Source organism: Ostrea edulis, chromosome 3 (genome assembly GCF_947568905.1).
Source record: "Ostrea edulis chromosome 3, xbOstEdul1.1, whole genome shotgun sequence".
Lineage (NCBI taxonomy): Eukaryota > Metazoa > Mollusca > Bivalvia > Ostreida > Ostreidae > Ostrea > Ostrea edulis.
In genome coordinates, this window is record NC_079166.1 from 15,958,680 (window position 1) to 16,019,627 (window position 60,948).

General features: G+C 35.8%; 2 protein-coding genes across 5 annotated transcripts; both read right to left on the bottom strand.

The window, feature by feature from the left end:
- Positions 1 to 5,892: 5,892 nt before the first annotated feature.
- Positions 5,893 to 17,382, bottom strand: LOC125673001 (PIH1 domain-containing protein 1-like). Its single transcript, XM_048909234.2, has 11 exons — positions 17,246 to 17,382; positions 14,249 to 14,382; positions 13,932 to 13,998; positions 13,764 to 13,831; positions 12,829 to 12,946; positions 12,465 to 12,608; positions 10,359 to 10,452; positions 9,902 to 9,979; positions 8,862 to 8,949; positions 7,812 to 7,955; positions 5,893 to 6,092 (listed from the first exon to the last, which is right to left on the bottom strand). The coding sequence occupies exons 2-11, from the start codon at positions 14,306 to 14,308 to the stop codon at positions 6,054 to 6,056; spliced, it is 900 nt and encodes a 299-aa protein (XP_048765191.1). The 5' UTR covers positions 14,309 to 14,382; positions 17,246 to 17,382; the 3' UTR covers positions 5,893 to 6,053.
- An 18,588-nt stretch (positions 17,383 to 35,970) lies between these two features.
- Positions 35,971 to 60,375, bottom strand: LOC125673000 (radixin-like). Of its 4 annotated transcripts, none has more exons than XM_056160208.1 (14): positions 60,256 to 60,375; positions 58,256 to 58,343; positions 51,830 to 51,913; positions 50,417 to 50,512; positions 48,658 to 48,762; positions 46,011 to 46,180; positions 44,749 to 44,832; positions 43,896 to 44,042; positions 43,683 to 43,779; positions 43,092 to 43,365; positions 41,495 to 41,655; positions 39,894 to 40,110; positions 38,954 to 39,057; positions 35,971 to 37,824 (listed from the first exon to the last, which is right to left on the bottom strand). In XM_056160208.1, the coding sequence occupies exons 2-14, from the start codon at positions 58,265 to 58,267 to the stop codon at positions 37,660 to 37,662; spliced, it is 1,716 nt and encodes a 571-aa protein (XP_056016183.1). In that variant the 5' UTR covers positions 58,268 to 58,343; positions 60,256 to 60,375; the 3' UTR covers positions 35,971 to 37,659. The 4 variants fall into 4 exon arrangements, with proteins under 4 accessions (XP_056016183.1, XP_056016184.1, XP_048765190.1 ...); XM_056160209.1 differs by having other exon boundaries at positions 53,788 to 58,343; positions 60,256 to 60,368; XM_048909233.2 differs by lacking the exons at positions 58,256 to 58,343; positions 60,256 to 60,375 and adding an exon at positions 57,601 to 57,758.
- Between the last annotated feature and the right edge of the window lie 573 nt (positions 60,376 to 60,948).

Genomic DNA, 60,948 nt, shown 5'->3' on the forward strand with positions numbered 1-60,948 from the left:
GAAGATACCGTCAATTCATTTGATGCGTGCAACAATTAAAGATCTCTTCAAATAATTAATGATATCTTCAATTCTGAATTATTGCGTGCATTAATTGAATTGATGATAGCATTAATTCTTCAGCTGAATTGATGCACGCTTTAATTGAATTGATGATCTCTTCAAATGGATTAATGATATCAACAATTGAATTTATGTGTGCTACAGTTCAATTGAAGAGAGCAATAATTGATATAATGTGCACATTAAATCAATTGATGAGAGCAGTAATTAAATTTATGCACGCATTAATTCAATTATTGCTCTCTTCAATTGAATTGTAGCGTGCATCAATTCAATTGTTGATATCATTAATTCATTTAAAGAGATCATCAATTCCATTAAAGCACACATCAGTTCAGCTGAAGAATTAATGCTATCATCAATTCAATTGAATTAATGATATCTTTAATTCATTTGAAGAGAGCAGTAATTCTTTTAGAGAGAGCAACTATATAATTGAAGATATCTTCAATTCAACATATCCACAATTGAATTAATGATATCTTTAATATTGAATTGTTGCTCTCTTTAAAAGAATTGATGCGCGCATTAATTCCTTAAACAAAGGCATTGTAAATGAATTAAAGATATCTTCAATTGAATTAAAGAGATCATCAAATTATTTATACTGAGCTCTAAATTAATTATTGTGAGCAATATTTCTACTAAATTGATGCTCTCATCACTTGAATTGAAGAGAGCAATAATTGAATTAATGCACACATTAAATCAATTATTGCTCTCATTAATTGAATTGATGCGTGCATTAATTCAATTGATGAGAGCAATAATTGAATTGAAGCGCGCATTAATTCATTTGATGAGAGCAATAATTGAATTGATGGTATCTTCAACTATTTGAGTTTATGTTAATTTGGCGCTCCATTGAACTAAACTTGTTATTATTATTTAAGCTATTGACAAACAAGTTGATGGTACAGGGGTTTCAACAGTCTCGATTGAAGTCAGCATTTCACAAATTCTAGTTCGTCAATACAACCTATCATTGGGTCAAATGCTGTCTGACGTGTTTCATACCAATTGTTAAGCCGATCTTGGCACACTGATTTTGAATGCGGATAACTCGATTTACCTGATCGGGATATAGGGCTCACGGCGGGTGTGACCGGTTGACAGGGGATGCTTACTCCTCCTAGGCACCTGATTCCACATCTGGTGTGTCCAGGGGTCCGTGTTTGCCCAACTATCTATTTTGTATTGCTTGTAGGAGTTGTGAGATTGATCAATGTTTGTTATCTTCACCTTTCATTATGGGGAAATGAGCTAAACTTGTTATTATGGGGAAATGAGCTAATTGGAGGATTTCCTCTGAAAAGAGGAAAAATCACACCCCTATAATTATCAAATGCAGGGTTTCACTCTAATTAGTATAATTTTAGAATTATTACTTTTCAAAATATACTTGGCACCACACCATCCAGTCTGATGATCCCACTAGTCTTATTATACCCCACGCAACAAAGTTGCAGAGGGTATAATGTTTTTGATCAGACCCTTTTTTGTCAGCACAACTCCTCTGAGACCGCTCAACAGAATTTCATGAAAATTTGTAGTTAATAAGAACACCACTGTGTAGATGCGCATATTCCCAGGAAATTCTGATTCAATAATTGTTCAGGGAGTTATGCCCCATTTGAACTTTGAATTTCAAGCCCATCTGTTCTGTTGTCAGCACAACTCCTCTGAGACTGCTCAAGAGAATTTTATGAAACTTAGTAGTTAATAAGGACATACTGTATAGATGTGCATATTCTCAGGAAATTCTGATTCAATAATTTTTCTTGGGAGTTATGCCCCTTTTGAACTTTGAATTTTGAGCCTTTCTGTTCTCGTCAGTGCAACTCCGACGAGACTGCTCAACAGAATTTCGTGAAACTTTGTAGTTAATAAGGACATACTCCCAGGAAATTTTGATTCAATACTTTTTCTGGGAGTTCTGCCCCAGGCCTATTGAACTTTGAATTTTGAGCCTGTCTGTCCTGTTCTTTCAGTAATGCATAGCATTACCATTCATATGTGAGGCATTGTCAAGCAAAATTGGAGTGTAAGGTATGTGAGCTTGCTCACTTCTGCTTTCTTTCATTAGTGTAGCGGTTATAAAGCTCATCTTGGAACCGGCAGACCCATGTTCAGTTCTTGATCCTAGTACTGCATTAAACTTTAGACATTTAGATTAGGTAGTGACTGTCCCCTCACCAAGCACCTGACATGAATAGTCAAAGGCAGCAATCTTTCAAATATGACTATAAAATGATGGATCTATGTCGTGGTAGGTGTGTGATAAAGAACTCGCACTGCTACGGTCATAAGCACCAGGCATACATCAAAGTTTAAGGTACTTCACGTAAAGCTGGCAAAAGGTACTTCATGTAAAAGCTAGCAAAAGGTACTTCACGTAAAGCTAGCAAAAGGTACTTTACGTAAAGCTAGCAAAAGGTACTTTACGTAAAGCTAGCAAAAGGTACTTCACGTAAAGCTGGCGACATAGATTTCATCAAAGAGTTTGAGAGAGTGACAAGAAAGGTTAATATCGCCAGAGACAAAGACGATCTGTCCGCACAGGACATTCAGTGTCTTAAAGAGCACTACAAAGTGACGGAACTACTTTTAACGGCAAACAGTCTGATGCAACTGACCGTGCTGCTTGTGTACATGATACTACTTCCGGGAATCTGCTTCACGGTCTATGGAATCGTGTACTGCAATTTTGGAATTTTTGACATAATCTTACTTGCTCTCATGCTTATAATGCAAATACTAGGAATGATTCTAATCTACAGAAGTGAAAAATTCTCCAATACAGTGTAGAAACAAATGTGAGGTGCTGAACAATGAACAGACAGACCGACACCCTGCACCAAGACACAACCCAACCCTGAACAATCAGACTGACACCCTGCACCACGACACAACCCAACCCTGAACAGACAGACCGACACCCTGCACCAAGACACAACCCAACCCTGAACTGACAGACCGACACCCTGCACCACGACACAACCCAACCCTGAACAATGAACAGACAGACCGACACCCTGCACCAAGACACAACCCAACCCTGAACAGACAGACAGACACCCTGCACCAAGACACAACCCAACCCTGAACAGACAGACTGACACCCTGCAGCACGACACAACCCAACCCTGAACAATGAACAGACAGACCGACATCCTGCACCAAGACACAACCCAACCCTGAACAGACAGACAGACACCCTGCACCAATACACAACCCAACCCTGAACAGACAGACCAACACCCTGCACCAAGACACAACCCAACCCTGAACAGACAGACTGACACCCTGCACCAAGACACAACACAACCCTGAACAGACAGACCGACACCCTGCACCAAGACACAACCCAACCCTGAACAGACAGACCGACATCCTGCACCAAGACACAACCCAACCCTGAACAGACAGACCGACACCCTGCACCAAGACACAACCCAACCCTGAACAGACAGACCGACACCCTGCACCACGACACAACCCAACCCTGAACAGACAGACCGACACCCTGCACCAAGACACAACCCAACCCAATTTATGATGGTTGAATATGTATCTTGTTTTCTGCCTACGAAATTATCCAGATATGTTTGACCTCACTTAAAAGAACCAATAGCCTTTGTCCTCCACTCACTGGGATTGATTGATTGAATATTGCTTAACGTCTCGCTCGAGAATTTTTCACTCATGCAAGGTGAAGCTAACGAAGTAATCATCTGGAGATGTCACCAAGACCGGTGAAGGGCTTCAAATTTAGGCCTATACTCGGCGCTTATGGCCATTGAACAGTGAGGGTTCTTTAACGTGCCACACCTACTGTGACACGAGTCATCCGTTTTTAAGGTCATCTCCAAGGACCCGTGACATTCACACCTGATGCCGAGCGTTTGGCGATGGAACTGTCACTACCTGTTTTAACGACTTAGGTCTGTCACGGACAGGATTCGAATCCCGGCCTTCCGCATGCGGGGCGAACGCTCTAACCTCTCGGCCACTGTGGCATTTCACTCACTGGGAATGTCAAGCCGCAGAACTGTAGACCAGACTGTCAACAAATTCTTTTTTGTCCCCCGAGAGCTGCTATTCTGCACATAGAACTTGTACCAAGTCCAATAATTCTAGTCTGAAAATTACCGTTTTTATTTGACTAAAAAGACGTCCACATGCAGATACAATAACCCTAACACTGATACACAAAGCATAATGTCACCTGTCCATGACAGTTATATAAAAACCAACAGCATTCATTTCGTTTATTAGCTCACCTGAGCCAAAGGCTCTCATGAGCTTTTCTGATAAAACTTTGTCTGCATAATTTTTTTTTACATTTTTATCTTCTACAGAACCACTGGGCCAATTTCAACCGAACTTGGCACAGAGCATCCTTGGGTGAAGGGGATTCAAGTTTATTGAAATGAAGAGTCGTGCCCCTTCAAAGGGGAGATAATCACAAGAGATGTTTGTAAAACATATACATGTAAGCCCCCCATGGTGCAAAATTGAAAAGCATTATACACATGCATAATTTGATTGATAGTAATATCACCAATTCGAAATATTGAGCAGACAATATCTTCTAATGTTAGGAGTGGATTGACCAAGTGATCTAAAAATCAATAGGGGTCATCTACTCCTTATGCTGTACGAGTGTACCTGGTTTGGTGTCAATCGAGGAAATAATTTTTAAAATATAGGAGATAATATATTACTATGTCGTGTTTAACCATTGACCTTTGACCATATGACCTCAAAATCAATGGGGGTCATCTTATCCTGAAGATATACCAGTGTACCAAGTTTGATGTCTGTCAACCAAAGGGTTCTTAAGATATTGTGTGGACAGTATATTACTATGTCCAGTTTGACCTTTGACCATATACCTCAAAATCAATAGGAGCCATGTTCTCGTGAATGTGTACCAGTGTACCAATTTTGATGTCTGTCAAGCAAAGGGTTCTCTAGATATTGAGCGGACAGTATATTCCTATGTCCAATTTGACCTTTGACCATGTGACCTTAAAATCAATAAGGATCATCTTCTCCCAAAGATGTACCAGTGTACCAAGTTTGATGTCTGTCAAGCAAAGAATTTTCAAGATATTGAGCGGGCAGTATATTGCTATGTCCAGTTTCACCTTTTACCATGTGACCTAAAAATCAATAGGAGTCATCTACTCATAGGGATGTACCAGTGTACCAAGTTTGATGTCTGTCAAGCAAAGGGTTCTCGAGATATTGAGTGGACAAAGTCTTCCTATGTCCAGAGTAGATTGACCTTTTGACCTGAAAAACAATAGGGGTCTTCTACTCATAACCAACCCACATATTAAATACCATTACAATCAAATGATTGGTTCTTAAGATATTGAGCGGACAACATGTGGTCGACCGACCGACAGGTGCAAACCAATATGCCCCGCTTCTTTGGTGGGGGGCATAAAAATGCAAAAATAGGGTAGGATCATATAAAAATCTTCTCTCAAGAACCACTGGGGCAGAAGAGCTGAAATTTATATGAAAGCTTCCTGACGAAGTGGAGATTCAAGTTTGTAAAAATCATGACCCCTGGGGTTAGGAAGGGGCCACAATAGGGGATCAAAGTTTTACATGCGAATGTATGGGGAACCAAATTTGGCTCAGGTAAGCGATGTGGCCCATGGGCCTCTCGTATGCATACCTTCATATTTTTCAATTTTCTTGGCAAAAAATCCCAAAATCCATTAGCATCGAATCCGAACAATAATTTAAATATATCTTTTTTATAAGAATAACTTTATTATGAATGTGAAAATTTAAAAGTCTCCAGATCTGTTCAATGAGTTTTTGTCACAGGCGTGTTTATTCAAAAGCCACACATTTGACAATCTGATGTGAAGTGGATCATTAATCCTTGGGACAGAACTCTGATGACAATGAAATCATTCTTGGAACTTGCGGACGGCATCGTGCATATTTACTGTTTTATATCCTGTTCACTCTTCCGCCTGCACTGGTAATGTCAGGGTCAGAATCTGGAGAAGAAAACAATTCATTCTGAGGTTTAATTACATATGTTAAAACTGCTTCTTCTAACACCTGTGTAATTCATTGTATATTTCTACCTTAATTTTCATTCCCAATAGACCTGTTCTTTACACTGGCCTTCCATCTGTAACTTGTACTTAATTTAATACCATCGTCTTTAAGCCCAACTACTTTCAATCTGCATCACAGAAGATTGATTCAGACGTACATATATATTTGCTTTGAACTATTCAATTTGAACAACTCCAATAGCATTATGCAGTTGTTTGAAGTTCATTACACTTCACAACTATTAAAGTTCAATTAAGTTAATAATATTCAGTTTAAATATTACACTATTTGCTTAAAAATTACACCCCCTTAAAAAATTTCAAATGAGCATTTGCTCCATGAAACTGACTTATATACATGTATATATAGGGTGTTGGGTGAAGTTTGAACAGGGGTTATCCACCTTTTCCTTCTCCCAATCGTTTTTGTCCCTCTCTATATTTATCTCTCTTCATTCCCTTTTCACTCCTTCTCATTGATCTTTCACTTCCACCTCCTTCCTTCCCATCTTCAACCCCCTCTTCTCATTCACCCTCCTTTCCATCCCCTTCCCTCCCATCTTCATCCCCCCGCCTTCTCCTTCCTTCTAACACTGTCTGTCCCTTCCTCTCGTATATAGGTCACGAGACGTACTGTCGCCCCTCCCTCCTGTATAGAGGTCATCAGACATGTACTGTAGCCCCTTCCCCCTGTATATAGGTCATGAGACGTACTGTAGCCCCTCCCTCCTGTATATAGGTCATGAGACATGTACTGTAGCCCCTCTCTCCCGTATATAGGTCATGAGACATGTATTGTAGCCCCTCCCTCCCGTATATAGGTCACGTGACATGTACTATAGCCCTCCCTCCCGTATATAGGTCACGTGACATGTACTATAGCCCTCCCTTCCGTATATAGGTCACGAGACATGTACTGTAGCCCCTCCCTCCCGTATATAGGTCACGTGACATGTACTGTAGCCCCTCCCTCCCGTATATAGGTCACGAGACATGTACTGTAGCCCCTCCCTCCCGTATATAGGTCACGTGACATGTACTATAGCCCCTCCCTCCTGTATATAGGTCATGAGACATGTACTGTAGCCCCTCCCTCCCATATATAGGTCATAAGACATGTACTGTAGCCCCTCCCTCCCGTATATAGGTCATGAGACATGTACTGTAGCCGCTCCCTCCCATATATAGGTCATAAGACATGTACTGTAGCCCCTCCCTCCCGTATATAGGTCACGTGACATGTACTGTAGCCCCTCCCTCCTGTATATAGGTCATGAGACATGTACTGTAGCCCCTCCCTCCTGTATATAGGTCATAAGACATGTACTGTAGCCCCTCCCTCCTGTATATAGGTCACGTGACATGTACTGTAGCCCTTCCCTCCTATATATAGGTCACGAGACATGTACTGTAGCCCCTCCCTCCCGTATATAGGTCACGTGACATGTACTATAGCCCTCTCTCCCGTATATAGGTCATGAGACATGTACTGTAGCCCCTCCCTCCCGTATATAGGTCACGTGACATGTACTATAGCCCTCTCTCCCGTATATAGGTCATGAGACATGTACTGTAGCCCCTCCCTCCCGTATATAGGTCACGTGACATGTACTATAGCCCCTCCCTACTACTGTATAACTTGATCCTTGATCGTACCCTTGTTTTGCGGTTAAACTGTGCCACACAGTCCTCCTGTATGAGCATAAACGGCAGGTAGACATCTAAATAGTACTTATTGGACCGCGTCTCCAGGACGATTCTATCTTCCCCAACATCCACAGTCAGTGTGTTGGCCATTTTCTGTCAAAGATGTTCAAGACCTAAAGTTACATTTAGTCCACAAAAGCAACACATGTTTCAATACAACATAGTCAGTTTCTAAAACAACCTGACATGTAAGGTTTAGTGGCTGTGACTCAAAAGACTGTAACAAACTGTTATATAGCTCTACACCCCATCTAACTGTTTGTCTCGTGGTTCATTAGTGTGGAAGGAAACCAGGAGAAACATATCGGAGGAAACGACCTCCTTGACCTCTCGCATACAACCACTGCCAGCCAAAATCATATACAGCAATTACCTTATCAAAAATTAAACTGATTCCAGAGTATTTCAAGACACTGTAGATTAAATAAACTGTAATAATTAAATAGTACTGGAAGGGTAGTTATTGAAAAGAAGATAAAAATGCTCAATTGTTGACATACACATGTAATCACTATGACCATTTTGACCCACCCTGAAACCAAAACCCCTATACCTGTGATCATAAAATTTACAATTTTGGTAGAAGGCTACCTGCTACTTCTTAATATTCATTTTCTTTCAAGTTAGTATCAATAGCATTAAAGATGTTATTTTCATAAATGTTTTACATATAAACACTATCTGCCAAGTTTTACCCTGCCCGGAGTCAGAACCTATACCCTGGGGATCATGAAATTGACAGGGCTTCCTGCTCTACCTGACTATAATACATTTAGTTTTCCTTACACATGTGCAGTTCTAGAGACAAAGATTTTTGAAAATTGGTCAAATTTTGGCAGTTTTTGCTCCAATCCCTGAGGTCCCAGGGGTGCATGAACCCTGAAATTTACAATTTATGCTCCCTTTGTCCCAAAGATACTCGAACGACGGTCACAAACCAATAGCAATGGGCTAAAAATGTGCATTGGCTGTAGCAAAGTTAGCAGTTAAAATATTTACCACATGTGGAAGACTGATCTCAGCCACAAGGAATTCTGGGTGTCCTTCTGCAGGTTCCTGTACAATCCGGAAATCCGGCTTCTGGCCTCTGTTAACATGAGGATTGAAACATTTGTAGGAAACCCATATTTGTAAAACATAAAATTCACAAAACTAAATGGATATAAATTGGTGATAAATGTGATATAAATGTGAGAATTTCGATTTTGCAATAGAAGAATAATAATTGTGAATAATACGAAATCTGCAGAAAAGGAAAAAGGAAAAAGAAAAAAATGAGTCAATCACTGTGACAGGAATTTGTCTTTAACAAGTATCGATACTTTTTCTATTGACTTCACATAATCAAGTAACAGCATACTGACCCCTGGGCACTAAGACCTATTAGACAATGTGATACCTAAGGTGGGCACTACGACCTATTAGACAATGTGATACCTGAGGTGGGCACTAAGACCTATTAGACAATGTCATACCTGGGGTGGGCACTAAGACCTATTAGGCAATGTCATACCGGAGGTGGGCACTAAGACCTATTAGGCAATGTCATACCTGGGGTGGGCACTAAGACCTATTAGACAATGTCATACCTGAGGTGGGCACTAAGACCTATTAGGCAATGTCATACCGGAGGTGGGCACTAAGACCTATTAGGCAATGTCATACCTGGGGTGGGCACTAAGACCTATTAGACAATGTGATACCTGAGGTGGGCACTAAGACCTATTAGACAATGTCATACCTGAGGTGGGCACTAAGACCTATTAGGCAATGTCATACCTGAGGTGGGCACTAAGACCTATTAGACAATGTGATACCTGAGGTGGGCACTAAGACCTATTAGACAATGTCATACCTGAGGTGGGCACTAAGACCTATTAGACAATGTGATACCTGAGATGGGCACTAAGACCTATTAGACAATGTCATACCTGAGGTGGGCACTAAGACCTATTAGACGTCATACCTGAGGTGGGCACTATGACCTATTAGACAATGTCATACCTGAGGTGGGCACTAAGACCTATTAGACGTCATACCTGGCTTTGAGTTCCTCCTGGGATAGTGGCTTAGGTGTGTCCATTTCTTGAATCAATGGTTTCCCAAGTCCGGACTGACTGTAAAGACGAGGCAGAGTCAAACCCCATTATCTCAAACTCGATGAGACAAGCGAAAAATAATTTGACATATCCAAGGGTTTGAGATATTGAGGTCAAAAATACAGAAAGAAAATGTACATGTAGTTGGGACTTCCAACTCACTTCGACGTATCCATGGCATTCGTGATATCAATGTTCGAGATACCAAAGTTCAACTAAATATACATATGAATAACACTATTCCGTGTGCATCAAAGACTGTATGTACACACATTACTCGTCAAGTATTGATTGTAAATTCAAAACTTACATGTAAAATCACTGTAATATCTATATACTAGTATTTGTACTCTATCTATTTTGGCTGTATTGACGCGGTCACAATTATTGGACATACTCTCCCATCTCCATGATGACAGGTTTGGACTGTGTCCTAACATTCTGTTCCTGAAGTCGCCCAATACACTTCCTGTTCTTAAGAATCACCCAGTCTGAAAATTCCAATATATAATTATTTTTTTTTTCATTTACTGAACAATACTTATATTTATATCTCTGGACATGGAGTGGAAGATTTAAGGAGGTTGATTTACTGAACAATACTTATATTTATATCTCTGGACATCGAGTGGAAGATTTAAGGAGATTGATTTACTGAACAATACTTATATTTATATCTCTGGATATCGAGTGGAAGATTTAAGGAGGTTGATTTACTGAACAATACTTATATTTATATCTCTGGACATGGAGTGGAAGATTTAAGGAGGTTGATTTACTGAACAATACTTATATTTATATCTCTGGACATGGAGTGGAAGATTTAAGGAGGTTGATTTACTGAACAATACTTATATTTATATCTCTGGATATCGAGTAGAAGATTTAAGGAGGTTGATTTACTGAACAATACTTATATTTATATCTCTGGACATGGAGTTGAAAATTTAAGGAGGTTGATTTACTGAACAATACTTATATTTATATCTCTGGATATGGAGTGGAAGATTTAAGGAGGTTGATTTACTGAACAATACTTATATTTATATCTCTGGATATGGAGTGGAAGATTTAAGGAGGTTGATTTACTGAACAATACTTATATTTATATCTCTGGACATGGAGTGGAAGATTTAAGGAGGTTGATTTACTGAACAATACTTATATTTATATCTCTGGACATGGAGTGGAAGATTTAAGGAGGTTGATTTACTGAACAATACTTATATTTATATCTCTGGATATGGAGTGGAAGATTTAAGGAGGTTGATTTACTGAACAATACTTATATTTATATCTCTGGATATGGAGTGGAAGATTTAAGGAGGTTGATTTACTGAACAATACTTATATTTATATCTCTGGACATGGAGTGGAAGATTTAAGGAGGTTGATTTACTGAACAATACTTATATTTATATCTCTGGACATGGAGTGGAAGATTTAAGGAGGTTGATTTACTGAACAATACTTATATTTATATCTCTGGACATGGAGTGGAAGATTTAAGGAGGTTGGTTTACTGAACAATACTTATATTTATATCTCTGGACATGGAGTGGAAGATTTAAGGAGGTTGGTTTACTGAACAATACTTATATTTATATCTCTGGACATGGAGTGGAAGATTTAAGGAGGTTGATATGTTGGCACAGTTATTGTAGATGGATTTCATGACAGCTATGCTTTTTTTTCTAGAATTGTGAAGGTGGTGGCGGGATGGTTGCATACCATAACATACAAGCAGCTTCAGTCTACACCAGACATATTGAAGGGGAACAGATGATTACTTTCATTTATATCCGAAGTTTAAAATAAACTTCATTCATTTTGGAAAAAATAAAGTTTTTATTTCCACCCCAATTTCATAAATCCAACCAAAGCTATTACAAGTTAAACTACTGCACTATTTTCATATGGGCATGTTTCCCTGCTATCATGGTTAAAATTGTAATGGCTGAAAATTCCGACAGAAATGAAAGTAGAATCTAAATATAAAAAAAACAAATTTGATTATTTCAATTTTGAAGTACATGGGGGTATTGTAATGTGTAGGGGCCACCCAGCCAAGTGTTGATCACGCTCACAGTTGCTTAACCTGCATGATCAAGAGAGACACTCTACCACATCAATAGAAAAGCTGGCTCCCTAGTGAGGCCGTATAAGTTCCCCCTTATACTGTCCGCTACACTACGAACTGCATCGCTTCACACCGGCATGATTTTCATGAAGCGTGTTCACACTTTATTAAGTAAGCCGGCGTGAAGTGTCACAGTTCATACCCTCATGTAGCTTTCAAAAATGAACTTAATTTCTTAAATAGATAATTTCAAATTAAATAACATTACAATGCAAAGAAAAATGTTGTTTGGGAAATATTACAATCACATCATCATAATTCTAATATGAAATGGTGTCCTTTGAAATACATGTAAAATTTTACCTAACTATAAATTGATTTGTGAATATTACAACAGAAACATCTATGAAGTCCATGACTGACCTCTGGACAGAGCGATGGAGTACTTTTCCTCCAGACCCTCCAAGGTAACGGACAGGAAGAAAGCTCGGAACACCTCGCTGTCCTTCATTTTCTCATAAAAACCTGGATGGATCACGACATCATAGGCCGTACAACCCTGTCCACCTGAGAAATGAGAATTGAAGGTTCTCTTTTGTTTAACTGTTTCCAACAAAGCCTCTTAATCATCCTTGTTTATCACTAGTGTTCAATTTTTTTTATGTAAATATCTTGTACAATGAAACTTTACAAATATGCCCACCAAGTTACGTTACGATCAACGGAACTTTCCACATTGTAATTCAAACAAGGTGTATATTGCATGATATGCAGAATGTGTACAAACTTTTATCAATCTCAGCATGAGGTTCACCAATACTCATTGGAACTCGGAATCCAAAGGGATCATCCGACTCCAACAACTTCAGCAGATCTTCCTCAGTAATGTCCCTTGGCTGAGGAACCTGATTCAAACACATAGCAGACATAGATCTGTACTGATTCAAACACATAGCAGATATAGATCTGTACTGATTCAAATACATACATGTAGCAGACATAGATCTGTACTGATTCAAACTAATAGCAGACATAGATCTGTACTGATTCAAACTAATAGCAGACATAGATCTGTACTGATTCAAACACATAGCAGACATAGATCTGTACTGATTCAAACACATAGCAGACATAGATCTGTATGGATTCAAAAACATAGCACACGTAGATCTGTACTGATTCAAACACATGGCAGACATAGATCTGTACTGATTCAAACACATACATGTAGCAAACATAGATCTGTACTGATTCATACACAAACACATAGCAAACATAGATCTGTACTGGCGCAAACATGTAGCAGACATAGATCTGTACTGATTCAAACACATAGCAGACATGTGTATCTGTATTTTGAGATGACACATTAGTGTCATCCAAGAGTTGAAATGAAAAATATTTAAGAAGAGTAGTACATGTATATTCTTGATATTTGATTTCAAGAAGCACATGTATAACCATATAATATAAAATAAAATTTCACGAATTACAAAAATATATTTTCCATTTCAATTCAAGAAGACATTAAAATTGAAGCTCTTGCGACAGAAACAAAATATGCATTAATTTCTAATGCTAGTATTTTCTTACATTAAAGGAAAAAGTCTCTCAAAATCCCATACTTACTATCATAAATAGTATATAAATGACATTTACAATTAGAATATGATTTAAACTCAAATATCACAGAATCAAATATTATACATTAAACCAACTTACATTCTCTGCATGGCAAACATTGATAAAAACTTTTTCACCATTTTCTTTCTTTGTTTTTAGACAGAAACCTGAAATTATCAAAAAATGCATGAATCCATTCAAGGTGTGATAATAAAGCAACCAACATTTTATGATTGTACAAAATCAAATATGTCCTCTATACCCGACCTGGTTTTGGAACTACTGTGGTCCAAGGGACTTTTTTATTAGGATCAACATCTCCCTCCTGCAATCCCTGTTAACAAAAAACATCAATATGAAAAACGGAAACCTTGCCTCTGGGGGTTAAAAGGTTACTTGGTCAGTGACCTGTTTAGCTTTGCTGATAACCAAATTATTTAACCCCATGGATGAGATTTCCATCATCCCAAAAATCAATAATAAACATAGATTCAATCAGAGGAAATATGTCATTTAAACAGTTACATGATCTGCAACATACATGCACTTAAAGATTTTATTTCTTTAACTTTACTGGAATTTACCGATTGCAGTAGAAGCTTTTTCATCAAAGCCTCTGTTTCATCAGAGTCGGGTTCCAACATCCTGATCACAATCTACATGTGTGTTTACTCTGAAATATCTGATGATGCTGGCACCAATTCTTGTAATCTCTAATCTGAAATCAGACCACGAGTCTTTATATCGCATAAAAATCATCAAGTTGTAGACACTTGTCAAATCACTCTTGATGCTAAAATACATGTAGGTAATCTTTATGTGGGGCACAAAATTTTCTTTGCAGATAGAAAGAAGTATCTTTTAATATCTGGCCTTAAACAATGAAAACTGATTGTCCTGTGTCACATTTGAGTCAAATCAAAATGATAAAGAACTCTCACGGCAATGGCCTTGAGTTTTAAACTGACACATTTATGGTGCTCAAGGCCATAGCAGTGAGAGTTCTTCATCATTGAAATTACTGACTACACTAGTGACATCTCTTTATGAGATCTTTAAATCCTCAAAGCGAAAGTAAAACAACAACGAGGCAAAAAACACATTACTTCATGAAGAAAAACAATTATAGCACACCTTTCACTGATATTCAAACATTTTCAATTGTATTTTGACCAAAGTATCTAGATAAATACAAAATTTAACCATCCCCCCCTACAATTCACAGGTTGTCTTCAGAACCATGCAGCCCACGACAGTAATGACAGTCACAAACCTCAATGTTCATACCGGTAATTAAAATATTAACCTTTTAATACGCAACTTTCGGGATATGCCGGAACGACCGATTATATTTGACGTTTATACACCACGGTCACATGATAATAGCCAATTGTAGGGCAAAGTTGACATCAATACATATGGTGTTTCGCTAACAGACGGTCCGTAAACAGCTATTATTGGGGCTTAGTACCTGGGTGTAAATTAGATGGAAGGGAAAAGGCACATTTAGACGCATACCATTGGATGCAAGGTGTGAAGTTTTACCGATATCCTCAAGATATTCCCTAGATTTATTTCCCGTGCAGACTCGCATAATTTAATCAATTGTATTTTCCTACAAAATGGTTGTAGTGATTCCTTTCTTTCAAAGATAGCATTTAAATGCAGGAAATTGATAGCATTTGAAATATTCCATGTTTGTTTACTTAGTTGTTATTGTAATCCGGAAGTGACATGCCCTACAATTACGTTCAACGCGTGATAAAAGTCAGAGTGGATCCGTATCTCGAAAGTCCCATATTACTGTTCATGATTATATCTATAAATATGGAGATGAATTGGTGTTTCAGGCTTTTCCAACTTCTGAAAAGCATAACAATTCATGGCACAATATTCTTTCATCCCTTTTTTACATAACAGGCTTAAGATAAACGTCAGAATTTGCGTTGGAAATGAAATTTGTGCACAAACATCCTTGCATAACCTGTCATCTTTTATTAGGTTGGGAGCACTTCCCCTATAGCGAGATCTCGCTAAAACATGATTATATCCCTCTTTAGCAAGAAAGTAAACATTACCATAAACAGGTGTTTTGGTGTCTTTATTGAAAATAATGGCAAATTCCATGCAATGCTCAATAAGTGCGTGACACACACTCAACATGATGCAAATTGTATCTATAAAATTGACAACACGGTCAAGAAATTGCATATCAAAGTTGCTGCATAAGAGGAAAGCAGTCTGAAATCCACATCGTGAGTGTTTTTGTTTTGATTAATATTTATTTATTTACATATCCAATTCTGGGCACTATAGGGCATACAATTGCAGAAGTATCATGCAGACATTTTAGCACCGTTTCATCTTTCCACGTGAAACATGAAGAGATGTACTCCATGGGTGTTTTTCTCGGTTGTACAGAATATATTTATTCTCACTAGATAGGGATAATCGCGTTTCCGCGAGAATATCTCGCTGTAGGGGAAGTGTTCCCAACCTGTTTATACCGAGCGAAGCTCGGACGGGCCGAAGGCCCGTCCGCGAAGCAAGGCTCTAAAGGTAACACGTATGTAAAAGAAAAAAGTCAAAATCAGCAAAAGAAAAAGAGACAATCTCTATATACGTTCACTGAAATTTTCGTGATCCATATGGGTGCCGCCATTTATTTTTTCATTACCTGCTTCAACAGTTATTCGTGTTTTATTTTGAATGCCAATAATAGAAGACTGACGTGCAATTCATAATTTAAACACTGAGTTTGTTCAAAGTGAATAGTATAATTATCATTGTAATAGGTTTTAGCAAATAATTACATATAAAACCGTAATACGACTAAGTAGATGAACGAGTTCATGAGTTTCTTTAAATAAGAATATACGATAAAATTACGGTTACATTTTTACCATTTTGAATTGATTGGTTAATTTTGTTTAGTTTTATAACGGCCTTTTTCATTGCATACGGAATGTTTTATTGTTGTTTATAATTGTTTGCTTTGAAAAAGAGAAAAAAGGTTGGGGCTAAATGTGACGTCACAATACACAGTTTACGTCGCCTTGTGTTTTATTTCCCGCGTTCAATGAATAGGCGGATCCTGTAAAACTGTTGTCCCCATATAAACCCCTTTAATATTGAGATGTTACTGGGTTTTTAGCGCAAGGAAAATTTCATTAAAAATATATATTTTTAAATGATTCATAACCTACCATACTTAACGGAATTATGATTACCACTTGGGACACTCCAATGGACATCACATGCTTCGCTCGGTCCAACGGTCACACCGTATACATATTATCAGAATTTAAGGCACATGAAAAAATTGGTGATACCAAGGAACAACTTTTACCCACGCCTTTTGATGACAAAGAAAACAGACATCAAAATCAATTCAACCATACTTTCATATCCTAATCAGACCCCCCACCCCCACCCCCCACTACATATTAATCAAACCACTGCAATGCTTTTTCAACTTTTTAAATTCTGAACTTTATTTTAAAAATGTTGACAGATAAGTAGAATACTGAATCCTTAGCTTTTGTCCTATGTATCAAATTTTAGTATCTATGAATAGTTACCACAGTAATGGAACTTAAAAGTTTTCCATTATTACTAGGCCTAATGCACACACACTCCGTTATAAATCAAGTCACTGAAGTCAATGTGTCAAAACTTGTATCACATGGACGCTGCCATTTTGAATAAACTAAATGCTAAAAAAGTATCGTGGAAATCCGGATAACAAAAAGTATCGCCTGAAGTCCAAATTTTAATTACAGTACAGGTACTAATAGTGTACTTATATATCGTAAGATTTTTAAAACTAGCGAATATGTTAAAAAAAAAACTGCTGGTCTATAAAAACAAACACAAATGCAAACATGTACTGAACATTTCATTTGTTTATGAAAATTGTTTCAAAAGTTAGGCTAGTCCGAAATATCTGACGTTTTTCTGGCTTTTTTATGATTTTGATATTTACCGTGCCAGGAAAACGGTAAATATCAAAATCATAAAAAAAAGCCATGAAAACGTCAGATATTTCAGACTGAAGTTAGGCTAGCTGGATTTGAAATATATATATATATATATATAGCCTAGAATACAGAATTTGTCTACTGAATCTCCTTTACTCAGGATGCAAATGAATGTAGCAAAAAGCTTCTTTTTTTTTTTTTTTTTCTTTTTTTTTTTTTTTTTTTTTTTTTGACTCGGACAAATTCATGGTTTGCATTTATACATAAGTTACGCAATATTTTGAATATCAAAGATGAACTTGTTACTTTAAATATGGGAAACATAAATTTAAATTGATCTGTAATATAAAACAATACTGGATCATTATGTGAAAGACTGGTATTCAAATTTACAGTCTGTAGTGAAGGCAAATTAAGCACATATGTGAAGCTCAAACAAAATTAGGGTTAGGAAAATTATTTATCTGTTGTCAGAAATTTAGATCACAGAAGGTCATTGTGCAAGTTAAGAATTTCTTCTCAAAGGTTAAGAATCGAAATGGGTAGGTTTATCAACATTCCTAGAAAGCACCGATTATGCACAAAATGTAAATCTGATATGAAAATGGATTTTTAATAACATGTGAAAAATACGATAACGAAAGAAAAGAAATATTTAATTTTGTAGAAAAACAATATCCAAAATTTTCTACTTTAGATAATGAACAAAAAACTATATTTAGCAACTCAACACAGACGAGAAAGAAATTCTTGATCTTGTGGGTATAGATTTATTAACAATGACATGGTATATATATATATATATATATATATATATATATATATATATATATTTATATATAAAAGCACTAAAGTTCCAACAATTTATATATATATATATATATATATATATATATATATATATATATAGTTTGTAAAAAAGAATTCGGTGTTTGATACAGTAAATACATCCAATAATAAAAGTCAAGAAACACAAAACTCGAATTTTGTGTTTCTTGACTTTTATTATTGGATATATATATATATATATATATATATATATATATATATATATATATATATACACACATATGTATGACATTTGTAAAAGAGTTATGTGTTCTAATTGAACTCAAGTATATCTTGTCGGTTATTGATTAATATGCATATTCAATCGTTTGGCATCTCTTCTCTTCGTTGTTGTAATCATCTCATGTTCTGTATATTTTACACTCTGAATTAATTAGAAATAAAGTATTATATTCTAATGCCTTGAAAAAAGGGGGAAATAGCACGAGGTCCGTTGGTCAGAACATTTACCTGAGCCCGTCCTGATGGTCACGAACTGATTTAGCTGCAGAACTGTAGCTCTCCGAAAAAAATTATGTTGACAGACCGGACTCCGGTCTGTCAACATAATTTTTTTTCGGAGAGCTACAGTTCTGCAGCTAGAACTGATTTACCCGAGTCCTACATGTCCGTTAACAGGAACCGTTAAATTTGTCTGTAATGATATATATTGTAATTGTAGGGGTCAACACCATGCACTTAATCACCACCCCCTCCTTTGTGTGTGGTTTTTTTTTTTTTTTTAGGGAATGGTATGGTATATACACCTAGTACTAGATTATTATTACAGACAAAATCACCGCGGTTCCTGGGTCAAACATTGACGAGTCGCTGAACATGCAAGCAGCGTAGCATTTCAAATCCTCCCTAAGAGAATTTCCCCCCTGAAAGACGGACATTTACAACTAAGTTGGGTTGTTTTTTTTCTGCCATGAGGGAAATTGATGGGCTTGAACACGCCTCCCCACCCCCGGCCTATATCTCGTTTTTGGATTGTCACATTAAGCTTGGCCTATTGTAGAACCATCTTTAAGTGATATTGAACTACCATCCATATTCAATGAGAGAGAGAGAGAGAGAGAGAGAGAGAGAGAGAGAGAGAGAGATGTCATGCACGGAAACACAGTGTTTGTTGTTTAGTAGCTCGTTACACCAAAATCTTAAGAAAATATTTTGTCCAATAAACTTGATGCGTTTACTTTTGGCTAATATTAATTAAGGATGCTTATTAGTTAATTATTTCTGTGGTAATTCTTTGCATTTCAATTACAAACTGTCATGGTACTAACTAGTAGAAAAAAGTTTTAGAATATGTTAAAGAGGATATCATAAATTCCTGAATCTACTCTCTGGTAAATACACCGAGACCTGGTACAGTAATTGTTCGATGGGATACTATGCATGCACATACTTTAAACTTAAAAGCACTTTGGTTTCTGAAAATTATTCGAATAAAATTTTAAAGATTTTGATATAAAAATAACTATTTCTAAATTACGGATATCTACTCATGAATTGATGATTGAAGTTGGTAGATATTCTGGTATATGTAATTAACAATAGTGATACTGTGTTTAAGTATATGTTATGCAATATCACTCCTTGATTAATTAAAATGTATTTTTATGCTGCCCTTGAAGGCCCTAACTTGATTGGAAAATGTTCTATGATTATGTTCTATGTTCTATGACCTCTGACCTGTTATTGTGATGACTTCACAATGCACGTGACGTAATTACGTAGCTAACCTAATTGTTACGTAATTGTTTATCATTGTTGAGTGTATTTTCTGCCTAATAAGGTTATAACTAGTCCTGACATCGGTGATTTATTTGAGAAATTTTAGCAATGAAAGGAAAACCGCAGGGATTTCTACCACTGTTGAGAGTAGACAGCGGGATTCCGGAGTCACACAGTGAGAAGTTGTAAGTTTCAAGACAAATTATACTAGTAACTACTAATTACCAGTATATAAAACCATCAAATCCCCATCAGTTAACGTTAAACATTCAGGATTTTGATGTACATATTCCGTTGGTTTTTTTTTTTTTAATTATCATTATTATTATAGTGAGCTGAAGACCAAAGAGAGAAAAACAAAGAAAGCTGGCAAAACACAAAATAGAGGAAAGAAGGGACCAATTGAATTGCCTCCTGTATTCCATATTCAGGGGAAACCGTTCTTCCCTCCTATCAAAGCAGGAGGCAAAACCATGAAATTACCAAAAGTATCCAAAAAAGACGAAGACGTCCTCAAGAATTTTCGTTTGGGAATTGGTCTAAGTGATGCCTTGCCATCCATCTATCCAAAGAATACTAGGATGTAAAGGGATATAGCTGCAATGAAGGGACACTACTCTGGAAATTAGCATTATGGATATTGTCACTCATTTATTGATGAAATAAGTTTTACCATTTAAATATGCATATGTTTACCTGATCACGACATAGGGCTCACGGCGGGTGTGACCGGTCGATGGGGGATGCTTACTCCTCCGAGGCACTATGGAGAGCCAAAATAACAAACTCAAAAGATTAAAAAAAAAAAAAAAAATTCTAATTCAATTAATGGAAATTATGTTTTTGCACTTGATATACGAAAAAATTCATGATATCAAATTTGAGATTTTAAAAAGACATATTATATAGTCCCTGAGTACAATGTCAATTTTTAAAATTTCACATAATTTTCAAGGTCATGTCTTATAATTCAAAATGGAACTAAAAAACTGGGGGTTGTCCTCTCTCTAAAAAAAAAAATCATTGCGAGCATCAAGACAATCGAATTACTATTGCGCGTATTTTCAATTCTATTCAATTGAAGAGAGCAATAATCAAATTATTGCGAGCATTATTTGAATTGATGTGCTCATTATTGTTCTCTTTAATTGAGTTGTAGTGCACATGAATTCAATTGTTGATATCATTATAGATTAATTGATTCATCTCCATTCAGTTGTATAGCGCTCATCAATTCGGTAGAATAATTAATGACTTAATGATATTGTTTAACAATTAAAGATATTTTCAATTATTTGGGTTTATGTTTATTTTGCGCTCCATAAGACACCTGACCTCTGATATTTCAAGGGGTCCGTGTTCGCCGAATTCTTTATTTCATATTCGTTTCTTATATTATACGAATTATGAGTTTGATCACTGTTGGTTATCAATTCACCATTCATGTATATATATTCTAAGAATCAATGAATCATATATTGTTTTGCAATGTAATTGTATTACCTAATTTCATGCAGGATTTGAGTTAATAAATGTATTAGATTGCTGCGGTTGTTGATTTATCCTCCACCACCCACCACCCCCACCTCCTCGTCATGAATCAGTGACTTTATTCTGTTTTGCAACCATATGTAAACTTTTCTCTTGTACCAAGGGATTTGTTGCTGAGCAAATCGAGGGACCAAATGTGACCAGCCATGAGATTTTGGTTCCAAATGAGGAATTTATCAAATATGAGATTTTTGCTTTACAATGATACACATGTATGCCTAATTGCTTTTTAGCATTGTTTAACAAATGTAATGTTCCAGAATAATTATTATTAATGATACATCTAAATCTACACTTATCCATAAAGTCTATACACGCACCCACGCGAGTTTAAAAACAAAAGTACTTGCGTATTTATTTTTTCTCCTATAATGCCTGTTGAATCAAGCTCACAAACGTTATAATTGTTTATTTCTGTTTTCACCGTTATAATTAATTAATCACCCCCATAACTACCATTGCTCTCAGATATACTCGAATATCGTGCAGGAAAGAAAACCCGGGTCGTTTCTTCGTTGTCTTATACAATGGATGATGGAACAGTACAGAGTACAGACATTCGACGTACAGCTCGATTGACTCACTAAAGTTTTTACATTTGATCTTTCACATTCCTATTTACTCAGTAGCAACCACCACCCATTTTTTAAAAATTACCCAAAACAATAAAAATCAGGTGTAATTACCAATTTTGAGTATGCTGATTTCAAATCTGGATTCCTTTTACTCCAATTTCTTATAGAAAATGAGGTATAGTGTCTTAAACACCCCTACCGTCAGGTTGCCTAAAACGGAAAATGTTTCATTTCGCATCAAAAAGTGACCCAACTTTATTTCTTGAAACACCATTACCCAAAACAATAAAAAGCAGGTGTAATTACCAATTTTGAGTATGCTGAATCCAATTCTGAATTCCTTTTACTCCACTTCCTTACAGAAAATGAGGTATAGTATCTTAAACACCCCTACCGTCAGGTTGTCAAAAATTGAAAATGTTCCATTTCACATTAAAAAGTGACCTGAAAGTTATTTCTTGAAATAAGGCATACAACAGAAAAGGAAAACAATTAATACTGAATTGTTCCATGAACATTCTTAGTTGTTTTGGAAAGAATATATATATCTCACCTCTGGACTTCACAGATACAGGAGAGGAAGAGGAATACGGAGCGGATCAACGCTCTTAAATTTAATCAGATTGGGCCGTAGCCTAATGAACTGATGAACAGGAGCAAAAGTAAAATTAATAGGAAAACTAATTTATTAAACATCAGCAAGTCTTTTCCGAGAACTTCTGGTAGAGCTGTCGGGGGAGGGGGGGGGGGGGGGGCTGAGTTGCATCATTATCAGAATTTACCGAAACAGTGGACTCTCTGGCCAGTCTGGGGGCTGAGCTAGTTGGATCAGAACTGACAGAAGCAGAACTCTCTGGCCAGTCGGGGGGCTGAATGGTATCAGAATCTATTATTTATTTATTTTTATTTTTTCAAAATTCAGAAATTTAAAAACTGCATGATCAGATTTTTTTGGAACACTAATAATTAATGTCCCTTTATTGCGATGACTCTTCAAGTACAAACCATGATACTAAAAAAATGAAATGAAATGATAGATAAATAAATAAATAAAATATTTGTAAGTTACTTTATTTATCTGTAAGTAAGTCACTAATTAAGTGTAACTGGTGGCAGTGCAACTTGCAAGTGAAAATTGCATCATCTGTAGCTTATGACCCCTTTTGCCTTGCCTTGTAATTAATATTGTTGAAAATTTGGCAAATAGCATTTTTAACCCCCCAGTCCATACCCCACTTTTCTTTAAACGTTAAAAATCCAGCTAATTCAGTGAGGAAGAAATGTCACTACCATATTTCGAATTTCCTCTAGACTATATCAAATTAAATACCGCACTGCTATCAGTCACAGATTGACACTGGTAGGGATATGGGGACCTGGTCTGTGAGTGTGATGGAAAAGATTCTGATGAAAATAAAGATTCACTCATCATTCAGAAATGTATAAACATTGTATTACTGTATACCAACGGTACGTTGTGAGTACGTTAATAATGGGAGTTATCTTTCCTTGGATATCTAAATCAATCAAATACTATATGAACACGGGCAATTATCGTCCATGTTTGACCTTAGTATAATTTATTTATGCATAAAATGTATTAATATGTCACTCTTTGTTGCGTATTTCACCGTTAAGTAAATGTTTACATATACTCGCTCTGCTTAATCGCTTCAATCTCAAAGGGATTTTCTGGAATGTGCCTAATCACGTGAGATACGCTAAATATAGCTATTTTAGATCCGAACGATCAACTTCGCATCATTCGTAGGCTCTAGGTTTATCCATACTAGCCCGTAAAAAATAAGGTGGAACCTCGTCCCACTTTTCCTGTAGAAATAAGAATAGAACATGACGCGCCACCTAGCGAGCGTGGTTGTTAGCACAAATACTTACAAAATCGCAAAGTACGTCTTTTTTACAGGGAGAAAAACGCATTTTACTTTCACTTTTCTAAAAGCCAATAACTCCCGTTATATATTCTACGAGCATTCTCTTCTGGGGCTAAAAATTAAAGTTCTGAATTTAGGTACTTGTAAGTACTATATATATTTAAATATTTTTTTCTTAAACCAATAAATATGAAGAAGAAAAATAAAAGTAAAAAAAAAAAAAAAAAAAAAAAAATGCGGAATTTTTTAACGTGATGAACAATATACGATGGTTATGACGTTATTTCTCTATTTACGCAATTACCTCATTTGGACTCAAAGTCTCATATGACTCGTCACAAATAGTGGCGAAAGAAAATCTCTTGCTATTCGTGAAAAGTTTACCAACATATAATATATAATTTCTCATACCTGTGTCAAATTGATACATTGTTACATGTTGTTTTACGTCCTATTGAGAAATCTTCACTCTGTAAAGACTCTGCTTCAGGTGAGGTGCCACTTTCTATCTATGCATGTCACTTTCAGCCAGATAGATGCATGTGAGGGTTCTTTATCGTACAAATGCCTACCATGACCTCTGATTTCTAAGGTCATATCCGAAAGACCCACACTTTCAACTTTTATACCGGGGGCTTAACAACAGAACAGTCCGACACAACGTATCTTAAAGCTATATTGGGTATGACACCCGAGCTGAAGGCACAAGTGACCTTTTCCGACAGAAAGCCGTTGTCGTAAACCTCTCCTCCATTCACCGTGACAATTTCAATCAAAAGCATCCTTTGGAAGAGGATACCAGCCTGATTAAATGAAAAGTCGGACCCTCTTGAAAGAGGAGATAATTCAAATAACTGAATTTTAGGTGGATGCAACTTTCAAAATATATAGATATATGTATATTTAACTCAAAAAACACTGTACCAGGAATGCCAATATGATATTATACAGAAAGTTTTCTTATAAGATTCAAGTTTGTTCAAACAGAAACATCTCGGACTGATAATTGTGTTACATACTAGGCTAACCGTGTTACAGATTTCAGACTTCCGTGCTGTGTGCATCAATTGAATTCTTGCTCTCTTCGAATGAATTATAGCGCTCATCAAATCATTTAATTTTACATGATGCACCTTTTCATTGGTTGAAAAATTATTGGAATATTGTATCCAACGAAAAAAAGAATAAATGGCCAGAACTACTTTCTATTGGAATGTTGGGGATTCTTCTGGATGCTTGTATTTATATATATATATATAGAGAGAGAGAGAGAGAGAGAGAGAGATTTGGGAATCCTGAAAAGAAATACTTAACAATTCTATCGATCTATAAAAATTTATTAAACAAAAACAAATATCAAATATAAATAACGATTAATTATGCAAAATGAAATAAACATGGCTATTTGAGGACACCCCCCCCCCCCCATTTTAACAAAACGCGTCTGCTTCTGCCACAACATCTTATTGATAGACATTCAGAGGCCTGTGGCTTCTGCAATTTCGGGCTGAGAATTAAATGTATTCAACTGGGAATGACAATAGTCCAGTTTGCAAACTTGCAACAACTTCCTTCTTGTCACGAACCCAAATACCAGATACACCGCACACTGCCTCAGAGATACTGCAATATCGTAGCCCTTTAAAACGACTATATGGTTTCGAACTCTGGCATAATATGTTCTTCCATAATCCTGCCAGGCACGGTAGATATCAAAATCATAAAAGCCAGGAAAACGTCAGATATTTCGGACTAAAAATGTTTATAAGAGGGCACCGAAACGAGGCTTTCGTACGACGTTACGACAGCTTAGGAATTCACTCATAAAACTCGAAAAACTCTATGTAACATGCACTCACTTGTCCACCTGGAAGCCGTGACAACCCTCAAGAGAACCCTACCTGGCATCCCACATCTTGATTATGCATGTGCCCCACGCTTTCCGTTAGTACCGACATTGAACTTTGCATTCTACTCGACAAAATTCCTGCAATTCTCTCAACAGAACTTATCTCTAAGTCATCCTTTTAAAACTGCATTCTTCAGTCCACAAGAAACCCGTTTGCCCAACAGTAAACAACAGTTCGTGGAAGTCGCCATTAGTTCTAACGGATTTAGTGGGTTGTTGTTTTTTTTTCATTAAAGTTGTGTATTGGGGAGGTCCTCAGTACCCCTCCCCCTCCTTGTCCCAAAAGGCGACTAAATGGGGCGGTCCTTCGGATGAGACCGTAAAAACCGAGGTCTCGTGTCACAGCAGGTGTGGCACGATGAAGATCCCTCCCTGCTCTATGACCATAAGCGCCGAGTCTAGGCCTAAATTTTGTAGCTCTTCACCGGCAGAGGTGACGTCTCCATATGAGTGAAAGACTCTCGAGAACAATAAACAACAGTAAACAATATTTAATCAATCGAAATGACGTAGACTGTAGTCCAAGAATATTTCGTTAATTCAAGTCAAATCAAATAATGTTTTATCATATAAACTCAATGTTTTAGAATATTAAATGATAAGGAATGAATTTATCATTTTTTTTTTCGTTGGATGGAGGAATTTCACGGGGAAAAAAGACGGAAAACTGCATCATTGCACTACATTTGCAATTACGCAGTTTCCCGGTGTGTGTGTTTTTTTCGTGGAATTTCTCCATCCAACGAAAAAACAATAAATTCATTCCTTAATTCATTTGAAGACAGCAAGAAATAGTCTTAGAATATGTTAAAGAGGATATCAATATGATAAATTTCAGAATCTACTCTCCGGTAAATACACCGAGACCTGGTACAGTAATTGTTCGATGGGATACTACATATGCATACACATACTTTAAACTGAAGGAGCACTTTGGTTTTGAAAATTACCTGAATAAAATATAAAAGATCTTGATATCAAAATATTTAGGCCCTATTTGTGAATTACGGATATCTACTCGATATTAATTGATTGTGGTTGTATCTTGCTTAGCGTCTCAGACGCTCGAGAATTTTTCACTCATATGGAGACGTCACCAAGACCGGTGAAGGGCTTCAGATTTAGGCCTATGCTCGGCGCTTACGGCCATTGAGCAGTGAGGGTTCTTTAGCGTGCCACACCTACTGTGACACGGGTCATCCGTTTTTAAGGTCATCTGCGATGACCCGTGTTCATACTTGATGCCGAGCGTCGCTACCCGTTATAACGACTTAGGTCTGTCATGGCCGGGATTCAAACCTCCGCCTATACGCATGCAGGGCGAACGCTCTATAACCTCTCCGCCACCGCGGCGGTTCTATTGAAGTTGGTAGATATTCTGGTATATATATGCAGTTAACAATAGTGATACTGTGTTTAAAGTATGTGTTATGCAATATCACTCCTTAATGTATTTTTATGCTGCCCTTGTTCAAAGGCCCTAACTTGATTGGAAAATGTTCTATGACCTCTGACCTGTTATTATGATGACATCACAATGCACGTGACGTAATTACGTAGCTAACCTAATTGTTACGTAATTGTTCATCATTGTTGAGTGTATTTTCTGCCGAGTAAGGTTATAACTAGTCCTGACATCTGTGATTTATTTGAGAAATTTTAGCAATGAAAGGAAAACCGCAGGGATTTCTACCACTGTTGAGAGTAGACAGCGGGATTCCGGAGTCACGTAGTGAGAAGTTGTAAGTTTCAAGACAATTTATACTAGTAACTACTAATTACCAGTATATAAAACCATCAAATCCCCATCAGTTAACGTTAAACATTCAGGATTTTGATGTACATATTTCGTTGTTTTTTTCTTATTTTTTTTCTTATTATTATTATCATCATTATTATTATAGTGAGCTGAAGACCAAAGAGAGAAAAACAAAGAAAGCTGGCAAAACACAAAATAGAGGAAAGAAGGGACCAATTGAATTGCCTCCTGTATTCCATATTCAGGGGAAACCGTTCTTCCCTCCTATCAAAGCAGGAGGCAAACCCATGAAATTACCAAAAGTATCCAAAAAAGACGAAGACGTCCTCAAGAATTTTCGTTTGGGAATTGGTCTAAGTGATGCCTTGCCATCCATCTATCCAAAGAATACTAGGATGTAAAGGGATATAGCTGCAATGAAGGGACACTACTCTGGAAACTAGCATTATGGATATTGCCACTCATTTATTGATGAAATAAGTTTTACCATTTAAATATGCATATGTTTACCTGATCACGATATAGGGCTCACGGCGGGTGTGACCGGTCGACAGGGGAGATGCTTACTCCTCCGAGGCACTATGGAGCGCCAAAATAACAAACTCAAAATATTAAAAAAAAGTTTTTATTCAAGTAATGGAAATAAATAATTATGTTTTTGCACTTGATATACGAAAAAAATCATGATATCAAATTTGAGATTTTAAAAAGCCATATTATATAGTCCCCGAGTAATGTCAATTTCAAAAATTTCACATAATTTTCAAGGTCTTTTCTTAAAATTCAAAATGGAACTTAAAATTAAGTGGAGGTTAGAAATCAAATTTTTAAGGTATTGGCGAAAATACTGAATTTTTATAGAAAATTTCAAGTAAATTAATAATAAAAAAAAAAAAAAATCAGAATCGCGGTGCTCTTTTTTGAAAAACTATATCAACCGAATTGATAAATTACAACGTTTAAACTAGTTCCAAGTCTCAACTACTCCTATCATAAATTATAAAACTGAAATACACGCGTACGTATACGAGTATAAAAATAGATGATTTATTGGTTGAAATAGAAACTGTAATATGCAGATTTAAAACTTTTGATCAATCAATCCTTCCCCTCAAAATAAAGTCCCTGCCAAGCCCTTTCAAAATTTGAATTGACACAAAATGTTTCAACTGGATAGAGTTCAGTAATAGGTGTGTAATATGTTTGTACTAATGGGATCAGTATTGAACCAGTAAATACTTAGTTGTAGTATCCCGCGCAGTTGTGTTCAAAAGATCAGGAGCTAACTTTCTTAACGTTTTCATCAAATCAATTAGGTGGAATTATTGCTCGCAAAATTCATTTTGGAGCTCGGTATAAATCGATATGATGATCTTTTCAATTCAATTGAAGAATCATTTGCAATGCTTTTGTATAAGGAACTAATTTGCGCATCAATTGTTTTAAAGAGAGCAATAATTCATTTAAAGAGATCATTAAATTTAATTGTGGATATGTAGAATTGAAGATGTATCTAATTATATAGTTGTCCCCTCTCTAAACAAAATCATTGCGAGCATCAAACAATCGAATTACTATAGCGCGTATTTCCATTGCTATTCAATTGAAGAGAGCAATAATTAAATTATTGCGAGCATTATTTGAATTGATGTGCTCATTATTGTTCTCTTTAATTGAGTTGTAGTGCGCATGAATTCAATTGTTGATATCATTATAGATTAATTGATTCATCTCCATTCAGTTGTATAGCGCTCATCAATTCGGCAGAATAATTAATGACTTAATGATATTGTTTAACAATTAGAGATATTTTCAATTATTTGAGTTTATGTTTATTTGGCGCTCCATAAGACACCTGATCCTACTTCTGATATGCCAAGGGGTCCGTGTTCGCCCAATTCTTTATTTCAAATTCGTTCCTTTTACGAAATACATGTATGAGATTAATCACTGTTGGTTATCTTCACCATTCATGTATATATATTCTAAGAATCATATATTGTTTTGCAATGTAATTGTATTACCTAATTTCATGCAGGATTTGAGTTAATAAATGTATTAGATTGCTGCGGTTGTTGATTTATCCTCCACCATCCACTACCCCCTCCCCTCTCTCTCTTGTCATGAATCAGTGACTATATTCTGTTTTGCAAGCATAGGTTGGTAAACTTTTCTCTTGTACCAAGGGATTTGTTGCTGAGCAAATCGAGGGACCAAATAGTGGCGAAAGAAAATCTCTTGCTATTCGTGAAAAGTTTACCAACATATAATATATAATTTCTCATACCTGTGTCAAATTGATACATTGTTACATGTTGTTTTACGTCCTATTGAGAAATTTTCACTCTGTATGTAAAGACTCTGCTTCAGGTGAGGTGCCACTTTCTATCTATGCATGTCACTTTCAGCCAGTAGCCGTGAGGGTTCTTTATCGTACAAATGCCTACCATGACCTCTGATTTTTAAGGTCATATCAGAAAGACCCCCACTTTCAACTTTTATACCGGGGGCTTAACAACAGAACAGTCCGACACTACCTATCTTAAAGCTATATTGGGTATGACACCCGAGCTGAAGGCACAAGTGACCTTTTCCGACAGAAAGCCGTTGTCGTAAACCTCTCCTCCATTCACCGTGACAATTTCAATCAGAAGCATCTTTGGTAGAAGAGGATACCAGCTTGATTAAATGAAAGGTCGGACCCTCTTGAAAGAGGAGATAATTCAAATAACTGAATTTTAGGTAGATGTAACTTTATATATATATATATATATATATATATATATATATATATATATATTTCATTCAAAATCCACTGTATAAGGAATGCCAATATATTATACAGAAAGTTTTCTTATAAGATTCAAGTTTGTTCAAACAGAAACATCTCGGACTGATAATTGTGTTACATACTAGGCTAACCGTGTTACAGATTTCAGACTTCCGTGCTGTGTGCATCAATTGAATTCTTGCTCTCTTCGAATGAATTATAGCGCTTATCAAATCATTTAATTTTACATGATGCACTTTTTCATTGGTTGAAAAATTATTGGAATATTGTATCCAACGAAAAAAAGAATAAATGGCCAGAACTACTTTCTATTGGAATATTGGGGATTCCTCTGGATGCTTCGTATTTATATATAGATTAGGGAATCTTGAAAAGAAAAAACTTAACAATTCTATCGATCTATATAAATTTATTAAACAAAAACAAGCAAATATCAAATATAAATAATGATTAATTATGCAAAATGAAATAAACATGGCTATTTGAGGACTTATATATATATATATATATATATATATATATATATATATATATATATATCACTCTGATCAATCATATAACGGCTTATTGATAGAAATTTACAAAACACGGACAAGTCACGGACGCACGGAAATAGAAAAAATTGTACAAATCACGGATTCATTTTGCACGGATAATAAAATTGTCCGTGCATTTTTTTAAATCATAGAATCAATTGATTTGTGACTTTGAATATACTTTGAATTGTTTTGTGTACACCCCAGGGAATATAATTATGTAATTAGAATCTATCAGTGACAGATATTTTCAGTGCATTGTGACGTCACCGTAATTGTTTCGTCACAAACATTTGTCCGTGATTTGTATGCAATATTTCCGCGATTCCTTCATTACATTATAATAAACATGTACTTGGCCCCTTGACACACCCAAATCGTTATAACGGTTGACGCTCGGCATCAGGTGTGAATGTCACGGATCCTCGGAGATGACCTTAAAAACGGATGTCCCGTGTCACAGTAGGTGTGGCACGCTAAAGAACCCTCTCAGCTCAATGGCCATAAGCACCAAGCATAAGGCATGAGTGAAAAATTCTCGAGCGAGACGTTAAGCAAGATACAATCACAATTAATTAATGAGTAGATATCCGTAATTCACAATTAGGGCCTAAATATTTTTCTATCAAAATCTTAAAAATTTTATTCAGATAATTTTCAAAACCAAAGTGCTCATTAAGTTTAAAGTATGTGCATGCATCTCTCTCTCTCTCTCTCATTGAATATAGGTTGGTAGTTCAATATCACATAAAGATGATTCCACAAGAGGCCAAGCTTAATGTGTTCAAGCCCACTAAAGGAGATTAAGTACTAGGGGTATATTCCCTAATATAAAAACACAAGCTTTTATTAGGGGGTGATATACGCGACTTATTCTAACAAAAATGTTAAGACTTAGTTTCATGGTTGACTAAACTTCTTTAATTCTTATACTCTGTCTCAATGTATCCTAGTCATTAGACAGAACCACGGGCACTGGAAGTTAATGTAAATATATAGTACGTGCAGCACATACTATATATTTACATTAACTTCCAGTGCCCGTGGTGACATGAAGGAAGTTGTTGCAAGTTGCAAACTGAACTATTGTCATCCCCGGTTGAATACATTTAATTCTCAGCCCGGAATTGAAGAACCCACAGACCTCTGCATTTCGGAGGTTGACAAAACACGGACAGTCACGGATGCACGGAAATAGATAAAAATAGTACAAATCACGGATTCATTTTGCACAGATGATAAAATTTTCCGTGCATTTTTTGAAATATAGAATATGCTATTGATTTGTGACTTCGAACATGCATTGAAATTTTTTATTGTGCAAGTAGGTAGGGGATATATGTAGGTAGAATCAGACATTTTCCGTGCATTGTGACGTCACTGTAATTGTTATAAACATGCGAAATTTTCACTAAATTACAGACAGAAGACTATACTTCTTTCATAATACAAGAATAATATTTTATTTCAATTGTTATTTCTTATAATTCTTCAATAAGAACAATTTACAGAATTTCCGTGACTTTGGTATCTTAAAATCGTCCGTGAATCCGTGACTTTAAAAACGTCGTCCGTGACTCTTTTTTTTTTTTTCTTTTTTTTTTTTTCTGTTTATGCAATTTCCGTGATTTTATGTGTTTACGATAAATAATAATGATAAATGTGTTTCTAGTCTTCAAAACGAAAATCAATTATTTCATATCTTTATCTGTAAAATTTTATGACAGTGCAATGTCAAATTCGATTTCGTCCGCTGCTCAAATGAACATTGCAAATATAATGCATTCTCCGGAACAAAATATTACTGTTCACTTTATGAATTCAGATGTTCAGAAATATGGAAGGGACTGTGGTGTTTATGCAATTGCAATCGCATTGAAGTTGTATTTCGGTGGACTCCAAGAACACATTACGTTTAGTACAGAAGCAATGAGACCCCATTTAATGGATTGCATAAACAACGAAATTTTCCGTAAATTCCCTTCATGTTTCACCCACGATGTCGAAATTCAACACTTAGCACTAAACAAATTAGGAAGTCAAATACAAGTTAGTACACATGTAATACACTTTTTGTAAATTCACGGAAATTGTTATCATCCGTGCAAAATGAATCCGTGATTTGTATTATTTATCAAATCGCGGACAGATTTTTTATGCTGCCCTTGAAAGCCCTAACTTGAATGGAAAATGTTCCATAATTATGTTCTATGACCTCTGACCTGTTATTGTGATGACATCACAATGCACGTGACGTAATTACAATTGTTCATCATTGTTGAGTGTATTTTCTGCCGAGTAAGGTTATAACTAGTCCTGTCATTTGTGATTTATTTGAGAAATTTTAGCAATGAAAGGAAAACCGCAGGGATTTCTACCACTGTTGAGAGTAGACAGCGGGATTCCGGAGTCACGCAGTGAGAAGTTGTAAGTTTCAAGACAAATTATACTAGTAACTACTAATTACCAGTATATAAAACCATCAAATTCCCACCAGTTAACGTTAAACATTCAGGATTCTGATGTACATATTCTGTTGGTTAACTTTTTAAAATTATTATTATCATTATTATAGTGAGTTGAAGACCAAAGAGAGAAAAACAAAGAAAAATGGCAAAACACAAAATAGAGGAAAGAAGGGACCAATTGAATTGCCTCCTGTATTCCATATTCAAGGGAAACCGTTCTTCCCTCCTATTAAAGCAGGAGGCAAAACCATGAAGGTACCAAAAGTATCCAAAAAAGACGAAGAAGTCCTCAAGAATTTTCATTTGGGAATTGGTCTAAGTGATGCCTTGCCATCCATCTATCCAAAGAATACTAGGATGTAAAGGGATATAGCTGCAATGAAGGGACACTACTCTGGAAATTAGCATTATGGATATTGTCACTCATTTATTGATGAAATAAGTTTTACCATTTAAATATGCATATGTTTACCTGATCACAACATGGGGCTCACGGCGGGTGTGATCAGTCGACGGGGGATGCTTACTCCTCCGAGGCACTATGGAGCGCCAAACAAAAAACAAAAAAAAACTCAAAAGATAAAAAAAAGTTCTAATTCAAGCAATGGAAATAAATAATTATTGTTTTGCACTTGATATACGAAAAAATTCATGATATCAAATATGAAAGTTTAAAGGAACATATTTTATAGTCCCCGAGTAATGTTAATTTCTAATATTTCACATAATTTTCAAATTATTATCAATTCGGCAGAATGATTAATGAATTAATGATATCGTCTAACAATTAAAGATATTTTCAATTATTTGAGTTTATGTTCATCTGGCGCTCCATAAGACACCTGATCCTACCTCTGATATGTTAAGGGCTCCGTGTTCGCCCAATTCTTTATTTCATATTCCTTCCTTATACGAATTATGAGATTGATCACTGTTAGTTATCTTCACCATTCATGTATATATATTCTAAGAATCATATATTGTTTTGCAATGTAACTTTATTACCTAATTTCATGCAGGATTTGAGTTAATAAATGTATTAGATTGCTGCAGTTGTTATTTTATCCTCCACCACCCCCACCTCCTCGTCATGAATCAGTGACTTTATTGTTTTGTAAGCATATGTTGGTAAACTTTTCTCTTGTACCAAGGGATTTGTTGCTGAGCAAATTGAGGGACCAAATAGTGGCGAAAGAAAATCTCTTGCTACTCGAGAAAAGTTTACCAACATACAATATATCATTTCTCATACCTGTGTCAAATTGATACATGTTGTTTTACGTCCTATTGAGAAATTTTCACTCTGTATTTAAAGACTCTGCTTCAGGTGAGGTGCTACTTTCTATCTATGCATGTCACTTTCAGCCAGGTAGCCGTGAGGGTTCTTTATCGTACAAATGCCTACCATGACCTCTGATTTTTAAGGTCATATCCGAAAGACCCCCACTTTCAACTTTTATACCGGGGGCTTAACAACAGAACAGTCCGACACTACCTATCTTAAAGCCATTATGTGTATGACACCTGAGCTGAAGGCACATGTGACCTTAATTTCCGACAGAAAGCCGTTGTCGTAAACCTCTCCTCCATTCACCGTGACAATTTCAATCAAAAGCATCCTTTGGAAGAGGATACCAGCTTGATTAAATGAAAGGTTGGACCCTCTTGAAAGAGGAGATAATTCAAATAACTGAATTTTAGGTGTTTGCAACTTTTAAAAGCCTTGCTTTGTATTTATTCATTAGATAACCACATATCCTCACTTAAAATCACATTTGGAACAAAATTCCGTAACTTGCATAAAAATCAGTCAAGTGTGACGAAACTTGGAATTGCAGACACAGCATTTCAGTAAATCATATACCAAATTTTAACTTCCCAAGTCAGAGCACGAGTTAGCACGTCTCGCTCGAAATTTTTTCACTCATATGGAGACGTCACCAAGACCGGTGAAGGGCTTCAAATTTAGGCCCATGCCCGGCACTTACGGCCATAGAGCAGTGAGGGTTCTTTAGCGTGTCACAGGACATCCGTTTTTAAGGTCTTCTCCGAGGACCCGTGACATTCACACAGGATGCCGAGCGTTTGGCGATGGAACTGTCACTACCTGTTTTAACGACTTAGGTCTGTCGTGCGGAGTGGAAATTAGTACTACGGAGTGGAAATTAGTAGTCCCCTTTAGCTTGACTGGATAAATAAATCCTCTACGTACACTGCTGTTCTCTCACACATTACAAGTTGTCAATGATCACTTTGTTTTGATAAGAACAGCATTAGTGAATTGTCCAATGATTTTATTCAGTATATATATTGATTATATATAAATTCAATCATGACAAATGACAGTATGAGACAATTTCCAATCAGGTCCTATCACAAGACGACTGTTCCACTAGCTGTACACTTGTCAACAGGAAAACAATTAGACTCCACCATCACTGGAAACAGACAGCTTCTCACAAATTTCAGAGAAGGAAAAAATTATAAAGAACACCAGATGCATTCTGAATTTAAAAGTGCATGCCGATTATTATCTACTGATTATGCTAAAATTTACACATTTACTGGGAGAAAATTCCACTTTAAAAACTTTTTTTTTAATATCAGGCAAGAAAGTATCACAATATTTTTCCTAACAAGGTGCATGACTAAGTAAAAAAATATAAATATACACATCTTCAGGTAGTATGTATATATACCTACATATATACATCATACACCTACACAGGAGACACTACAGCACGTGACCAGTAAAATAGATGAAAGTGACCGACTGGAATGCTGATGATGATTGGCAATTAATCACCTTGGTAACACCACTCAACTTACAAAGACTGGTTTACACGCCATCCTACTGTGTGTCCTATTCTTACTGAAAGGTATTCTAAATCAACACCATTAAATGAACAACTTGCTATGGAACTCGTGTTAACTAATGTTATAGCAATAAACAAAGCTCGTAACATATATATGGCAGTATATAGATAGGAATGATGTAAGCCCCAAATTTATCCTAAGTACATGATGTATACGAATGTATGACCACCTGGCAAGTTTTCTTTTGACTTTATAGTGACGATTTTCTACCATTTAGCAACAGAAATGTATCGAAACCAAAACATTCTATTGAGCTGAGAATAGGCCACCAAAAAATCAAATAATATCACGTCTACAATATCTATCAAAGGTGAAAAATAAAAGTTACCAAGAGCAAGTCATTTCTTTGGAATCCTGGATTTGAACACTTCATAATTTAACTTCCATATCCAATGATAATAATCACATAGAGTGGCTTATTTAAAAGTGCAGCCATGAAATTATATATTCTACTATCATAAAAAAAAAATCTCTGCATACATCATAAATTTCAAGTCTAAATACAGAAGAGAAAAAAAATAAATATACTTTGTGAATAGCAATACTCACCAACAAACATCAGATGATACATAACTGTGTTACAGTGTACAAAAAATAAACCATTCTGATTATATCAAATCAACACTTTACAAAATAAACCTACCGGTACTATTGTTACAACCCACCCACCCAAACTTCTTTGAAGTTAATTGATTCAACCTCATTCATAGTAATAAATTTTAAAAATAAATTCTCGAAACAGTGATGTGTTGCATGAAGTCCATTCTTTGCACGATGTCTCCTTCCACTATGTAATAGCATAATGAATAACTATTTGACAACCCATTGTTCAGAAGATGATACAACAATCTGGTTATAAGCAAGTCTTTTCTAGTTTCCAATAAACTATTAAAAAATTATCTTTCGAATCAAACATGAAGTAATTTTTGTCCATCTTCGATGTGTATGCGACACACCATCATGACACTTTGTTGAGAGACCATAATTATATACTGTTCACACATCCCAGCCCTGGTAAAAACTTGGATTACAGACAGATGATATGGTCAGTAACACGTATAAATTTGTTCCTATGTATGAAGGTTTCCTCTACAAGGCCTCGAACTGATCCACTCGGTGTTTGGTGTTACCGCTGCGAATCTGTTTGAGTGTCTTATACTTATCACGCCCCTGCTTCACGTTTTGTTCATGCAAGACGTCATTCAGCGTGGCTTTCTCTGCGTCTTTGGATACTTCCAGTTCTTTTTGTAATGCCTAGAATGAAAATCACAACTTCAGTTAATTTCTCAATAATCTAAGAAGGCACATGTAATTATCATGACATATTGTTTGCTTAATCCACAGTTCAATCTGAAATAATTTGGGTATGAAGTTATTATTTCATCACTTCTAGAACTCAATGAACACCAAAAACTGTTGTGTGGTAGTAGCCACCAAAAAAAAAAATAAAACTGTATTACATAGAATTCTAACATACAATGCTTTTTGTTTGTTGTTTTTTGCAGGACGCTAGTTTTTGCATATTTTGGTAATGGGATCCTAATTGCAAGCTCTGTTATTTTCAGTAAACCACTCGAAATTATTGATTTGGTTTATCTCTTAAATTAGATATTTCTTAAACAAAATATTACACAAGCCAAAACACCTACACTGTATCTTTATTTAGGGTATGTGACAAAATTTTAGAACCCATTAAAATTTATAAAAGAAGGAAGATATTATGAATGTGAACTTCAAGGACTCCAATCCGAGTATGAAATGCTGGCAGTAAGATCTGGTTAATGAAATGCTGGCAGTAAGATCTGGTTTATGAAATGCTGGCAGTAAGATCTGGTTTATCAAATCCTGGCATTAAGATCTGGTTTATGAAATGCTGGCAGTAAGATCTGGTTTATGAAATCCTGGTAGTAAGATCTGGTTTATGAAATCCTGGCAGTAAGATTTGGTTTATGAAATGCTGGCATTAAGATCTGGTGTACATGTATGAAATCCTGGCAGTAAGATCTGGTTTATGAAATGCTGGCAGTAAGATCTGGTTTATGAAATCCTGGCAGTAAGATCCGGTTTATGAAATGCTGGCAGTAAGATCCGGTTTATGAAATGCTGGCAGTAAGATCTGGTTTATGAAATCCTGGCAGTAAGATCCGGTTTATGAAATGCTGGCAGTAAGATCTGGTTTATGAAATGCTGGCAGTAAGATCTGGTCAGTAAGATCTGGTTTATGAAATCCTGGCAGTAAGATCTGGTTTATGAAATGCTGGCAGTAAGATCTGGTTTATAAAATGCTGGCAGTAAGATCTGGTTTATGAAATCCTGGCAGTAAGATCTGGTTTATAATTTCTATAGAGTATGCACAACATGATGAACTTGGTAAGAGCCTTACCTCTAACTGTTTCTGCAGTGTGATATTCTTTTCAGCCTCTGTGATCCTCTCCTCTTCTGGCCGGGCTAGCTCTGCTGCATTCTCATATTCATCTAAATCAGCAGCTGAAAAAAAATAATATCCATTTATCTTTCTTTTAGATTATTTCAATTCCTTATGCAAATATAAGTACTTGGCAACCTTTTTTTTTTTTTTAAAGATTAAACAGATAGAATTCATGGCATCCATAGTACACAACATAAATACCATACAAGAAATCTATTTTCCATCGAACAGTATTGTAAATTGAGAGGAAGTTTATAATTATCTTTGAAGATTTTACAAAATAGATTTAAATTACCAGTACATGTCATGAGTAATAATTTAATTGTTTTAATGTTGTACACTCAAACAATAAAATTTTAACTTGCTGTCACTAATAGCACAAACAAGAGCACTAAATAACTGAAATCCTCCTCTTGCGACACAATTTTCTAGGCGTGTAATGATATACTGTATTCCAGTATGCCACAATACACGAAAACATTGTACTGCATAGCAGTATAAAAATCACACACCTGTGTACCGTGTTATGTCACGTTTTCATCATTTGATGTTTGTTTGAATCACTTTTGATTCTAATGAAATAAATGTTGTCCATTTACTCAGAGCTGCCAGTTTATGCTTATGTTGTATATTATTGTTTCAGAGTTTATCAAATGTTCATAAAACAAGAATTATCTCTTATCCTGACTTACTTAACTCTTGACTGACTGACAGTTAACTGAATTCTAGATTGACTGACAGTTTACTCTTATTTTACTGAATTCTTAACTACAGTTGACTGAATTCTTGACTGACTGTTTACTGAATTCTTGACTGACTGACAGTTGACTGAATTCTTGACTGACTGTTTACTGAATTCTTGACTGACTGACAGTTTACTGAATTCTTGACTTACTGTACTCCTGTCCATTTTCTCCGATGTCATTCTCCTCAGTTTCGTGCTCCTTTACATGAATATTTGCCATGGCCTCCAGCAATGCCTGTTCCTTCTCCTCTCTCTCACGCTGGGCAGACTCTAGATCCGTCTGCAGTCGACCCATCTCAGTTTCCTTCTCAGTAAGAACCTCCATACTCTTTTCAATCTCGTCCTGTGCTGCGGCTAATCTCTCAGCCTATGTAAAATACAGATCACAACATCATGCAGTACATAACCTGCTTTGTAATATTTGAGCAAATAAAATCTGCAATACTCACATCATTACGATTTTTTTTTTTTAAATCTTCAAGTTACATGATTTTGGTTGCTTTCCTTCTTTTCAAAGATTAATAACTTCTAATGTTCACTCTTTTTAAACACTGGATATCCTTTCATCTTGTGATATTTCAATACTGGTGTTAGTTTGTTACGTGAATATGAACTGGGATAATACATGTATAATTTCTACAATGTTGTAAGTTCTAAGATATCATGAAGACTGTACATATCATCAATGGTATCTGTATATAAATGGAAGTGCATTGCGCTATACACATAAATTTATTATTTAGTGACTGTATATGTGATATGTCATCCTTTATGTTCCATACAGTCTTTTAATAATAAAAATATTTCTTTTTTCTCATATATAGTTATCTACTTTCTGTTATGGGTCCTTAATGTGATGTTTGTCCAATTTAAATTGTTAGTAGACATTTATCATACACAGTCCGTAATGACATACCAGTTCTCTTTTATCTGCATATCTGTTTTGCTATAACGATAAGGGTGTTGGTACAGAATGTATACATTTAAATATGAGGAGACTCACCCGACCCATGTACAAACACAACTATTGGCTTCATCATCCAATGAAATACATGACACAGTCCATTAATTTAACTTGTTAAAGCCCATAATGATAAAGCTGGCCAAATTGAATTTAAGACAATTTCTTAAAAAATTGTGTTCCTGAATTATGAATATCTACAATAAAAGGAAAGTTGTTGCTTGATATCTGTTCAAAAATGCATAACTGTCCAAGTGTGCTTCAAAACAGTGATTTCATTGGCTGATACGCTTCAGTCCTTATGCAGAGTTTATTCGTCCCTATACAGTTCATATATTCAGGCTGGCCCCTCTACAATCTCATATATATAGCAATTTGTTAATATGCTATGGCCCCTTGACATCTCACTTTCAGTGATTCGAAGATTTACCATGGTCTCTATAGCGTATAGTGATTGTCAGATTTGTCCTGGCCTCTACAAAATGTGTAAAGCTCATTGATTGGCCCTGGTCTCTACACAATTCATTATGAAGCTCAGTGATTGGCCCTGGTCTCTCCACAATGTATAAAGCTCAGTGATTGGCCCTGGTCTATACACAATGTGTTACATAGTGATTTACTGACTTGCCTTGGTACCTATACAGTGAATTGCTAATTGGCCTTGGTCCCAGCACAGTGCTTTGTGTACAATGATTTGCTAATTGGTCCTGATATCCATACAGTGTTTCATGTACAGTGTCTCTGCTGATTGGCCCTGGTCCCTTAACAATATTTTATGTCGAGTCCTTACCATTAGTGCCTTCTCCTCCTCTGAGGCATGCTTGCTCTCCTCGTATTGCCTTTGGAGTTCGTCAGCCCTGCGTCTCTGTTCATCAAGCTCCTCCTGTTGTGCTTTGTAGGCTTCCATCTCCTCGTTCAGTTCACGGATCTTACCCTGCTGGTCCTCTAGCTCTGCAATCATCATAAAACATGTCACACTTTCTCTCCCATTCACATTTCAATTGTTTGTAGTATCAAATTACTCACTTCTTCAGCCTGCTTGAAATGTGGTTTCCATTAACGTATTATTCATGTTTATGGGTGAAAAGCAAATAAAATTGATAAAGGAAGTTTTCAACCATCATCACCAACTGCATCAATTTATAAATATAACGAGGAAGTCTAAATGTCCACAGCACCAGGAATTATGAAGAGCAAATACTTGAAATATACCAAAAAGCAACTTCCATAACAGATTAGATTTAATCGACAAAACGCCAATTATCATGTTAACGGCTAGTAAATAACATTGCATTAATGTGTTCTGTGTCGTGTAAGGGTGTACAAATTGTGGGTAGAAAGGATGTAGACTGAGTAGTTTTCAATTTTTCGATGGAAAGTATGAGAAAAAACACAGGGATAATTTTTTGTTGGAGTAAGAACTTTACCTTTAAAAAACACCCAGACACCTTTTCAAAAACCGCTTGGACAGAGACCCGGAGAAACCAAACATTGCTATGCCTACAGCATATTTACATAATTCTGTTCTGGTCTTAAAATTCAATACACACTCGGAACAACTGACCTTCAACTTGTAACAACATATAACTTGTGCTCTCAGTTTCTACCAACTGGTAGATTTACAAAAAATTTAAAGATACAAAATAATTTATGTGTCCTGAACTTTTAATTATAAATACCGGTGATAGAATATTGCATTTCCCAACTTTAAATTGAATTATAGAATTCTTATTGAATTCGTAACATCTTGATCGAGTGCGTCAGTATAACGCAGTGCTCCCACTATTAAAAAATTATAGTAATATTGCTTTCTTAAAATAAAATATTGTGATTTCCACTTTAAATATGATAATTGTTTAGTTTTTAATAATATCCTGCACGACTTTCACAATCAGTTGATCAAAGAAGGGCGCATGTGACGTCACTGTACCATGTGACTACCTAACTAATTAACTAGATTTTTTGAAATCGGAGCTTAGATTTAAGTCTGTATTGTGGTTAATTATCGCAATATTCGGCGAACAAACTATTAGAATTAATTACTATAAGCATAAGGAAGACAAAATGCATGTAATTTTATACACTGAAAACATGAGATATGTCCTGTAACTAAATCTATTTACTTAAATCTGCAATCTGAAAAGATTTCTCCTTTTCATCAGATGTGAACCGTCAAGTATATAAAAGTATGCATATTCAACTATGCACAATGACCTACACCCAAGTCTCACTTTGATACCAGTCAAGACCTACACCCAAGTCTCACTTTGATACCAGTCAAGCCCTGCATATGACAACTAAATTGGGCGTGACTTTATAATCTACGACGAGGATTCCCTCAAGTACTAGGCGCATTTACACACACAAATCCCTGTAGTGTCACTGACCTTTGGCTCGCCTGGCATTTTCCTCCTCGTACATTTGTAACTTCTCGATAAGTTCCTGTTGCTTTTTCTCTGCAGACTCGCGGGCATGTCGCTCCTGTTCCAGCCGCTGTCGTTCCATTTGTTTGGCCAGCTTGTCTTCCCGAGCCTGCGCCTTCATCTGCTGTACTTCGATTGTGTCTGGTTTTCTTCTCCTCATGTACAGTTCATGATTTCCCATACACAAAGCTAGAATTCTCTTGTTTATCCTCAGACGAGGTGCATAGAAAACAAAGTCCTAAAATATACAGTTATTTCATTTAAACAGAGTCTTAGTAACACACTATCTACTAAAATCAATCAAAATTATAAAATGCAAAAATTGCTCTTAAGATATTAATGTTCATGGGAATTTAATTTTCATACTTTTATTCATATTCCTCCGACCATGATAACTTAACCATACAAATAGATGATATTTACTGTAGGTTACTGGGCAGACATTGATCTTTATGAACACCTTTGTATTCAAAATAAGTATGTGTCACATCTGTCTGCAAAAACATAGGGTAACTCAAGGTAAAAAAGTATTTCTATTGTAAAATGTATACTTACAGGTGCCTTCTTATCTATGGGCTTAATGACAAATTTCTTATCGTTAAATGAAATGTTCCTAATTTCACTCCATGGGAAGCCTATTTTAGGTGTTAATCTGCAACAAAAGAAAACAGTAATTCGGTAAAAATAGATAAATAATGCAAGAATAAACATAATTTCAAAACTGGACTTTACCAACATACGTTGAATGTCATGAATTCCTGAACTTACTTGTCTTCTTTATCATATACATTCAGACCAAGTGCATCTACTCCTAGTAAAAGTTCTGTCCCTTTCTTGTTTTTGATTTCAAAATAATTCACACCATACATTTCCAAATCTTGTGCTATTTTAAGGTATTCCATCATGGCATCCTCCCTGTAAAATGATTGCATCAACTATACAACTATGTAACATGTACACGTTTAAAGGGACTGATTCACAATTTCCCCCCAAATTTTTTTTTTCACTTTTAATGATAAAAAAAATGTATTGTCTAATATGATTAAAAGATTTCACATAAAAATAAAGATTATACAGAAGCTCATTTTAGAGAGTTTATCATTTGTTTTGCAAACAAAATTGCTGTATGTTATTGTTTATGAAATTTTCAAAGCATTTTCAAGCATTCTTTGGGTAAATTGTGTCATCTAAAAGTTAAAATTTGTGAGTATGCAAAATTAAAACGCTTTATATTACAAAATTAACATTTCACTAGTTTGTTTGTATACATGAAAAGACTCGAGTCTTTGTTTACATAACACAGATTTAAGACTAAAATACTTCTTTTATTCTTGCGTCCAGAAGGTCAAAATTTTGGCTGTCAACATTAGATCAGTTATATTTTTAATGTTTAACATCAAAAATGAAAAAAAATAAATAAAAATTCAAAAATTGTGAACCAGTCCCTTTAATATTATAAATCAATGATTATTGTGTCAAATCACAACACACAGACTCTGTACAAAGTTAAATTTAGCATCACAATTCTTACTCCAGGAGTTGCAGATTTCCATTGTTTAACATATGACTTCCTCTGACACACATGGAATTTTAAAATGTTTTGATTTTTAATAGTTTTTACCTTAACATGCCCCTGTGTTCACTAAACCAGTTCTGTATCCTCTCCTCCCATTGTTCCTTTGATAATTTGTGCTGTTCATACACTCTACAATAAATAATCTACAGGTGAAACATCTCTCCCGAAAAACGACTCCACAATAAAACACCCCCTTTTTATTCACAGATCACGGAAAATCTAAGGGCTATTCCAGAATTAAATACATGGGGGGGGGGGGGGGGGGGGGGGGGGGGGGGGGTCGGGAGGCACCTTTTGTATATACCAAGCACCCATAAAAAAAAAATAAAAAATTACCCCAACACCCATCAAATTAATAAACTCATTTTACAATGACCCATCTAATTAAAAAAAAAATAATAACCAGACCCACCACAAAAATATTTTTAAAAATGAAAACGGTACAAATCTCGCGAGGTTTTCGGGACAAACATTCTAGTCAATGACGCGGTAATGCCTGTGCGACATTGTATCACAGTAGTTCTGAAGAAACGATGTCACATCAACACTCAAAGGCATCTATGGCGGGAATGTTGGAAAGATTGGGAGTCCAAACAATGCTATTATCATGAAATGGGTATGGATATGTTTTTCCACGAATCGTTCGTCTTCTAATGGAGCCCGCGCCCGGAGGCCTCTATATCACCATCACACCGACTGATAAATATAACACATCGGTACCCTCGTATAAATCAACTAAGGTTTGCCTATTTTTATTAGAAAAAGGAATACCTATTGGTTTCAAAATATTCCCAAAATCGATGCACTGTAAACTGTAATAATCTACAGAACAGAGTTCGTTGCCATCACGTCCAAAGGGACCCTACTAAACACGCCTCTAATTTGAAGAGTGCCGTAATGGAAAGTTATGCGCTGCAAAGAGCGACAACTCGAATAGTTCTCTGTTACTTCCGATTTCCGAAGCAGCATTTCGAAAGCACGTTTTCAATTTTCCCTCCGACGTTTTGTAACCAACACAAGAGCGACAATAAAAATATTCTGAAAACCCACGTGGCACAAAATAAAACAAAAGAAACTACCCATAATAAATACTTTTTTAACAGTCCAACCACGGACCAATTAAAATATGAAAAAATACGACCACCCATATAAAAAAATATCGTTTGCCGCCCGACCCCCCCATTTGATCATTTCTGGAACAGCCCTAAGTGAACTATTCTATCACTTGGGACAGTCCCCCCTCGTAAAAATCTAAGTTAACTATTCTATCACTTCCGACAGTCCCCCCTTGCGTATGACCATGTTACCTCTGCGGTAAGAGTCTGTCGTTGGATAGGAAGCCAGCTTTGTGCTTTTCTGTGTCGTGGTCTCCATACTTGGCCTGGCAGGCATAGGAAGCTAGCAGCACGGAAGTCTCTGGGGGACAGTAGATTTCATCATTCAGGATGGCTTCCTTCACTTGTAGGAAGAACATTCTCTACAACCGACAGGAACAACGGTCATTTCATGCATTCAATAATACACGTACGTATGTTATATATTCAGGATATAGTTTCATTAATAGTGTTAAATCTAGGACCTAGAGAGGGCACACATATCATATGTTCAAAAGGGCACTTTTCGTCACGGCAAGACAATTTCAGGGCACTTTCATTGTATCATACTATGATAGTAATAGATTAATCATTTAGCCTCTTTAAAAGTTATACCTGCTGCCTTGATTTTAAACTTTAAAATCAACTTTGTGAAATAAAGAACAATTGTTTATATTAACAAATATTTTTAAAAAATTATAGAGAAAAAGGGCATGGCAACAGCCAAAAAGGACATGGAGTGGCGCCATGCTAGTTTGCTTTAGATTTAACACTAATTAAAAATAAATAATTCAAATGCAATGGTCAACTATAGGACTCCAAAGACGGAAATTGTTCTAATACAGGACATTTCTGAAATTTACAACTAAAAATCCAACATGAATTACAGTGTTTTTTCCCCACTGAAAATAATGTATTTGAAAACTATACACAGGTACTTTGAATCATCAACATCAAGGATTAAAATCAATGGTTGCTGATCACCTCGACAGGCGACAAAATACTGGTCCGGACAGCAAACTCTATATAGAAAACTGCCCTCTTTGACGACCAGTATTTGCTCAGTCTCTTTATTTACAATGTCAACAATAAACAGAACTTCTCATCAAAATCAATAGTAGATTTGTAAATATCATTACAAGCTAGTGAAATCTAAAGGATTGGTAGACAGTGTTTTCCCTAAGAACCGGCCGCCGGCCAAATTGACCGTTTCAAACGATTTTCTGGCCGGTTCAAATATAAAAAAATCAAAAAATAATATGTTGTCAATTTCAGTGATGTTGATTTACACGATCGATCTTTGCAAAGAATGTATGCGGTAGCAATTGGTTGGCTATAAATATCTTTCATATTTCTTCCTTGTTTATGTTTTTATCGAGAGCTTTTTGAAACGGCGATTTTGATTGGACGATATTTTAAACTCTCACCTTGCGCGTGAGAAGCACATGGCAGTGAAAAATAATGAAGCGTCGAACGAATACATTACATGATTTCTTCCAGTCAAAACATCGGAAAGGTGTGTATTTAACACCACTGTGACTAACTTGTCTGAGGTAAAAATGTTCAACCCTTTGGTATATATTTAAAAATGTAGGTTAAAAAGTGGCATATGAACAAGGGTCATTTTGCCCCCTGAAATGCCTCAGAATGCAGGATTTTGCGTCTAATTTTCCAAAATTTCATGGGGGGAACCCCCATACCCCCCCCCCCCCTGGCCTGTTACAATTCTAAATGGGCCTGTTCAAATGAAACGAATGGAAAACACTGGGTAGATTTGTAAATATCATTACAAGCTAGTCAAATTTAAAGGATTGGTAGATTTGTAAATATCATTACAAGCTAGTGAAATCTAAAGGATTGGTAGATTTGTAAATATCATTACAAGCTAGTGAAATTTAAAGGATTGGTAGATTTGTAAATATCACTACAATCTAGTGAAATTTGAAGGGTTGTTAGCCCATTTGGGTGCTTGATTTAAGGTTAATTCTAAACCCTTTAACAGGCTGGGTAGAACTTCCCATACACCATAACATGACATTCTTTACTCTCATTACAAATGTGAAATAGTCAAGGACATGGTAATATACACCTATCTAAATCCACTTCAACATATATATGCTAACTAATTGTTAATTAAATTTAAAGGAACAAGTCTATTGAGAAAGATATAAAATGGTCAATCACATGATTTTTCCTTCTCAATTATACCAGGCATATTCATATTATAAAGGCACATTGTCTTGGAAGAATATTTCAAATTGTCATTTATATAAATGCAAGCATATATCAGCTAAATTTTGCTACAAAATGAAGTTTTTGCCAGAAATTCTTACGATTCTGTCTATGTAGATAAATGGCCAAATTTGTGAAATCTTCCTTCATATATCTTGTAAATGAAGAGCTTTTGACGGAAGTAAAATAGTTACCCTTTGAACTTTAAAAGTGTACTGAAGATAGGTTTCTGAATTGGTAACAAGTAGTGTGGTTACCACTGTTGTAATTCAAGTGAAAACTCTTCACGATGTTCACTTGTCACAAGCTCTACACATTCATATACTGCAGAGATTCTGTATTATGCCCAATGTGCATTTACCACTAACAGTGTTGCCAATGGTTTTTTTTTAGCATTTTTCATTGCAACGAAGGAATCTTGTAAACAAGGCATTATGGATAGTTTCAACTAATGCACATTGCGACTACACATCAGACATCAGCTAGGAGAAATCAAGTGGGTATGTCCGCCATATCTGACAGCACAAATCTCTCTTACTAAGAGAGCATCTGCCTATGAATTGTCTTCTGTTGCCTTAGCCTGAGTCATTTGTAGTCTGCTAGTCATCATTTTCTACAGGATAAATACCTGTGTGATTTCTTGTATGAGTTCCTCTGAAACATCCTCTGGGAAAAATTTGGCACGGAATTTGAATTGAAGGGGGGTTTCCTTTCTGACATCCTGGCTAAGGACCTACAAAAAGTGAAGTGAGAAGATAAACAAAACAGAACATAAACAGGAAAGTGTTGGAGATGTTTTTTGTCAAGATAAATCTATGTATCTTTATTTCAACAAAATTTTGTATGTGGTTATCAGATTATAAACTGTGCCCTTAAAAAGCTACATAACCTATAGTAATTTCATTGTATAAGCCATATTTGACCTCACTAACCACTAATTGTATGACGTTAGCAGTTCTGTTCACTTTGACTAGTTTCTAACAATGTAATCGGGAGGGGGGGCGTAGAGAAATGCAACTCTGCAGGGTTGCATGTATAATGTATTAATATCAAATGTAATTGTTCAATCATTGTCAAAATTTTCTTTTAATGAAAAGAGTTTGGCTTGATACACAATACCACTGAACTGAAATCCACTACTAGTGTTTCATCTCTTTAAATGTCTGCTCTTTAGTTAAAAGTCCAAGAAATCATTTTGGTAAAGAGTTTGAAATTATTTTTGACAACTTTGATTCAGCATGTTTCTATCAGAAGTTGCCCAACTTTTATTTTCATTAAAAACATGTGTCCCAGTGTGCAAAAATCAATCAATACTAATAACTTCAAATGCATCTTAACTTATTAACTACAATGTTAAATCAATGCTTCTGTTGACTTCACTTTATAGCATTTCTTCATCATTCCAAACATACACATTGAGAAATTTCCTTTCCTTTTTGCAAGACGTTTTTCATCATGCTCAAATTTGCACTATTGCTAGGGGATGTTTTACAAAGCTACATTGTGAAACAGTCCTAATTAGCCTACTTGTCAAGGCCCCTCATTTCAATGGGGGGAAAAAAAGCATTTAAAGACAAAACCATAATGGGGATGAAAAGGGTGAATAGTCATTAAATCTCTTCTTTTGAGAACACTGGTATATGACATTTGTCAAATAACATAGTCCGACATCATCAAATGGGAGAGAGCTTACGAAATGTACCTTTGAATGTCAACCACATATATACTGTGTACTCAGACCAGTAATTTGCTTGTATGCCCCATTTTTCAACTTGGTTTTCTATTCAGGTAAGTTATTGGATATACTAGGATTTGACAACTTTTATAGACCTGTAAATCTTTTGAACTTCATTTAATGTAGGTCTCATTTTTAAAATGCACCCAAGCATGCCCACAATATGCCTGAGTCAGCTATAAATTAACATCTGATATACATATCTCAGGTAAGTTCCCACCAGGCATGATGAGCCATAAAACACACTTCAAACAAAACCGGAAGTCCAGAAGAAGAAACTGCCAGCCATTCACTGGTCATCCCTGTTAAAGATCAGAATCATTCTAGGTCAGGTAACACCTTGACAGGTCTTTATTAAAAGGAAGACAAGTGATCATTCAGCGGCCGCCCTAAATCAGACCAAATAGCCCCTCACCCTGACAATTCAATCGATTCAGCTATTATCACAAGACCTGCTTAGTTGCTGTAGATATAAAAAATGTGTGTGATCTGGGTGGTATTAGTTCCCAGGTCAAGCTAAAATAGAGGTGGGAAATTTTAACAGTTTATAAAGGTACACCCACACAGATACCCTCTGTAACACACAAAACTTAAGTCAACCTTGGCGCTGGATGCAGATACACTGCCCTGCAGCACGGACAGCTGCTAATACCTTTTTGTTCAGTTTCAGCCATGTTGTGTAACCCTTGCTGTCCACGTACTGCAGACCAAAGAACCAGATTTCACGAAGACCAATAGTCTTCACGACCTAGAAAACAAAGAAAGGTGTTTTAATATAAGTGATAAGTGCACAACTAAAATCTTTTATCAGTTTATTAGCTCAAAATAACATGGGATGAACATTATCTATGACATCAAAGCTAAATTATCAGTACAATCTGCTCATTGGACAAAGGTGTGTTGTATGTTGTACAGTACACAGACAACTCTAGATGATTCTTTGTTTTATATCACTGTCAGAAAATTTCATTCATACTGAGGCTGCATCAAAAGTACACATTTACAAATCTAGACCTGTGTAAGTGACTGGGCAGAAATATGGAGGATCTAGACCTATGGTGACACATGAGATTTCTGGTCTCACTTTAAGAACCATTCTCCACTTATAATGGTGGGATTTGAGCCCGCAACTAAAGGGTCAAATCATTTTGCTGCAACTCTAAGAGCGAAATACTCACTGTCCCACATGGGGAAAAGAAATCGGAAGTGTAAATCTAAATCATTCACTAGAAATGACCTGTCCCCTATTCCATAAATTCTCTGACCTTATCTTATATTCTGTTGACATGACAGTACGTGTTGATTTCTATAGATCAACTAATCTAGCTGCACCTTCATTTTCCTCATTCCTGATTTGTATCAATACATGTACAGGTATATCATTACCACTAAATCAATATTATTTCTCAGTCACTTCTCCCACAATAAATAAGTGTACAGAAGTCTTAGGTAACCGACATCTAGCTGATGATGACTGGCAGGGACATTATCCTACAGCAAAATTTCTGCTATTTTTAATAATTCTACCATAAACAGTTCATGAGGGGTTGTTAGCAGTATATCAAACCCATAAATTTCTATGTTATGTCACAGCAATTCATAATAGTAAGTGACAAGCTGTTCATTTTGTGGGGAAAAAAAGAAAAGAAAACATTTTCCAAAAAACTTTGTTTCCACATCATCTGGTTTTCATTTAAATTGCTGTGTTTATATACCTAGCATTGATGCAATACTCTTGTTGTGTATCCCACAGCTTGATAAACGTTTGGCAACTCTTAAAAAGAAATAAATTTTTTTCTTCCTGTCAAACATCACGAGGATGTAGTTATGTAATTTCTAACAGTTTGAATTGCAGCATTTCTTGTTTTTATCTCCTGTCAATTATCTTCACCTTCCCATTCCACAACCAAGTGGGGAAAAAATTACATCATTCATGCTTCCAGAGCAGTGAAGGACAGAGTAGATCATTTGTGTTAAGGGGAAGATGACCTGCATCATGTTCAGGGGGTGATCATGAACAGGTTAAAATCCCAGTAAAAGATAGAAAGGGGAGAGCTGAATTTACCTGGTCAAAGAGCTGTTTGCCTGTGGTACTGGTCTGGATGGCAAACTCCAGCTCAGCGTCCATTGTCGTGACCCGGACATTGTACTGAAATATAAAAAGTCACAGTGAACTACAGAACTATCCGAGAATTAGCTAAGCACTGCCAAAAGCTGTATGATCAGTCAATGCTAGCTGTGGGGTTCTAATCTTCATAGTTTTCACAGTAAAACACCCACCCACCAACTCAAGTGCTCCACAAAAAAGGAGCAAGTGAGCTACAATAATTACCAACCCTTCAACCACAATAAACCAAGAAATCTGAGCTCATTTACAACTACATGCATGTCATGTACCATAACAATCTGAATGCAAAATATTAACATGGATTTACACTGCACATCAAAATAAATTTATCACACGTACTGCTCATCAACTAAAAATACTCAAACTCTGACGCATATCTGTTTTTGGAAATAACATTCTCTCCAATGTCAACGCATGAAAGTTGTTATATGACACAATGCCAAACCCTTACTGGAATAAACAGAAATCTTAAATCAATTACACTTGTCATAAAGTAAACTTGTACAACCAGATCAATGAGGTTAATTTGTCTGCTTTCCCCTGTTTACATCGTCTAACACAAATTGCTATATATTCTTTCTCCATTTATTAAGTGGCTCTTGAAGAACGATTTATAAAACGACTTTCTCCCAGTACTGCTGTGCATGTTTGCATGACATCACTTCCAAGCAGCATGTATTTTTTACACTATCAGTGCGCAATTGTTCTTTCAATCTTTGACCCAACACTATTCACAGTAATGCAATCTTTATAGGTTATTGACTAAACAGGAGAAGGGGGGGGGGGGGGGGGGGTATTTATGCCCATCTTTGGTTTATGCATGGACCAAGCATCTAGACTGAGGGCTGGCATTTTTTTCTTTTTTGAGATAGTCAATCAATAAATGTTTCTTGGATAATATTTTGTTGTATACGAAGAGTTTACTTTTGCCCTTACTATTTGTAAACATGAAACAGATATAATGTTACAATCCTGTAAACAAATAGAAGTAGTCCTCAGACTCTAGCAGTATGTAATTGAAAATACATATGAACTTAAGATTGCAAGTGTTGTGCTTGTAAATTGAAACAGCTATTTGATTGAAAAAATTGCTAGATTAGACTCTAGGTCTCTCTAACCTAATCACACCTACCCCTATCAGCTGATCAAATATCAACAGTGTCTGACGTGACTCATATATATATACAAGTACCGAGAACCTTCACCTGGCCTGAACAAGCAACATTGATACATTCATCCAACATCCCATCATAAATGTCAGAAGCAGGGGCTCAGGATGCCAATAAAATCTGTTACATTTCATCAGCTTTATGCAACACATCAGCAAAACCCCTATGTTATCCATCAGCATTATAGAGCAGTCATATGCAGCCTCGTCTGTTATTTCCTCATTAACTTAACACCAAACAGAAATTTTCATTACTTCTCTATTTCTTTCTATAAACTATATACACCTTGATAAAAATTACAGGTATATATTTATCAACAAAAGTAAACACGACTGTGCGAGACACACCTAGAAATTGAATCATGGGATATCTCTATTTAGTGACGAAAATGTTCCTCATTGATAACTTGTTCTTGAAAAGAATTATCCTTGCCACACTTTAAACACTGACAAGTTATTTAAACACTCCCCGGTCTACTGGTATGTGCGATATGCTGTTGACAATTGTGTTTCCTATGAATTTAAAAGATCACTTCTTTACATGTATTTACCAGGTTTAAAGTATACACTTAAAAACAGACAGAGGCTATAATGACCTCTGATTTAACAACGCACTGCAATAAAACAAGACATCTAGTCTTCTTTATGCAGTTCTTAATTTCTTTACATAAATTTTTTCTACAAAGATTAATAAGCACTGTGTTAAGCCATTCAACAAAAAACTTACCGTCTTCATTATTGTTTTCTTCTATTTCCCTTAAATATCCAGGAGTCAATTCCAATTAAACAAATACTGTAACTCAATGTACCGACAGTGAATAAATATGAATTCCTCAATTTTCCTAAAGCTCCAAAACTTGCAATGCTCACTGAATTGAATTCAGACAGAGCTGCCTGCAACTGTTTCCTGGTCCTAACTGATGGGGCTGTTACAACTTTCACCAACACAATGTACACAACCACAAATATGCTTCCCTACAGTGTGTGGGATCCCCAACTGATCTCCTCAAGACTTCTAGTCACTGTGGTAAAAAGTAGTCACACCTTGATTACAATGAAGGAAAACTCCCACGACACAAGGAATTTAAAAGCCATTCATTTTAATGGGTTTTTTTTTGTTTTTTTTTTTTTTTTATTTCTGGTGCACGGAATTAAAATGAAGCAATACATTATCTTTGTACACAAAAAATATACAATACAGACACATCACATAAGAAACCAGCCAACCAAGACCATTATCTCCGTTGTCTTGCTTTTAATGAATGACTCATTCAAGAGGATTGTTGGATAATTTACACTTTCATCAAACATTGAATCCTGGTTTATTCTATTAGTAATATATATTTAATCACAGTATCATAGCACACAATTTCCCCTTTCCTTCCATTTTATTAATCAAAAATCTGTTCCACCCATTTCTTTTTGAAAGCAGCTTCAAGCCTTGATATGCCTAATGTTCCCAACATGCAGCCCCTGAACTTGGCAAGGATTACAGCTTTTTAAGGGCGTTTTCTTCACTTCAACTCAGAGTGAAAACTTCATAACATCACATTGAATATTTCAAGTTTTATTACTACTCCCTCGTCAGATTAAACTAAAACACTTCAGATTTTCTTTTACAACATATATAATGTATTTACTATTTCTTGTTGCCTGCAGAGACAACACTGTTCTCTATCAGATTGGAGGTTTGTTAACAACCTTCATGACTCTAACTGCTGGTGAATCCTGACAAACATTTATAGTTATACACTTTCTTTCTCTGTGCACACAATGTTTCCATCGGTGTAGAAAGTGAAAGTATTGATCAGGGTGGGGTCTACAAGCCTGAACAGGTCAAGTCAAAACTGTTGCCCAGGATGAATGAAATATGTTCCTGTTTGTTTTGTATCATTCTATCTCTGATAAGTGAACCCGTAGGTAGAACATTCCTACTTCTCCAAAGTCCGTCTTAACATTGTATGAATGTTACCTGAAAAGGGGTGTGGCACCCAAATCCACCTGAGAAAATTAAATTAACTACACCACCCTGGGACCTGGGCTGGTCAATGGTCACTGCCCTTGATCACCATGAACAGACAATCTTATTTCTTTTTATTTGCTTCGATAATGGTAGTACACATAAGGCTGGTCAGAAATGTTATGTTTGTGTATAGAAAGACCATAAAGCTGTCGCCCATCACATCAATCTTCCATAAACAGTTTCAGGCATCTCTGCCTTATTTTAGGTCTTGTTTTCTTTTTTGTCTACAATGGGTCCAATTTATCAAACATGATCAAATGTCCAGATAATGAGAATTTCATTCTTTAAAAAAAATATCAGAACTCTTGAAATTGCACTATATTAATGATCACAGGTATTCTGTATTTAACTTTAAAAACTTTGGTGTCAAATTTGAAAAGGGCAAGTTCTGAAATTGATCTTTACCCATTTTAATAATTTTTCCATATCTGTCATCTATTTCTTCATTCATTTCTGAGAACTACAGTATATCAATGTTCAATCTCGCATCTAGACTTGCATCCCACATTTTGTGTTTGTTTAACCTTTTATCAACTCCTTTAATGTGTTTAATTGATATACAAAGGGCAAAAGTTGTTGTGTATGACTTTCCATAAGGATTAGGCACTTCAAATCTTTGGTATTTATCAATGAAGCACAGGAGTGTCTAATAAATGAAATGTGTGAGGTCATGACAACCCCTACAGGTCATGTTATCCTGTGTAACTTACATAAAAGTACAAATACTCAGTTTACATCCCCAGCATGCTCATTGCTACTGAAAGTTAATCTTAAATGACACAACCTGCCCATGCCTTAATAGCCTAATAACAGCACTCCATATATTATTCCCTAATGGAGGTGCTACTAAATATCTTATGATGGGATCTCCATATTTTCTGATCGCTGTTGACAAAATATATTCTACAACATTACATACAATCAAAAGACATTAAGAATTTGGCAAGTATCTGTAGGGCAGATGAATGAATTTAATCCAGCCATTGACAACATTTATACTCATTAATGTTGACTACCTAGATTTCCATAAAAAAACTGAACACCTTCACATGAAATCAGTCAGTGTCCTTCTTTACACTTATTCACTGAATAAATTCATTTTGAAAGCCTATTTTTTCTTACAGGATATATAAAGCAGGATTCAATACACATGGATCAACACACTAAACTTTGTCCTAACAGGGTGGTGTTGCAGTCTATCGAGCACACAAAACACTTAACAGTGACAGGATCTAAGGAGTCAATGTCACTTGCAGATTCACTTTCAGTGTATTCGTAAGTGTGTACACGTAAATTATACGTTTTAGCTGTGAAGTGATCAGGTAACCAGTACCTGGTCAGGTGTCTACAGGTGAAATTGACATCCTACCCAGTAAATGTATAAGGCCTACTCTCCTCCTATTAACATGACTAACATCTCTATCCTCCCTTGTAGCATGCATTTACCACCATGTCACAGTTGTCACCAGGCTCTTTGAAACACTCATGACTGAGAAAGTGGTGTCTGTACTATTTAGTGCACAAGCTCTTTGAAATTCATTGCTTCATAATAATGTGCATGTGTAAAAAACTAAAGAAATTTATTTTACTTTTTCCAATATAAACTTCATGATTTTGCTTCAAAACTTTTTACACCATTGACTAACACCTAGATACCAATATATATATAACACTCTAGTTGCTTTAATCAATTCTCACAAAATCTTCAACAGCTAATTCAGCCTCAGGCTGTTTTTAATAAGTATACTTAATACTCTTATCAGGCAATCAACCATGACTGATTCTGAAGTACAGGTAGGTCATTCAGACAATGTCTTGTAAAAAGTGAATAAAATGTTGAACTGCTACAAAATATAACAAATTCTGTCCTCTCTGACTGGGCATGTATTCCAGAGAAGCTAGCAGTAAGGACCTTTCTGGATTGTACAGCCCTGTGTGGTGTATATAAATCATTTAAAACTTCCCCCAACACTGCAGCGACATTAAAATATCTATGAAAATTTCACACAGCATATTATATCATCCTTAAACTGCCAAGAGCACAATAGATCTATTATATCCATGCTGTGTCTATATACAACAGCAGGAAGTATAACTACAACCAGCTACATGAAAACCAAGTCCACAGTGTCGGGACACCAAGATGACATTTTCCCCGAGTCGTGCAATGTTTACAGTAAATAGGCCTGTCTCAGGAATGCAGATGACCTCCCAGTTTTATCTGTAAATTCTCAATAATCTACAGCAATGTGTTGTAACTAGGTGTTGGCATACCCAAACGGTCTTGTTCACCATGGATCACCTTATTGGGTTTAAAAAACACAATTCCTTTCTGAAAATGGTCAGAAAAGCATTAATTTTGTCTGTTTTAAAGAGTGCCTTCACAAAATATAAGATTGTATTACAAAAGCCTTTCTTCCTTCCACCAGGAACTAATGATACATACAAAGGCTAGGCCTGGGAACACCAATTTAAAGAATGCATTAAAGTCCACAAGATATCAAATATTTAAAATACCTGTCTCACTTTTGACATTTCTCCTCCTTACTATGCTGTGAAGCAAGAATTACTCTTTTTAACAAGGTGAGGTCTATTTCCCAAACTGCAGAAAAATGGCACTCACCACTTCCAACACTACTTGTATATATCTCCAAAATAGGACTGGGTTGGATATATTTCCTTGTATTGTCACATGACCAATGACACAAACTGAATACATTTTCAAATTACAATATTGAAATAAAAGGAAGCGATGTCAGCATGTATAAAGTATAGGGACATAAAGTGATATTTGAAAGAGTAATGATTTGTGAATCTGCTGAATGACAAGGGCACCTGTTTACTATACATATAGTACAATGACCAGTAAGTCATTTTATTCTAAAAGCGAAAACACCTACCATATTACTACAGATGGTGGGAGTGAATCAAAATTACACTGGACAACTGACTATTGACTGATCTCCGATTGATCTGATGGTTTGTGGATGTGCATTTACATTTCAATTAGACAACCTGATCATAAAGCTAATGTAATCAAATTTATAGTGCTATCTTGTCATCAGAGGGGCACAAAGAAAGTATACCCCCTGTCTGATTGACAAGTATTTGTCCCAAGGCTCGGTGTACTAGCAAGTAGTAATAGAATCGAGCGATCATATCAAACACTTACTGGCTTAGGCATCTTTGCTTGGTTAGCTGTTGTTCAGTGCACAACCAAGAAAATGATGAGAAAATATTTCCTCCACTGGTGGATTGGCCTGCAAGGAAATTCCAGAAATCAAGATTAAAATATGAGGTTTACATCAAATGGCCTATGGGGAAAATAGTAAAACTGTAACAAGCTTGTAAAGCCTGCTTGTCAAATGTTTTAATGGTGATTCACGATGATGACATAATTGAGCATTTCCCTTACTAGTTACTATTTACAATCGTGACTTTGTTTTTAGATAAATCTACATTCATTGAGGAATTTTCCTGCATGCTCTTACGTAGAGCAAACATGAAATGGTAGCCCAGATGTGATAAGCTTCCAGCTAACTTCCCTCCCTTTTCAAAACTACCAGATGTAGGTCACATCACCTAATTATGCTATCATTAATCCAAGATCCCTCCGACTCTTGCCCCCATTTTATATTGTGACATTTGTGGGGGGGAAATCATAGTGAAAGTCATATTCAAAACTGAATTTAGTGGCACTAATATTGTACATCTTTTGCAACTTTACTTTGCAGACTAGCTTTCGATAATCATAGGATAATTAATCTACAATTTAATCATGACTAATACGATGCAATCACTATTCAAACATCCTATCACGACAAATGAAGTATGACTTTGAATTTTAAAATAAAAGTCATGTCACTATTTCATTTCTTTTGAGCATAATGTTAGCACACAAATACACAAAATCCCAATCAGGATTAATGTAATACGTGTAAACAGCATCATATTAATTATGATTAGCTTGTAGAATAATATAATCTGATTACTGAATCTCTGCATCTTAGAAGTTAGATCTGCAACATAAAGTTGTAAAAGGTAGGCAGAGTAATGACACCAGCTGGTGTCGCTGAAATATGATTTCTGCTCCGACTCTCCCCTGCACAAAACACAGTATAAAATGCTTACACAGACCTAGTACACCATCAATTGAGAACTTTCTTATGACTTAAACTTTCTTCTTCACTCGGAGGAAACATCAATATCTGAATCAATAACAAAGTTTCTATAATAATACTCTTAATTTGCAATTCAGATGCAATGGTTATTCATTTGAAGAAATTTTATTCACTTTCTCAACAGGTGAATTAGGTAATCTATATACCAACTGATATAAAATAATCATGGTAAAGCTAAATTCAAATAAATGCAACAACTAAGATACAGTAAATATAGAATAAGGACTGTTTTGCACTCAAAATTTATAACTGTGAACCCTTTATCCCATTAAATGAGACACTACTGTCTAAATAGTTATAAATGCAAATTAGTCATTCAGATGTTTTAAATTTGGACTAACTAACCTCTTTAAGATAATTCCTGTAAAGACCTCGCTTTCTTGACAATAAATGAAAACTTAAATGGAACTGGCAGCCTTTTACATGCATTTAACTTATAGACAGATAATGCAGTGTATTATAGTGTACATGTATACACTATATATAATGGAAAGTGTGTGTACACAACTTTACAAAACTAGGTCAAGCTAAAGGTTCACCTGTCAATTTTCATCAGAGCAAAGGTATAAATTTTATTCTGTTCATAGTCATTAGTTGTGCGAAATTCAAAACAGAATGAAAGAATGATAAACCACGAAATTTAGTAAAGACTTAAAATTGAAATGGAGATTTCTTTCTGGCAAGAAAAAATCCTGAAACTTCACAAAATTTTAATTTTGAATATCAATAACATAAAAACGTCATCGAAACAAGGATATACTGCACACACGTCGAAGGCGAAAACCACATGGCTGTAAGCAAGTTATATGTGTATATGCCGTGTACCACTACAGTACGCCTATACGGTCAACACAAGTGTCAAATAAAACCGCCCAAGACTCTAAAGGATGCGAATAAAGTTTAGAAAATATATAACAGATTTAATATACGGACTAAATTTCTCTACTCTTTAATGCAACACCCGTAAATGCTTCTTTCATTCAAAACTTACCTTCAACTGAATTTAAATTATGCGTACAGTTCACTTTCAATTCGACCGGTTTTCCAAAATGGCCACCAGGGTGTGACACAAGTCTATTGATCAATACAGCAACCCCCCTCTAGTGACTAATGAATAAAGAACCGAATGTCGAACCCGATTATAAAATGAACAAAAGCTTTGATACATATATATATATATTTCAATTAATGTTCATTGTAATTTATTGTGAGCCAGATTCACTTTACCATTAGTATTATGTAGAACATTTTTTCGTAAACTGTCTGCCCTTGACAACAAATTGAAAACATTAAAAATTTACCTAATTTCCGAGAAATCAACAGACACCATGCTTTCTTTCATGGAATTGTATGCTTAATTGATCATGGTTTTGGTTAGTTTTTTTTTTTTATTAAATGTTGGGTTTGGGGGGGGGGGGTTAAATCTTAGTTATTTCTAATTGTTAAAAACTACACTTTTTACCAAATGTGTAGTGACCCACGTCACTTAAAATAAATAAATAAAATTGACTCTGATAAATGCAACACGCGTACGGCTATTAAAAACGGAATGATATTGTTTCTGTCTCCCCTTTTATCATTCTCAAGTTAGACACTTGGATCGTATGGGGCACCAAATTAACATAAACTCAAATAATTGAAGATATCTTCAATTCTGAATTATTGCGCGCTTGAATGATATCGA

Excerpts from the sequence above, each read along its gene's own strand:
- LOC125673000 (XM_048909233.2), bottom strand. Across the intron at positions 44,043-44,748 it reads GAACACAGGGGCATGTTAAG|GGAGGATGCCATGATGGAAT; the intron begins GTAAAAACTATT and ends ATCATTTTACAG. Across the intron at positions 41,656-43,091 it reads AAATGCCAGGCGAGCCAAAG|AGCTAGAGGACCAGCAGGGT; the intron begins GTCAGTGACACT and ends TGATGATTGCAG.
- LOC125673001 (XM_048909234.2), bottom strand. The coding sequence starts at position 14,308 with ATGTTGGAACCCGACTCTGATGAAACAGAGGCTTTGATGAAAAAGCTT. Across the intron at positions 13,832-13,931 it reads CACAGTAGTTCCAAAACCAG|GTTTCTGTCTAAAAACAAAG; the intron begins GTCGGGTATAGA and ends TGATAATTTCAG. Across the intron at positions 12,947-13,763 it reads ATGTTTGCCATGCAGAGAAT|GTTCCTCAGCCAAGGGACAT; the intron begins GTAAGTTGGTTT and ends TGTTTGAATCAG.